This window comes from Chenopodium album, chromosome 6 (genome assembly GCF_948465745.1).
Source record: "Chenopodium album chromosome 6, dcCheAlbu1.1, whole genome shotgun sequence".
NCBI classification, from domain to species: domain Eukaryota; kingdom Viridiplantae; phylum Streptophyta; class Magnoliopsida; order Caryophyllales; family Amaranthaceae; genus Chenopodium; species Chenopodium album.
The window spans coordinates 53139314-53211402 of NC_137839.1; the positions used below are offsets into that span (position 1 = coordinate 53139314).

The following is a 72089-nucleotide window of genomic DNA, read 5'->3' on the forward strand; positions in this document are numbered from 1 at the left end:
TTCTGTATCATACACCACAGACGACATTTGGGCTGAAGAAGATTCATGAATAGACGTCCTCACAAGATCCGGGAGAATGCAACCTCCCGTTTCAACACAACCTATACCTACTGTACAACAAGTTCCCATACCTATCATCGAAGACAACGACATCTTTAAACAGTTTAAGAAGACAAAAGTTGAGATGAATGTATGGAAACTCTTGGCAACATCTCGAGAACATAGGTTGGCTGTAATGAACGCCTTGGATAAAATCGGGATAGATTCTGACACCACTCCTAAGGGACTAGCTAACTTCCTTACAAGTGACCTCCCTAGTCCGATTAATCTAATCACCTTCTCTGATAAAGATCTACCCCCAGAAGGTGACAAACACTACAAGGCGTTAAACCTCACGGTAGTCTGCAAAAGGATGAATGTTCCCATGACTCTTGTAGACAATGGATCAGCTATTAATGTCTGTCCACTTAGGACTGCGAGGATGCTCGGCATAAGGGATGAGGATTTAACTCCGTCCACACAAGGAATAAGAGCTTACGATAATACTCATCGTCAAGCTCTTGGCAAAATAACCCTAAATGTGACGGCAGGAGCAATAGAACATGCTACTACTTTTCAAGTGGTAGACATCAAAGCCTCATTCAATCTGTTGTTAGGACGCCCTTGGCTCCATGATCTAAAGGCCGTCCCTTCATCTCTCCACCAACAAGTGAAAGCCATAGTTGGAGGAATTCCAATCACTATTGACGCTTCGCCGATGAGGATCAAATCAATAGAAAATCCAATCATCAATGTGGAGCACGACGAAGATGACGAAGACTTATGGGGCTTTAACGAAGAAGTCTCCTTAATCCAAGAGGATGAAAGGACATCTCTTTGCCACGACCCCCATTCCAACATGATTATCAATACCATGCTGAAGAAACAAGGACACTTCCCTGGGATGACCTTAGGAAAGAAGAAGGGGATAGCAAAATCGGTGGAGTCACCTGGCCTCCCTAAACTAGATACTTTCGGACTTGGTTTCGAACCGACTCGGAAAGATCTCAAGCGAGCCCAGGACAAGTTGAAAGCACGTAGGGACGCTCGCATTCAAAAGAAAGCAATTCCAATGGATCAGTACCCTCTTACGCTTAATGGCCAGTTTATAAAAGAAGGAGAGGACTATCCATGCCATGAATTTCCGAGCCATTTGTTGTAAAGGGCATACGACAACCACGATTCGAGATTTTCTTGGATTGCTACTTCACTGACGAAATCCCAACTCCCGTCCGTAAGGAAAAAGCACCCCTATGCTTCGAATTTAACGTCATGGGATTACTGTTTGGGCGAGAAAAGAATGAGCCAGCTTATGAGGAAGATAACTCCTCACTCATTCAAACGGTCCTACAAAGCGAAAACTTTGACCCCTCGAAGCTAATTACTCCAGCCGAAGGATCACTGCAAGGGTGGAGCAAGACTATCAAGGTGATTACTCCGAGTGGAAGGAAGATATCAATCACGACAGGGCAAGGGCCGATGTTCGAAGAGTCGTCGGAGTCAGAGTCTGAGTCAGAGTCTTTCCCTTTAGAATCTTCTAAGTCTTTAGCAATGATGCCTCCCCTTCTTATTTCTTCTCCTAGGATAGTTAGTGATCCAGTCCCTGAGGACATATCACTCTTTGATGTAATGATCTCAGAGTATAATAATACTTCTCGTTCTCCTTATCTCTCGTGTTCTTCCCTAACCCAAGATGACGAACATTGCTTAGCTAACGATGAAAAAGATAAAGAAATTATTAAAGCAATGGAAACACTTGAAAAGAAAACACCAGTAATTGAAGAGACTGAAACAGTTGACATCTCGAATGATCCAACTCGTAAAAGAGAAGTTAAAATCGGACTAACATTGAATAAGCAAGAAAGAACCGATTTAATTAACTTACTTAAAGAATTTATAGATGTATTTGCTTGGTCATATGAAGATATGCCAGGCATTAACAGAGAAATAGCTCAACACACTATACCATTAATCCCAAGAATGAAACCTGTAAAACAAAAGTTGCGTCGAATGAAACCCGACGTAGCACTTAAAATAAAAGAAGAAGTTCAAAAACAAATAACTGCAGGTTTCATCAAGGTATCCAAATACCCCGAATGGGTCGCCAACGTCGTCCCGGTTCCAAAGAAAGACGGAAGGGTAAGGACGTGTGTCGACTATCGAGATCTAAATAAGGCAAGTCCAAAGGACGACTTCCCTTTGCCACACATCGATATTCTGGTAGACAACACAGCAAATCACGCACTTCTCTCATTCATGGACAAATATGCAGGGTACAATCAGATTCTCATGGCAGAAGAAGACATGGAGAAAACGACCTTTATCACACCGTGGGGCACTTACTGTTACACGGTAATGCCATTTGGGTTGAAAAACGCATGTGCTACTTACCAACGTGCAGCAACTGCCTTACTCCATGACATGATGCACAAAGAAGTTGAAGTATATGTCGACGACATGATTGTGAAATCAAAGGACCGTCCAGACCATCAGGTAGCCTTAAGGAAATTTTTCGAAAGGCTAAGAAAATATAATATGAGGCTAAATCCATCAAAATGTGCTTTTGGAGTCACCTCAGGCAAACTCTTCGGATATGTCATAAGCTCTAGAGGAATAGAGATAGATCCAACCAAGATTAAAGCAATCATGTCGATGCCACCGCCCAAGACCGAGAAACAAATTCGGGGATTTATTGGCCGGTTGCAATACATAAGTAGGTTCATATCAAAACTGACAACGATATGTGAACCAATCTTCAAAAAGATCAAGAAGAATCTACCAGTAATATGGGATGATGAGTGTCAAAAAGCCTTTGACAGGATCAAAGCCTATCTCGCAAATCCTCCCGTATTAGCGCCAGCACTTCCCGGAATACCTCTTAGGTTATATTTGACGGTTACCAAAGAGACAATGGGAGCCATGCTAGCACAAGAGGTAGAAAGCAAAGAGAATGCAATCTATTACCTAAGTAAGAAGATGCTCGAATACGAAACACGCTATACACCACTCGAGAAATTGTGCCTCGCTTTGGTGTGGGCCACAACTAAGTTGAGACATTACATGTTGGTGCATACCGTTTTCGTAGCATCCCGATTGGATCCACTCAAATATTTGTTCGAGAAATCAACACTCAATGGACGTATTTCAAGATGGATAGTCAACTTAGCCCAATTTGATGTACGGTTTATGCCACAAAAAGCTATTAAAGGATCTGTGGTGTCAGACTTTCTGGCAGACTTTCCAATAGAAGACTCGACACCAATACAAGACAATGAATTTCCAGATGAAGATTTGATGGTCACCGAAGATGATACTTGGACCTTGTATTTCGACGGAGCCTCAAACCAAAAGGGATGTGGCGTCGGAGTGCTACTAGTATCACCCAAAGAAGAACACGTCCCAATCTCAATAAAGCTTGATTTCGACGTTACCAACAACGCTGCTGAATATGAAGCATGCGTGGTAGGCCTTGAAACAGCCCTGGCATTGGGAGTAAAGAAGCTAAGGATATTCGGAGATTCCTCTCCGATTATCAATCAAATATCTAAAAGGTGGAAAGTAAGGAGCGAAAGCCTAGCCCCTTACCAAACTTATCTGGAAACTCTTACCGATCAGTTAGAGAAGGTAGATTACACATATCTACCTAGAGAAGAAAACCAATTTGCTGATGCCTTGGCAAGATTAGCCTCAATGGTCAGGATTCCCACGGAAATCGAGCAAATGCCTCTAACTATCGAAAAAAGGCACAAACCAACATATATACAGGCTATAGAAGATGACGACTCAGTTCAAGACGAAGAAGAGGAACAAGAAGAAGAACCATGGTACACAGACATACTTAACTATGTCACCAATGGAGAATACCCTCCTCATGCTGACAAAAGAGCAAAACGAGCATTGAGACTTTTGGCTTCTCAATATGTACTCATAGACAACGAGCTACATAAAAGGGTACCTAAAGGTCGAGCTCTCCTATGCGTAGGAAAGGTGGATGCACAAAGAATAATGAGAATGGTTCACGAAGGAATCTGTGGAACCCATGTAAATGGCAAAATGTTAGTCCAAAAAATAATGCGAGAAGGGTATTATTGGACTACAATGAATAAGGACTGCCATCAATACGTGAAAAGATGCCCTAAGTGTCAAATTTATGCCAATTTACAACATGTTCCTCCATCTTTGCTCTACACCTACACATCACCATGGCCATTCTCTACATGGGGAATTGACATAATTGGCAAAATCACTCCCCCAGGGACAGGAGGCCACGAATTTATTCTAGTAGCAATTGATTACTTTACAAAGTGGGTCGAAGCGCAATCATACGCTAAACTCACTGCAAAACATGTAGCACTCTTTATCGAGAGAAATATCATTTGTCGATATGGAGTCCCACATGAAATAATAAGTGACAATGGAACTCACTTTCAAGCCGAATGTGAAGAATTGCTACATAAATATGGTATCCAACATCATCATTCGTCCCCTTATAGACCTCAAGCAAACGGAGCAGTTGAGGCAACCAATAAGAATTTAAAGACTATCATCGAGAAAATGACAGAAAATTATAAGGATTGGCCTGACAAGCTCCACTTTGCACTGTGGGGTTATCGCACGTCAATCCGTACGTCAACAGGAAATACACCATTTTCTTTGGTATATGGAATGGATGCCGTACAACCTGTCGAACTAGAAATACCATCTCTACGCATTGCGCTAGAGAGTAAACTTGATGAAGTTGAATGGACCAGGGCACGATATGAAGAATTGATCCTACTCGACGAAAAACGACTAGAAGCTCTACATCACACTCAGTGCTATCAAACTCGTATGGCTAGACATTTTAATAAGAAGGTCAAGACAAGAAATATCAAAGTAGGAGATTTGGTATTAAAAGCACTAAGGAAAAATGTTTTAGATCCAAGGGGAAAGTTTAGACCTAATTGGTCTGGCCCCTACATTATCAAAACAATCTTGTCAGGTGATGCAGCAAAATTAATTGATATGGATGGCAATGAATTCTCAAACATGACCAATCTTGACCAACTTAAAAAATACTACCCATGATTACTTGAGTAGGATACTCAAGAGAGCTACGTTTGGCCTGATTCCTTAGGAAAGGATACGTAGGCAACCCTTTACGGGTGCGGCCACTTTATTTTTCGACATCTCCGCGTTTCAGAATCAACTAGAATACAACACAAAGTCGGAAAATTATTGGCGTCGTAGAACAGAGTCTGGCGCCAGCCAGAAGCCATTAGCGCCAGCCGATGCTATTGGCGCCTGACGCCAGAACTCAATAGCTGGTGCCAAACTACAATTACTGGCGCCAGTTCAGCAATAAAATCTGGGCGAATTTCGGTGTTTTTCGGAAAATTTTCGACTTCCGTACTTGAAGAATTTCTGGAAAATTATTATTTTTCGATTTTCATTGCTTTAATAAATTAAATTTAAAGTAACAATTTAATTGAAAGCTGAAATTTCATTAATAAAATAAAATTACATTGCTAATGGAATTTAAATAAGGCTGAAATAAATTAACTTTAAATAAAAATTAACAATCTAATAAATCTAAAGCTAAGCAATGTTTTTAATCTTTCTTTTCCTTTTTTGCTCTTTTCCAATTCTTTTCTGTTTCCTCCTCTTCATCCATTACTTTAGCTAGTAAGCATCCTTTAGAGGACCTACATTCAATTTTGGAATAGATTGTTTCCCCTTCAGCTAGCACCCATGCTTCTTTTCCACCCAAGCCTTTTTGTCCGTGGTGTTAGCTTTCCTTTTCCCTTTGTCTTTAGTAGTATTCTTCTTCCTAGGCATACATTGTAGGTGTTTTGAATTCAATTCTTGCACCTAAGCGTTCTTTAGCCAGTGTCACCCTGTCACCTAGACGATTCTTCACATCGGTTCTACCCTGATCAATTGAAGACTTCTTCAGCAACCACTTCTTTACTTCATTGGGTAAAGAAGGGGGAACCTTTTGGGTAATCACTTCCCATAAAGGTCTAGCGCTCCAGTAAGTGTCAAATCTATCTACTTCTTGAGATACGGGATACTCATAGGGAGGACGAAGATCCCCGGAAGGAATATTTTGAAGCAAGCCGTATTGTCTTTTTACCCTGCAGGGATAATAATATGTTACACGAGACAAGCTTGGGAGACGGCAGAAAGGTTCCTTGTTAACACCAACCATCCTTTCTATTTTCCACCATGGGATGACCCACTTGATAGCAAAATCACGTGATTCAAAGACTTTTCTCCACCCATGGCGCCCAATTTTGGGGATGCGCTTCTTCCTTCTCACAAAGCAAGTGGGAGTATATTTTTCAATGTCGTCCGGAGGGCTAATTAATCCCAGCCTCTCCATTAGCCACATCTGTAAAAAATTGCAATGCAAATAAATTATTATTACAATATAAAAATATATTTTTTGATTTCTGTAATTAAAAATATTATTTTTCTACCTATAATAAAATTGGAGAGCCGCGAAGAGGCGCTTTTGGGTCCCTTTTCAATTCATCTAGACTAATCATAGTCTCTCCAACTATCAATGGCATTGGATTTCTCCCTGATTCAATTTGTTCTAGTACAGTGGTTATAATTGATTGACCCTCGTTATTTTTACCACTACTAAGACAATATTGATTGAGCATGCAAAATAAGAACGCCCTTCTTCTATATATATGAAAAGATTCAGAAAGAGGTTTATCAAAATAATAGCGTGCGAATTCTTTCAAGTTAACTACATTGCCATCTACTATTTTTGATAAATCCCTATCCTTTAAATTAAAGAAGCGTTCGAAATCCCTATAGTAATATGCATCTACTCTAGGGATTACTACCAAGTCTATTGCAGGGAAGCCTAAGATAGCACCAAATTCCTCCGGCAAAGGGCTAATTTCATCATACCCTATTCTAAAACAATGAGTATCGATATTCCAAAATTCTAAAGCGGTATGTATGAAGTCTATGTCTAAATCTACCCCTTTGATGCCATAAATTCCCCCCAAGTGAAATAAATCTAATTCTTTTCTTTCTCTAGCATTAAGAGATCGACACCATTCATGAGTGTATTGGGTGAAGGTTTTAGTGGCTAAAGACATGATTATTATTTTTTCTAAAGAGGAGAATAATTTTTTCGCTGGAATTATGAGAAGAATCGGCCGAGCAGGGGGCTATTTATGTACAAATTGCGAAGAATTTTAATCAGAATGAAATACAGAATCAGCGTCAATTGGCGTCAAAGTCCCGACATTGGCGCCACCATCTAGTTCCTGGCGCCACACGCTAAGTGTAGCGCCTGGCGCCACGCGCCACAGTCTGGCGCCAGCTGGCGCCAAGTCAACAGGGCAGCCGCGCGTGCTCAGTTTGCGTTTTGATATTAAACTTGAGTCGGTTAATGACTTTATGGCCCTGTTTAATTTTTTCTAAATATCTTTTCTATCTTTTTTTTTAATTAATTAAATATAGCAATTATTTTTTAATTTTATCTCCTTTTTTTTTGGATTTTATATTAAACCAGCATTTTTTTTTTTCGTTTTCTTTTTCCTTTTTATTTTTTCTTTTTGGAGGAGAAAGTCGGATAATATCCTCCATCAATAATAAAAATGACGAAATTTTTGCGCAAAATTGTTATCACACTTCCCTTGCACACACTAACATGCACTAACATAATAATAAACAATCAAACGAATTTACAATAACATAAAAATACACAAGTGTCTAAATAATGAGTCAAAGGCAAAAGTTCTATAAAAAAAGTCAAAATAAAATACATATACGGAAACAAACTACGGCGCCGGAGGACGTAGGCCCATCATGCCATAAAACTGCGTCGTACGAGGAGTCACCTCTCCACCAGCTCCAGCCTCAGCACCAGCTCCAGTCTCCGTAGGAGGAGGAAGACTCAAGACAGGACCGCTCCAGCCAAGATCAACCTGAGGCTGAGACCGCGGAGGCTGCTGCGATGACGAGCCAACCTCGTACATCCCACCACCTCTGAAAGCCGAGGTAGCCTCTCCTACCGGTGCAGCAGAAGCACCCTCAGAAGAAGATCCTGAGCCCTCAGCAACGTCGGCTCGAGCAGCCTCGGAACAACCACCTCTACCTCCTGACGAAGTACGACGACGTCTCGAGCTAGACCTCGCCGGATCTCTCCACCCCTCAGGCCTCGTACGGGTGTGAGAAGCGATAGGCTGACCCTGCAAAAAGGAATTAAATCAGAAACAAGGTAAAACTGAAGCCATAATACAGAAATAATAAGTGACGAAAGGTTACCTCTCGGACAACGTCATCCCGACGACAGGTAGCCGCGTTCCTCATCCGGACGAGCTGGCTCCGGAAGGCATCTATGCATCGTGCCATAGCCGAAACCACCTCGCGTGAGAACTCTTAGAAAAATAAGTCAGTGGAAATACATGATAACTGAATACAAAATTCTGAATTAAAACTAGGCTTACCCTGGTCAGGTGGCGAGGAATCGACCGCTCCACGAAGCGCTCGCCCTCGGGAGCTGGAGAAATCATCTCCTCGATTGGCCCGTATACCCCCTGGTAGTGAAGAGACATACGGGGCGGCACAAACTCAGTGGGACCATCCTGATAAAACAGAAAGAAATCAGTAAGGTATTACTTGGGGGCTACTTAGCTAAAAATAAAAAGCTAAGAATCTTACCCTCACATCCTCAGCCGGTACAGGGGCTGGAGCTAATAAAGGTAGTAGCTCCTCAGCGTAACACCTCCCAAGGATCACATGGGACCGCCAAAAGGAACCAGATCCCTCAGCCATGCTCGAAAACTGTCTCTCGTCGAACATATGACGTGGCGGAGGAGCGGGAATGACGAAAACATCAGAAGAGTGCTGTCTAGAAACTCTCTCTCCTAAATACACAACCGCTCCGTAGGTCCCCAGAAAATAGCGACGCTTAGCAGAGTACTGTGCGGCTAATCCAGGGACTGTCCAACCGCCCCACGGTCGGTATACTACCTCAGGTCCCTATAAAAGCACCAATTAGGCAAGAATATGTCTAAAACACCACAGAAGAGCAAGATAAACACTGAAAGTCGTACCAAGATGATCCAGCTCCGGACACGTGTAGTAGACATGTCCACATAGTGGCCGCCCCAAGAGGCGCTCACCGGATATCCCCTCGGCGATGGTCTCGCCGGTGCAACGGAAGGAAAGTACTCGTACAACCAGATCTACAAAAAGTTAAAAGCATGAGTAAAGGCTAACTAATATGTAGGGCTAAACTTTATAGGGAATAATGTTTACCTCTACGACCTTCCAGAAAGAAGACAAAGCGACGTTCGTCCTAAAGGTTCGGTGACGACACGAGTCCCTCAGCGCGCGAACGAAATCAGTGTAGGCCAAGCTAGCCCAGTCATAAGTCCCGATCCGTTGTAGATCGCGAACAGCAGGGAGGTAGTAAAGCAACGCCCTACTACCCCTATCAGGGGAGAATGCCCCTGACAACAACATCAGCACAAAGATGCGCACCCGCTGCTCTCGGGTGGTCGCATCATCATCAAGAGCCGCTGCCAGTGTCGAGCGGCGAATCCCTCTAGCACTGAACTGAGTCGTCTCGACCTTAGCTCGGGCCCGAACAGGAATCGGCCCCAACAACTCCTCGACCTCTGGAGAAAAGACGTCGATCCCGCCGTCGAACGGCAGCGGCACAGAAGTAAACTCCAGTCCTGTGATGAGACTGAAGTTTGTAGGGGTGACCATCATCTCGCCCCAGGGAAAATGAAAGGTGTTGGTGGTGTCCCAGAAGAACTCCACCAAAGCGCGTACTACGTGGTGACCCCCGCTGGAGGCGACCATAGCCTCGGAGGTCTCGAACAGAGTGACTAGCCCGCAGGACTCCCATAGGAGTCTCGTCTCACGATCTCTGGCGATGTGCATCCTGTACAAATCGCCTAGACCATCACAGCCAGAGCCGTGTCCTCCCAGGCTCGGTTCCCCGTTTCACCCTCTCAGAAATGTGGTGGACAGGGGAAAAGAACAAAGTCTGCTCGTCCCACTCTGGGAGCCGATCAAGCGAAGTGGACGGTGTGGTGTCGTCCTCCACGGGCTCATGCTCCCGTCTAGTGTTTCGGGACCGTGAACCTGAACCTCGTTGTCTAGCCATGCTACATTGTGCAGAATCATCATAAATTAAGGTTCTATAGTATCTAAGGTTCGCCTAGCCGCATGATACTATGTTCGCAAAATATAGAGTACGTAGTACTAAAACAGAGCACAAATTCAAATTGAGCATGACAGTATTTTTTCAAGCAATCAAACAATTTCTTGCAACACTATAGTGATTATTGTGACAAATTGAACAAGAATTTCTAGCAAAAACGTCAAGAACAAACCACATTGTTCTTCACGACCTTAAGAGGTCCGACAATGGCAGATTACTCATTTCTTCATCAAATTGAGTCAAACAAGTCTCAAATTACTCCCAAGGAAATATACAAACATAAACAAGCAATTTCATGGCATAAAACTTGATAAACAAAGCAAATTGAGCATCATAGAATTCAAATTTTCATGAAATTCGTGAATAAACATGCCAAGAATTCATAAAAACCGGTGTGAGTTTGAGGAAAACTTACATAGATCGGGAATATAGATGAAAAGAGCTTTGATTTGCAACAAATTTGAGCGAATTCAGTTGAGAAACGAGTGAGCAATGATCAATTGAAGCTTTCGGTTTCTTCGAGCAGCGTTCGCGACAAACAGAGCTAAAATTGAACTGAAAATGGGAATTTAAAGAGAATCCCGTGCTGGCGCCAGTCCCTAGGCATTGGCGTCACAAAATGGGCTTGGCGCCTAGCGCCAACGCTAGCGCCTGGCGCTAATGCCATTAGGTTGGCGCTGATGGATTTTCAGCGACGCCAAAGCAGCCAGCCACTTGTTGGGGTTGTGCTAGCCTTCTGCAATATATTTTTGGGTTCCTTGGTACGCCAGTTAGCCCCTCCAAGCAATTTTGACATGATTAAGTAATCGGCTTTATTACGTAAAGTGATCGACCTGATAAAAGATCGTCTCACTTAGCTAAAAGGCACCGACATATAGGTTCAAGAGCAAAAAGCACCAACATATAGGTTCAAGAGCAAAGGGCACCGACATACAGGTTCAAAGCAAAAGAGCGCCGACGTACAGGCATAGCGGAGGCAAAGTTTAGGCGAACTTTTAAAGATCGACAGGCGTGGATCTTCGGTAATTTCCTTTGGAAAATTATCGTATCAATGCAACTGAAGATTATTTCGAGAGAAATAATTTTCGATAGTATTCCCTTGGACGTGGAATATTGTCAATGCGAATGAGAATTATTTCGAGAGAAATAATTTTCGATAGTGTTCCCTTGGACGTGGGATATTATCAATGCGAATGGGGATTATTTCGAGAGAAATAATCTTCGATGATGTTCCCTTGGACGAGGAATGTTATCACAGCGGGGAGGATAGTTTTAGGCAAAGCGATCTTCTAATTTGGAAGCAGTTACGGGCGTAGCGATTTTTAAGCGGGATGGCATTCTCTAGTTTGCAGGAGGTCATCAAAACAACAGCGATGCGGCGGCAATCGGTTACTTTCAGAGATGTGTGCTCGACGGTGCAAGATACGCGTTTCTTAACTCTTTTATCTGTTTAACTAATGCTAGTTTTGCAGGTATTGGCGTTATAAGATTGATTTAGGATCGCAGAACGTTCTGAATCATTCTCCGTCCCTATCGATACTTTGACTTTTGTTTTCGAAACTTGCGTTTCTCCAAACTCAGTCAAAGTGGGGGCTTCTGTAGACACCCATTTGTGTCTCCCCAAAACCAAACCCAGTGATGAGTGCCTTTTACGTCGAGTCATAATCGAATGAAACGAAGCGTGGAAAGGTCTAGTGTAGCGGAAAGTTTTATTTCTTTTCTCTTCTCCCTGTTTTGGAAAACTTTATTTTAAGAAAACAGCTAATCCAGTTTGGTTGGTCCATGATATGGGTCCAATAGTGGTGTAGTTGGATAGGGCTTGCAAAGACCTTTCCAACGATATATTATAAGCCCAATTCCGATGAATATTGAGGAAGTTATGGCCAATTTACTAAACTGGGCCCGGTTTGAGCTTTATGTACGGCCCAATGATCTAGGGGAGGGCCTCATATGATTTATCATTCCTAATGCAATTAGGAATAGTTTTAGTCTTCTAGAATCTTCTAGAAGGTTCTTTTCATTCCTAATTCAATTAGGACTTTTCAGAGTTTTAATCAAGATCAAATAGCATTTTCGAAGAAATTATATTATTTTATCTTCCAGTACGGTAAACTTATCAGATTTTCGAAAACGCGTTGGAATTAAGACTGGCGTCCAACCCCAGGCCTTGGCGCCTGGAACCAGGCTTGGCGCCAGGCGCTAGCCATTGGCGCCTGGCGCTAGCCACTGGTGTCTGGCGCTAGCTAGCCAGGGTTGGCGTCAATCCTGTTTTGCGATTTTCAGACTCTGTTTTGTTAAATTATCTTTTTTGGCTGATTTTCTCTATAAATATCGTATCAAAAACTCCGTTTTCATTCACCAATTCTCCTCATTCTTAAGTATTCATCTACAATCAACATTCATCGTCTTTCATTCACGAATTCTCATCAACAATCAAGTATTCTTTAGCATTCTATTCTTTCTTGTTTTTCATACAAAATTCCGCATTCACAAGATCTAGAAACACCTAGCCATATTCGAAGTTGCCTTCGCCCTAGACGTGAAAGAAAGAGGTACGAGGCATCCAAGTAAGTACTTTAATTGATGTTATGATGTAGAAATCATGTTTATATTAATATTTATGATATTCCTAGTATCATGTCTAGGGTATTTTTAATATTAAATATGATTGTTACGATGCTTCCTACGTTCTTCCTAATATTTATGATTGTTAGTATCATGTTAGGGTTAAAGATTTGATTTTTATTGCTTAGTGACATGCTAGGGTTTGTTATTAATCTTGTTAGTATCATGCCTAGGATCTTGCTATTTTTATTATGCTTTAATATTAACATGAATATGATCATGATTATAATTGTTGGAATGATTATGATTGATATTATTATTATTAATGATGTTGATTATTTATTATGTTGCTTGATATGCATTATATTTATTATTTATTGCTTGATCACCTTTATTGCATGTTAAAGGGAATTTGGTACTTGTAATCACGCTTAATAAGATAATTAATAATCTTGTTAGGGTTAATTTTGATTATAAATTCAAGTGATCGCCAATAATAGTTTATTAGTGCATTAATATTCAACCAACATAGATTAAACAGGTTTAGGGTTAATCTTATTGATTGCATGTTAGTCAGAAAGCGCACATGAATACGAGCAGAATAAAGTAGAGGCCTATTATTAGGGCAGGTTCAATCTCTTTTAGGTTGGATTTGTACCTTCATCCCCGGACCCTTATTTGGTTCATGACCTTATGGAGTTGACGATCTCTTGGATCGTTAAGGGGTGTAACCTTCACCTCGTGAACGGTTTACAAGTTCCTTAAAAACTTGTTGGCGACTCTTTTGCTCTATCTTCTTCCCTTTTGGACGCCACCGTACTTTAGTGTATGATCACAGTGGGGTTCGAGCTAGTGGGATTTTAAAGGCTTGAAATTATTCCCTACAAAAGGTATAATTGACTGAGGGTTTGGACTAAATCAACTCTACATTAAGTTATTTTAATTTCAATTTGATTTATGTTTTTATTGAAGTTACTTACAATTTTATTCATGATGTAGCAATTTAAAGGAGTGCGTGAAATGTGAGTAATTAATTAATTTAATTACTTATTTTTATTCCTGTTGCTAGTATCATGATTAGGTTAATTTATATTTGATTTGACTAACAATTAATTGTTGAATTGCTTCCAATATTAATGTTTATTCTATTATATTTATTGATCACCATATTGCATGTTTAAAGGGAATATTTAATTGAAAATCACACCTAAGATAATTTGGACAACTGGTTTAGGTTCCTTTTTAATCATGTTTTAAAATCAAGTGATCACAATATTTTAGAATTAGGTGTTGCATTAATATTGAATCAATTTAGCATATTAATAGTTTGGAGCGAATTGAATCTTTGTTTGCATGCCTTTGAGATCGCGGGAATCACTTTTCATTATAAGAATCGTGTAGAGGCCAATACGGGCGAATGTGACTCCATGATTCACTTCGTACCATCATCCCCAATCCTCCTTTTGTAGTTCCAAATCATATGGAGTTAGTAATCTCATGGATTATGAATGGGCTGTAACTTTCACGGGTCAATCGTTGTTGCCAATCATGGTTGTCTTAAATGATCCGTGAACGGTTTACAAGTTCCTTGAAAACATGTTGGCGGCTCCCTACTTTCCTTGTCCCTAATCGTATGTTAATTCCCACTTCCTATGAGTTCCAAGCATACTCACACATGCTTTAATGTAGGCGCACTTCGAACAACGCCTACAGTAGCCATATACTTATATCTCAAACACGCGTCATACACAGTATACGGAAATCACAATGTATAACCAAACAATTTAGCCCAGTCTTCTCTATACATGATAATAGGTTCTCGATACATCCCTAAACATGCATCTAAAGGCGAGGTTTCGTAACTCATACGTATCTCGAGTAAGCAAGTTGGTACGCCACTTTACTAACTTGAAATCACCTTCAATAAAGTCCTCTCCTAAACTGAACAATAACATCTCAATCAATACCCAATCAATCAAATTTACGGCAATACCAAATTACTTTAAAACTCCCTAAACCATTGAAATAATGGCTTTATAAATTATTCCCAATAGTCAAAGTTAATAATAATAGTTCAACTATAAGTTAATATGTTAAAATCATGAAAATATAGCTTAAACATAAAATTGCAGTAAGTTTAACTTACTAACATATGCTGAAAATTTGTTTTATTAATAGTGTTTGCAATTTAAATAACATGAAGAAACATTCTAAACCTTTATTTTAGCTTAATAGCAATAAAAATCAGATTATATAAAATCTAGAAAGTAGTTTAAATTGTAAATTTCAAGCTTTTAATGATCAAAATTAATAATACAATAGTTATAATAGTATATTACACATTGAAACCTTAAAATCCTTTAAATAAACAAAACAAAACAAAACTCTAATTTCATAAAATATATAATCTAAAAATTAATTTTAAGTATAAAATTGTGGGTTTTTTCATTGTGAAATTATAGTATTGATAATTAAATTGCTTGACACGTTTTCAAGCCCTAAAACATGAAAATCAACAATTAAACCTAAATTATACATAATATAAAATCTGAAATTTTGTATTATAAATTAAACATGTGTACTTCATAAATTTGCAATCTTTTGTAACTCATATACATAATTAAACCATTATAATAACAATTCATTAACAAAATTTCAATAAAGATTAAAACTTTAATTAAATTAACAAAAGAAAGGAAAGGAGAGAAAATAGGGGAAGAAGGCGAACTAGTGGGCTGCGGTGGAGCAGCAGCGCCGGTCTGGGCTCCGGAACCAGTGGTGTACGGCAAGGCAGCAATAGTTTTTTTTTTTTTTTTTTTTTTTTTTTTTTTTTTTTTTGTGAAGTCGTGAATAGCAGAGAAGGAGGAAAGAGGTGAATGCATTTTTACGTGAGAGAGAAAGGAGTGTGAGGGTTTTTGGGGTTTTTATTTGGACCAAAGACTCCTAGTTTTATTAGGAATAGGAATTGTGTGGTTTGGGCTTGAATAAAAATTAAGCATTGCGCTACTAACATAAAAGGAATTATGATTTAAATTAAAACTTAATAGTTTTAGCTTACTAATAATGAAAATTTTATTACTTTTACATCAAAATAATTCATACTATAAAATTAAAATAAAAATATTTGTATAATTTATAAATAAATATACTTTAATTAGGTTGAAAATATGGGGGATTACAGCGGAGCTCCTACCACTCGAAGTCTCCGTTATTTTGCAGGTACAGACAGAAGACTCTAGACTTAGTGACGTAACTCTTCCGAGGGACCAGGAAAACCCCAAAACAATATGGGTTATTATGTTCTTTTAAAATCAGCCACACCGTATTACCAGCCACACACAAGACGAGCTGAAAAACAAACTAATAAAACAATTTACACTAATTTTTATATGTGGTTGGCCACACCGTGTGGTAAACAATCATAGAGGTTACTTCATTAGTGTTATAGGCCATCATAGAAGAACCGATTAAAGTAAGGCTTATTGTAGGGAATATTTCAAGCATTATCCCAAACTTGAACCCCACTGTAATCATACACTAAAGTACGGTGGCGTCCAAAGGGAAGGAAGCTAGAGCAAAAGAGTCGCCAACAAGTTTTAGGAATTTGTAAAGTGTTCACAGGGTGAAGGTTATACCCCTTAACGATCCATGAGATCGTTAACTCCAATAGGTCTGGAACCAAGACTGGAAGTTCGGGGATGAAGGTATAAATCCAACCTAAAAGAGATTAAACTTGCCCTAATAATAGGCCTTTACTTTATTCTACTCGTATTCATGTGCATTTTCTGACTAACATGCAATCATTAGGTTTACCCTAAACTTGTTTATCTAAGTTGGTTAAATAATAATGCACAAATAAAACTATTATTGGTAATAACTTAAATTATAATCATATTAACCCTAAATAAGATTATTAATTATCTTATTAAGCGTGATTACAAGTACAAATTCCCTTTAAACATGCATAAAAGGTGTGATCAAGAAATAACAATAAATATAATCATCAAGAAACATAATAAATCATCATAATAACAACAATCATAATAATTATAAAAATAACAATCATAATTAAAATAATCATGTTAAGCATAATAATAGCAAGATCCTAGGCATGTTACTAACAAGATTAATAACAAACCTTAGCATGTCACTAAACAAAAAAAAAAAAAAAAATCAAAGCTTTAACCCTAACATGATACTAACATGCTATTAAGAAAGGAAATAAGAAGCATCATAGAAATCATAATCGATATTAGAAACTTATTCTTTACCCTAAACATGATACTAAGAAAAGCATCCTAACATGATTCTAGGAATCAAAATAACAACCTAAACATGATTTCTATATCAAAATATCAATAAAACAATTAAAGCACTTACTTGGATGCCTCGTACCTCTTTCTAATAACAAAATACACACGTTAGTAACTTCAAGGAAAATATTAAAACAAACAATTAAATTAAATAATTGAAAGAGAGAGAGTTAAAAAGTTTAGACTGGATTTGGGACCAAACCCTCAGAAATTATCAACCTTTCACGTCTAGGGCAAAGACAGCTTCGAACTTGAGTAGGTGTGTCTAGATCTAATGTATGAGGAATTGTGTTTGTAAAAGGCTAGGCTAGAAAGAAGGAGAGAGAGAGTAAGCTTTAGCTTAGAGAGAGAGAGAAGAATTAGAGAATTCTGGTTAAGAGTTGATGATTGAAAACGGAGGTCCAGGGACCCTATTTATAAGAAAATAGTCCGAAATCGATAGAAATGAATCAGAGTTCGAAAATGAATAAAACACGCCTCTTTCGCCAACGACAGGACTTGTCTCCAGGCGACGATTTTGTCGCCAGGCGACAAACCTGTCGTTTGGCGATGTAGGACAGTTTTTGCGGATTTTGTTTTTATCATATCTTTTTACCCAAAAGTCCAAATAAGTCATATAATATGTCGTTGGAAAGTTTTTGAAGTCTAATTTCTAACCCAATTAGAATCAGATTAAAATACTTTGCAGATAAAAAGATATGGCCGAAATAGTGGAAGAGTGTCAATTTTGGATAGAGTTTCGTATCTCATTCGTATCTTTTTCGTTATAGCTTGGAATTAATATTATAATATATCATTGGAAAGATAATTTCAAGGTCTATCCAACCATATAAGAGTTGGATAAATATTATGAGGAAAAAAATAATATCTGAATTTATTCCATTTCTTACAAAACAAGGATTCTCAAAAGGAGTAGTTTTATTCCATTTCAAACTCTTTGAAACATAATTATCAATCCTAACTCCATTAGGATTTAAGAGAACCTTCTAGAGTATTCTAGAAGACTACAATCAATCCTAAATAGCTTTAGGAATGATAATTCATAATAGACCCTCCTCTAGATCATTGGGCCGCATGTAAGAACTAAACCGGATCCAATTTAATATTTTGGTCATAACTTCCTCATTATTCATCGGAATTGGGCTTATAATATATCGTTGGAAAGGCCTTGTCAAACCCCATCCAACTACACTATTATTGGACCCATATTATGGACCAAACTAAACTGGAATGCACGTAATTCATAAATGGGGTAGGTTTTCAAAAACAGAAATTAAAGATAGATTTTTAATAAAAAAAAACTATCCACAACATTAGACTTTCCACACTTTCACTTCATTCGATTATGATTCGACGCGAAAGGTATTCATCACTAGGTTTGGTTTTGGGGAGACACAAATGGGTGTCTACACTTATATATTTATATTTATATTTATATTTTTTGGGTCAAATAAATTAAGGCTTATATATATCTTTATATTTTTTTACTTAAATGTTAGGAGGAAAAAAATGGATAGGGTAAATGTAGCACTAAAAAATCATGGAGGGAGGATTATTTGGGTTTGAGATAGAGATGAATATATCAAGAAAATTATACTTTATCTTTGAGATAAACATACAAATATATCTCATCTCACCATTTTTTTCCTTAGATTTTTAAAGTAATAAAAGTTTTTAAATTGAATAAGCGCATGTTAATTACTATGATAAATAAAAAATTGTTTAGCACATGAAATTTTGGTAAATAAGTCAACAGCTTTATCCCATCATTATCTGTGTGGCACAAAAACAAATATAGCAAATTGTGAGATTAGATAAGTTAGAATATAGGAATCTGTTCTCTTCAGCTTAATTTTAGTTTAGTTAAGCTCTAATCAGTTCAATTCAGTTTCATTTCCTAATTTTTTTCTCTTATAAAATATTCATTTCAGCTCAGTTTAGTACAGCTCAGCTCCAATCAGTTCAGCTCAACTCAAGTAAATCAGAACATTACTAAACTAAACTAAACTTATTAGAGCTGAACTGAACTAAAATGAATATTTTATAATCAAAGGAAATTAAGAATTGAACTGAACTTATTGAAAGTGAACCTAAGCTAAATTAAATTGAAAATAAGCGGAAAAGAACAAGCTCTTAGCCTTTATAGAAAAAAAATCTCTTAATTTATGTGGGACTAGCTGTGGGTAGTAAGCAACCAATAAAGAATCGTTGAAGGTGTGGCTTGTAGTAAACTGGAAAACCACTGGTTAGCAGAGTCATTTCAAACTTGCAATGAGAAAATGATGAAAATGGATATTTTGATTGTAAAGCCAAGACGAAGCAGCTTCTTATCAAATTCCTTCAACTTTTCTAAATCATTCAAGACTTTTTGCTCCAAGAAAAACTCTCAGCAACCCCAACAAAACCCTGATGATGATGATGCAAAAGACAATAAAACTGGTAAAAAAAAGTTGATATTTTCAATTGTTGATTAAATTCATCATTTTTAGTGAAAACCCATCTCAAATTTTGTATTTTTTTTCCTGTAACTTGGAGCAATTATTTTCTTATTATTATGCAATCTTGTTTGTTTGTACTTTGATGCTGAATTGACTGAAGTTTTTAGAATCTTAGGAAAACTATTATATGTTGATATATTGTCATTTATTTTAGCTGTATTAGCATTAGATTAATTTTGTTTATTACAATTTGAGGAATATTTTTGGGTGAGGGTTTGGAATATGAACTTAGGTTAGTTGGTTGTTCTGGTTTGGGCTCTAGGCTAATGGGTATTTGTGGATTGATTTGATACATATATTCAAGACGAATTGGACCCCGAGTTTGGGGTTATGTTAGCATGTTTGGGATTACTTGGATACTAATTGACATTAGGTAGTGGATTTCGAATAATTGAGCAATACATTGTGATGGCTAAACTATACAAGTACATAAGTATATTTGATGGAATGATCTTGGTTTATATCTGTGCTTATTATGGTGGTAGGTTGTCTCTTGAGTCTTCATGAAAGTATTCTATCTGGACTTCAGGAAGAATTGGAGAAGCACAAATTTATTTCCGTCTTTTGGACCTTCATATCCTTAACCCCTTCTCAACTGTCTTGTACCTTAGCGCATTTTGCATTTGAATTCTTACTTTGTATAGTATTGGGATTTCGTTGGAACTTCCATGTGACAAAGGCTCACCATTTTTGGGATCTTTAAACGTTTAAAGGGAAGGGGGGGGGGGGGGGGTAAGTCCATGCAAGTCTACTATAATGCTAGTGGCTGCTTATCTTTTACTTTTGTGCTACCTGCTATCTATATATCCTTTTAGGTATAATATTCTCATGAATGAACTATTTAATTAGAGAGCAGCATGTTAGGAGTTGTAAGAAATTGTATCTGAGGCTTCTGAGCTAGAAAGTCAAATTTCTTTTTGTTTAATTTCTAGTCTGTTCCATTTTGGCAATTAACAATCAGAACTCTGAAACAATCAGACTGTAGATAGCTTAATATCAACAGACTGACTGTGCTTTTAACAGGGATTTAAAATTGAAGCGACAAGTTGCCTGACATAGCAGGTGCTATGAATTACTTCAAAAATTACCTTAATCAACAAGATAACCTTTGAGCAGCCTTTAAAATGATCTCTTTAATAAGAACCTTCCCAGTTCAGCACAACCAAATATGATCTATAGACTCTATAAAATGCATATTTTATGAATTGAAGGGTGGATGGTTTTCCTTTTGATCCTTACAGCTTCTATTAGCTCATAATCCAGCCCTGACCTTACCCCAACATCTTCAGGATTATTCCACCACCAAATTGCATCAGTAAAGAGGCACTGAGAACAAGTGTTGGGTTGTTTCAACTTTCAAGATTACCATTGCATAAACTGCAAATTGCTTAATGGTTTATTAGAAGTGTCACGTGATTGAAAAAATACTTGGACTGTGTTTGTTATGACATATGAGAACCTTCTCCATGTGACCTTCTCAAACTTGCCATGGTGTTGTTTATAATTTGTTCCAACAAAGATATGAGCCCCTTTTTTCTAGTCTTTGTTAATAGTTTGTACCAACAAAAATATGAGCCCCTTTTTTCTAGTCTCTTCTTAAAGGAATATAGTTTGATAGTTTGAAATACTACTGGTATTACAGTTTTGAGCTCAAGTCCTGTGCATTGAAGCATGAAGCCTTTCTTAAAAGGACTATGCTATATGCCTTCTATTAAGACACGGATAGAAATTTGTGCTTAAAATATATTGTGATGAGAATTTTCTTAATGCCTACAGTAGCCTTACAAATGTAGTGAAATATTAACAGTGAGATCCATTTTGGGTCCAGTATGAAATGTCTTGACGCATATCATTCCTTCCTTTCTTAGTATATTTAGGATAGGTTTAGATTGTTTTAGCATCATTATTTGAAGCTCTCTCCGTATTATCCTGTCTTGAAAAGTAGTTGGTATTCCCTTCATAAGAAATTTTCTCAATGATTATATGGAAGTATGGAACAGAAACTTGGATTTCTTAAAATAGTCAGATACTTGCTTTGTTTCTGAATTCTGACTTCCTGTATTTGCATCATTCAAGGACTTAATCATTTTAAGGTCTCTCATTTTTTTGCGTCTTGTTCATAGCATTATCTTTGTGAAACTAAACATTGCTTGTCATCACCTTTCCCATGTTTGCTTTGCCGCAATATATCCATTTTTAACTGAGCTTTATACAAAGATATCAAGCTTGAATCACTTCTTTATTCAATATACATTTTAATGAATTTCTTTCTCTTGAGCATGTCAAACTCTTTGGTTTTGTTCATAAATATGTTTAGTCCTACAAAATCCAAATCTACATGTAAAGATAAATTTAAGTGACATTTCTGTTTAAGTCAAAAACAAAAATAAGGAAAAAGAATGTTATTGAGGTTGGTTCATGTATTGTTCTGCATTCAGACAGATGATATTGCTTGTCACCTCTTCTTCATCTTTGTTTACCAAGAACTCTATTAGACATTGGTGTCCTCAATCAGATCAGGAGAAGTCTATTCCAAAGAATACGGTGTTAGTTTGATTTGTTTGGCCTGCACAATCTTTTCCATTTCAGTTTTTTTTTTTTTTTTTTTTTTTTTTTTTTCAGGCAACAGTTGATTCATTAGAGTTTAGTCTCTCTATAAAGTCTTTACACTAACTTGTGGTCTCGGATTCTAATAATCACTTAATTTTCTTTCTTCTGGAGAAGGAAAGATGAATGGACCCAACAGGGACCTGGCTCTTCACGGCTTGACTCAGTACAGCCTTTATGAGCCAGGTCCCTTGCATTTTCCCCCCTTTTTGTAGAGGGGAAGATGAGAGAAATCCCCCCTTCGAACCGTAGTTGGAGCAGGACTCAAACTTGTAGGAATCCTTATAAGCGTATTAACTACACCAAGCAAGTTGGTCCAAATACTATCCTTTAGTCAAGAATATGGCTATTTCTTGACATACTACTGGGCTTGACTTGCTTTACATTGAAATTAGTACACTTGCAAAATAAGGAACAAAGTATAATATCTTGAATTTTTGTAGGTGACAAATTCTCTACTGATTGGGACAAAGCATGGTCAAGCTTCAAGAAGCAGGGGAAGAAGAGCTTCTCATCACAGTTTTCTCCAAACAAATACGTGACCTGGAATCCAAGGCGTTCAAACTACCCTTTATCTGAAGAGGTTGATCCAATCAAGAGAACAGAGAGATCAAACCTCATGTTATGGACTAGCCCCAGGTTTACTCTAGGTTTAGCCATTGTGATAGTCTCGTTATTGTTAATTTACACCATTCTTGCTCCACCGAAGTGATAATTACTTTAAGATTAGATACAAGCCTCTACTGGCTGCTAGAAAAATTAATTTAATTTCATCAAAGTGCTGAGCTTAAGTATAATGTGTATTCTTGATTTTCATGATCCCTTGCATGATTTAGTGTCTATAATTTGATGATATTCTGAGTTCTAAAGGATGTTTCCACTGAAAATACTATATTTGGTCTTCGAGATATGTTCGTTACTTGTTAGTTTGTTTACCTTTTGAATGGTATTGTTCACCAATTATACCTCTATTAGAGTTCTGAATTCTGTAAGTGTAGAATTTAGTTTTTGATCAGTACTCCCTTTTAAATGATTCATGTTAGCTGACCCCTAAATCATTTTGGGACTAAGGCTTTGTTGTTGTTTTTGTTGTTGTACTCCCTTTAAAATGATTATGCGCCTTGCAGTCAATCAACCCTTCCATTTATCTTTTACTTCTGCTGTCATGCTAAGCTGGTCGAGTACCAACTTCCGAGCTCATCAGGAACCTGTCCATTGAATGCAGAGTTTGTATTGTAAGGGCTATGGGGTACTGCCAAAATTATTGTTTCTTTAGTTAAATCTGTTAATTTCAATGAACTACAAATGAGCAAATAAAGTGATATATAGTTTTACTTGTACAATAAGCATAATACTGCCGGTTATACCTGTAGACACAGAAATTTTATGAGTGTTTTACATTAAATTAGATAAACTAATTTGGGTTAAATCATGCTATTGATCCATTTTAATTAATTTTGGCCCATCCAAATAATTAATCCGAATTAATCAAATACAATTCGGGTTATAAAATAAATCAAACGGACCAGGTTAAAAGACTTCCAAGTCATTAAATGGGCCAGACCCAAACCTACTAAGTCCATTCAAGGGGTTCTCATCTCCTATAAATACATCATTCCTTCATTAGTTGTGGGGATCCAGAAATCATTATTCCAAGAGCTCATAAAACTCAAACGGAATTCTCTATGAAGTAAGTCAACAAGCACATTAAACTTGTGTCGACTTGTTCAGATACACTCAAACACATTTGAACAGGACTAAGCTTCAAAGCCCTCGTTCAGGTGTATCCAACAGGTGTCACACACATGTCATCGTCAAGCTACGGAACAGAATCAGAGGACTTAGTTTATTTTATTATAAACTTTTATTCAGAGATTGTACCCAAAAATCACATCATATCATATCATATCATATAACTAATATATAAAGCTAAACTTTTAGCCAGACGACGAGATATCGACACTTGGCGTTCCAACTTTTCGCCAAGTGTCGCGCCACGTAAGATAGAGTTATATAGAATTCAATTTGTAGGATAAAAAAAGTTAATTTAGAATTTTATTTTCAATCAAATTTGGATAGAATTTTAGGATAAAATTGTTAATTTAGAGTTTTATTTTCGATAAAGTACCAATATTGTACAAATTAAATTATAATTTTATTAAAAAAAAAAATTATAACACTCATAAATTATCATATAAATTTATTTTTTGTATCATAGTATTTTTTTGGAGCGAAGGAATTAGCACCACATCTATTATTTATAATATATTCTAATCAATTTAAACAATATACTTTACAATCTAATACTACGTATAATTTTATTACTGTGTGTAGACCTTTCAATCGGGTCGGGTCACGAGTCATTTCGAACGTGGTCATTATTTCAGGTTATGGTCAAAAAATGTTTAAATCATTACAAAAACACATCAATTTCTAACTAATTTTGTATCAATCATATGTTTTAAAATTTAACATATAGATTAAAAATTTATCTTAAAATTCAATAAACAACTCGGACATCGCACGGGAACAAAACTAGTATTAATATAAATTCATTTTTTTACTTTATTTCCCGTCTTTATTTATTTAGACTCGAAATTTGTGTAAACAATACCATAACTACTATAGTTGGGGAACGTGTCAAAATTTTCCAACTTGATTAAAATATGACCCAAACTAACATATCGACGGACTCTTCCAATCATTACCTGACATTTTGACACGTCTAAGGTTAAATGATTGGATTTTACTCATAGATTTTTTGTTTGATAATCAAAATTTACCTACTAGCAGTATGTTTATTGCAAACATTTATGATATGGTATTGACTATGTTTTCTAGTTCACGTTGTTTGATTATGGAACACTGAGTCTCACAATGACTTGACGAATCTGTTGACGCGTAAAGCATTTTCAAAGGAGACAAAGTGTTTATTGATTGAACAAGTAATTTATGGAATTGCTAATGTTGGCATGGAATTACTGTTGGCTTCATGAATCATTTATTCATACTAGCAGCTGACTTTGACTTCACTTCCTTAAATTTAGGTCTTATTAAGCATATATACGTAGTACAGTATTTCTTAACATTTAAAAAAAAAAAAAAAAAAAGCGAACATTATATTCTCTTAGGTCTTTTTAAGGGAAGGCTTTTTAATGGCTACAATAAAATTGTAGTCATTGCAATTGGTTTTAATCTTGACCCTTTATTTTTTATGGATCAATTTTGTCTATTTATTCAACTTTCTTAATATTTTGTTTGTTACTGTAAAAAAAATTTAAAAAATAAGGATGCTAGTCATATTATGATATCATAAAAAATTTTTTTTTTTTTTTTTTTTTTTTTTTTACTGTAAAAAAATAAGGATGCTAGTCGCCATACCTACAAAAACAAAACCAATTCAAAAATAAGAAATGTTCATCAGATCATAGTATCATACATGTGTCATATGTTTGTATGTGGTCTTGTGTGATTAGAGTATTAGAGGAATTTTAAAGGGAGGAATGTTAGGCATTTAGAAATGCATAACAAAGGGTATTCACGTAATTATGCATATGTACAAACGAATAAATATTCTGATATCATTGGATGATCAAATGGTACCATTGAATATACAGTGATACTATATGTGCACATAATGGTATTATATATGCATTTAGTTGTACTAAATTTATGCGTAAATAGTACCACTGATGATTCAATGGTACTATATAAACTTTCAGTTGAACAATCAGCATGTGGTCCCCCATCACGTGATACAATCCGACCAAAAAATAGGTGTGGTCCACCTACTTGCCGTTCTCTTCCTATCTCTCTCCTCTTTTCTCTCTCTACCATGTGTTTTTATAATATTTTAATCAATGTTATGCATTAGTAAATGCATAACTTTCCTCCATTTCTAGTTCCTCTATAGTATTATATCATCCTTGCAAAAACAGAGAAATGTATTCCGTAAAAGCAATTGAAAGCAGTGCGATAGGTTTTTTAATTTTCAAGTTACAAATCTTATAATAATCCTCTTAAAATATAGATAAACAAATTATATATTGTAGATAAGCTATTTCATCAAAATAAATAAATAAAATAAAATAAAAATCCATCTTAAATCGATGTTTCAGAATTGAAGTGGAAAATTTTTTAATATGGTTTTTTTTTTTTATATCTTAAAAGTCATCTACATGAACGGATAAGATGAGTCTTGTTAATTGAAGGATTGAGATTTACTCAATTATAATGACCACAATATTATTCTAGCTATTGCAAAACTGTACCTTTTTAAGTGACTTCACTTCTCTTAGTTTTTATGAGAGCTGTCAAAAATTGACCCGACCCGAAAACTCGACCTGAACTGATAATGATCTGAACCTGACTTGTACCCGAACAATGGGGTGAAATTAGTGACCCGTAACACGACCTTAACCAACCTGATGTTAACCGACAACTGATTTGATTCAATATTTTATGACCTGAATCTGAACCCGCACCCGAACCGATAGTAACCGTCAGCCGATTTAATTCGACCCGACAACAATCCGAACCCGAACTGGTACCCGACCCTATTAGAACCTGAAAACATCTATAACCCAACGTTCTGTTATTGAAGTGAGGTGTAATAAAATCTTGATAATGCTTGAACAAATTATGCAGAGCGTAATTAAATAAATTAACTTAACCACGTCGAATTTATTCGAATTGAACTTGAACCAAAACCAAGAATGATCCAACTTTAAGATTATCTGACCAAATAATTATCTGAGCCAACCTTAACCCGAACCCAAATGTACCATCTATTAACCCGGCCAAACCCGACTCAATACAACCTGAACTTGAAATTAAACCCGTTATGAATTTGACACGGATCGGACCCGACCTACATCCAAAAGGATGAACGACCTGAAATAACTTGAACCGAAATTGACCCGATTGGAACCTAAACCTCATCTGAGGCTAGATTGACTCGACACAGTACAACCTGATCCCGATTGGACCCGAGACCTGATTTGACCCGACCCAAACCCGACTTGAATACCTGAATTGACAGCTCTAGTTTTTATTCATTACTCTCATGTTCTCCCAAAAAAAAAAAAAAAAAAGTTTATTTATTACTCGTAATATCACATTTTAGAGTAGGCAGCAAAAAAATAAATTAATATTGTATTGTGAAAGTATACATTATGACTAATTCAACAACATATATGAATAAAAATTTAAGTCAAAAACCTAAATAGTGTAAAAAGTAGTTAAAAAAATATAGGGTATAAGAAATTGTAAAATTTTATTTGAGCTTGAAATAATTGAAATTTAACTCAAATGGCAGTGTAACAAGTTGAGCTTGACCAGACATTAACTTCATTAAGTTTGCTTCATCATATAACAAAAGTCGAACGACAGTAACATTGGGTTTGATTAATGCAAACTTTATTATCTTTTCCCATTAATTTCTATGATAATCATAATAATGTCGTTAATAATGACAGAATACATGAATAATAGAATGGTTAGAGGTTTTTTTTTTTTTTTTGGCATGTATATATGCAAACACCATCTACATACAAGGTAAAGATATTTTTGCAAGACCTCAATTCTCACGATTTTTTGTTCCGGTATTTGCAGGTCAGATACTTTGAGAGTAAGGAGAGAAGGGTAAGGGTAAGGGATCCCCATCCTCAAAGTGTCTTTAATAAAGATTAAACCTCCAACCTCCTTACAACTAGACCAAGCTTAACTCGGTAACAAAATAACGATATTTAATAATAGACATTATATATACTAGAGATTTAAGTACTAATTAAAGTTGTTTTTTTTTCCCATGTGTATAAGTCAATTAGTCGAGTCAAACTATTGCATTTAACATTCAAAAAAATGATGTCTTACTTGGTACTCTGTAGTTGGTACATAACAAATTAAAAATGATTAATGTAAGAGACTGGAAAGAATTATGATTTGATCATGTCACACGTGCAACGGTGCAAGTAGTCTCTTCATGTCGTAACTTTTGCCTAAACATGCAATAGATTTAGGAAACATTATAACCCTACATTCACCAACTCTGCCTCCCAATATTCTCACCAAGTCACCATTCCAAACATCATTCAATCTTGCCTACAGTTTTAGAGATTCACAATGTTGTTATATATATACATATTGATACATTTTATATCATACTACAAATTAATCTTTCCATTTCTTTCTTGCTACACTACTTGAAAGTTGAATGTCCTGTTTAATTCTTTGTTAGCTTTACAGGACATTTGCTACTTAGCTTTTGGTGCAATGGTACTTGCAAATAAGGAAAAGGAGAGATTGCCCCCGAAGAGAGGTAGGATTAAGGTCGAGATCATCCGTTGTTTACTAAGCATGGTTAGTCAAGCAATTGCGACAAAAGGAAGAAGAAAACGTTGCAACAAAATTACGACGGTGAGTGAAGAAGGCGGAAGCCTCACAACATGTACTACTGATGATAGTGATGAATGTAAAAAGGACTGTTGTGTCTGATCTTTGCATGTTTAATATTTGCCAAGTATGTATTATGTAACAATTAGAACTAGCTAAATTGATCTAAATGTCCAACTAGAATATGCCTTAAATTTCTCAAATGCAAGTTACTTGTTGCACCACTGTTATACAAGTAGTACTAGTATTATTTATCTCTACCAATTTGCATACAACATTGTTTTATTATTTCTCTCTACCAATTTTGCATGCACCACTGTTTTGCAATTTCTCGACTAAATTTGATTATTTCCCTGAAACAATAAGAATCAAATGTACTCCCATTAACTGACCAAAAGCTAATTGAGTGTACAATTTGTATTGTATATTACGAGTAGTTGTAAAGTAACCCTTAAATGATCAAAAGTGACACCAATATTAATTAATGTTATCCTTTTTTTTTTATTGATTAATTTGCCTTTTTTAAAGGGTAACAATCAAATTCTAATGGATGAAGGTAATCAAGTTTAAATTATCCCAAAACAGGTTAAGTTGCCCAAATTTAGTTAAAAAATAAATTAAAATTGTTCTTTAGGCACTTACACACCCGGTTTACACAAAAGTTTTTGTAATTCTTAAATTTGGGCATATTCTACTATTACAATCAACAATAAAGCAATGATTGCATAGATATTTTCTACAATATCCATAACCATTTTTTTTGCACTTTTTGGGAATAACTACCATTTTTTTTTAAAAAAAAATAAGTATCATTATTTGAAGATTTGTTTGACTACAACTACCATTTAAACGACAATGGTTAAAAAAAATATGTCTTGTGAGGCTCACCTGAACTGAACCCTAATCACCCCCACGTACTTGACCCGAACTAGCACCTAAACCTCACCTTAACCACCCAACCAAACCCCCACTAGACCTACAATTTTTCGACATCTTAATTATGTTGTTGGCGTTGAGGCTCCGACACGTGGACGACTGGAGGTGAGAGAAGAGGTGATGCGGTGGGGTGGGTGGGTATTGCAATAGGAGAGAGAATGTGAGTATGTCAAGGTGAAGAGGAAGGAGGGGGGGTTTTGGGTTGCGATGGTGGCCGAGTAGGTCCTGGTTTACGGCTCAGGGGTTGTAGTGTTGGTGGTTTTATGGGTTTTAGGTTGGGGTTGTGGCTGGGTAGGTATGGTGGGGTTTCGAGTTGGGTTAGGGTGAGAGGTGGAGGTGGTGGACTGGTAGGGGAGTGGTGGGTGGCTGGTTTGGTTCAAGTGCAGGGGAGTATTGGGTGGTTAGGGTTCGATTAGGTGGGAGAGTGGCAGATGGTTAGGATTCGATTCAGGCGGGCTCTATAAGATGGATTTTTTCACAATTGCCATTAAATAATAGTGGTAAATTGATAATATAACAAATTTTCAAATGATGATATTTGTTTTTCTTTTTTTAAAAAAAGGTAATTACTTACAAAAACTGAACAGTAGTGGTTCACAAAAAATTCTATCCTAAAGCATAAAATAATTTGACACTGTGACTACATTTTAACATAGTTTACTTATAGTAATCTGATCAAAGTATGCTTTGTCATAGAATTTCATGTGATGACTTATTAATTATCAGATTAGCTTCTGTCCAAAACTTGAAATTCCACCCTAAAGTTCATAGTCAACCACTCAAGGGAGACAATATCATGGCATGTCTGCCGCTAGAATCCCAAGTCTCCTACTAAGTCTATTCCAAAGTAGACAGTTTACCTTATCTGTTGACCATGAAATTAACTAGATACTTACCACTTCGTACTTAGGTACGTCATGAACTCAAGACTTTCATGACGGAAATTCATCCCCTAGTTCCATTCGTACATAACCAAGTTCTTTGCTCCTTCCATTTTCAAACAATGTGTTGTAAGACTTGATTGCACCAAAGATAAGCAGTTCGTATTCTTTCGCAAACCCTTCCATGGTATGCTCTAAGCACTTTCAAATAATCAAATGTATGTCTGAACTTTACAATTCCTAAGTGTTCCAGTGTAATAATAACCATTACATGTCACCATCAAAAAATTTCTCACATCCCTATCTAATTAACCATTTATATGATCTCGGGTGCAGCAAAACTCCCCAAACCTAACAAAATGAAAGTTGAAGGAAAACCCAACATTCTTTAGCAAGGGCTTAAAAACCATGTAATGTGGGAGAAATGTAATTTAATATACGCAGTGTATTCAATCAATCACTTGATGAATTTTTCCCTTGTCTGAGAGCTGACTTCCAAATCTCAGCAAAGTGGAGTCGCTACACTTTCTTGCTTCTCCTTGAGAACTCTTAAGAAAATCACAAGTAGCAGGTTAAGGTAGCTCTCATGGCACTCAATTTGCCTGTCCAGAACTTAAATGCAATCAGCACCAACAGCTTCATGGACCGACTTGTATCCATCCTTCTCCAAGCATTCAGCCAATTCAGCCTAAGGATAAGATCATCAAGAATGTGAAACTGAATATTTTAACATCAATATAATCTGAACATGGTACTACTGCAAGAGTGACCTTGTGGGTGCACACCCCACTAAGGCCCTGCTCTTCAGCTTATATAATCACTACTGAAGTAGGAAAGATCTCACATTCAAGTACCTAGATAGCATCTCATTTGCACATGAACTACCCATAATGGTGGCTAAAGCAATAATATACCTTTATTCGCGGAATTAGGGCAGGTCCTCCATAGGCAAATGCAGTGTACAGCTGAACTAGTGTAGCTCCAGCACGTATTTTCTTGTACGCCTCTTCACCACTGATTTAAAGACAATAGAGTAGCAAAATCAATCAAATGGCTTATAAGGTTAAATATGATCTTACTTACACTAACATACTAATGAAGTAATGCTGCTATGAGTTAAAAGATAACCTGCCAACACCACCACAGCCAATCAAAGGAATCTTCCCCTGTTATTATTAAAAAAAATAATAAAAAAAAAAGGATGTCTGTTAAACAAATTGTAAAGAGTGAAATTGGGGAACAAATATCCTAAGAAACATAGCAATACAAAAAAACACGGCTCATAGGTTATAACTTCCTTGACAAACAGATATAGACAGCTACACACCCAAAACCCAACTTATAACTGCTACTTTACTGTGTAGGCTTGCATGTTTGCAATTGGGGCTCAATTGCATGTAAATGGAGCCAAAATGATCATAAGCCCACCATCAACTACAGGTCTACAGCACCCCCTCCCCCCCAAAAAATATCCGCATAATAAAACGAAGAAAAAAAAAATCAGGATGAAATTTTCGCTTGGTCTTGTGACTTCTCGAGCAATGAAGGAATCAACAAGCCACAAATCATTCACAGAAATGATAGTATGGTGCTCAGCCAATAGGTAACACAAAACTTCCTGGTATAAGGGAACTTTTAAACTAGCTAGAAAGAGATCTCAAATCAAGCTTACTCATAGAATTCCAAATGATGAGTACCAAACATGCTTACTATTCACAAGACACTTCAAGATGAAAGAAGATGGTGTTGGATCACCAATCAACTAATTGAAATCAGGATGCAAGAAAATGCACACTTAGAAGCAATAAGTAAAATAATAGCAAGATAAAAAAAAATTTTAAAAATAAAATAAATAAAATAATAAAAAAACCAATCAGTCTTCAGACTACTAGTCTTATTTATATGATGAGCTACAACAAACAGGAATTCAATATTTGTGGAAGAATTCACTCTCCTTATGCCTATGCATGTGTTAGTGCCTTAGGATATTTCAGAAAGTTACATACTGTGAAAGAAGTGAAGATAATTTTTAAGCAATAAAGAATCATCTCTTTTTTCAGAATGGAGTAACCATACCCTTGTTAAGTTATACATTTCTTTCAAGACACTGGTTGATAAGTCAAACAAAGGCTTCCCACTTAAACCACCGACTTCCTGAGATAGAGGATTCTGGCTGATGGAGTCAGGCCTTGAAATAGTCGTATTTGATATAATCTGCAGAGAACCAGACAATTTTTTAGAATGTAGCACATTATAAGTTAAAAGTAATCTATTACCATAATCAAATTTCCCAAAGTTTATCAACCAAGACTTAGACATGTGCACATCAGCAAATGCTTGTGCAGTCATGCAAATATGTGCCACTCATTACTCATAGTATAAGAAATCATACAGTTAGATATTCCAATCTAAGAAAAGGCATGATAACCTAATATGAAGAAGAAAGCTTACCAGTCCATCTACTTGGAGAGCAAGCGCAACCTGGGAAAGGGATGAAATAGAAAATCTTAATATAGTATATAGATACTTAACAAAGAATATACAGTTCACAATCAAACAAGTACCGCAGCAATGTCTTCAAGGTCCTGTTTAGACAAGTCGGGGGCAATTTTAACAAGCAACGGAGGTGGACCTTCATCCCCCCATTGCATTTCATCACGAGCAGCTTGAACCTACATGATTTTCCACAACATAGTTAGTAGAGTAAAAGCAATGTGTAGATATATACATAGGATCTGAAGACAAAACCTTTTTAACAAGATCCTTAAGTTGTTTTCTTCCTTGAAGCTGACACAGTCCAGGTGTATTTGGTGATGAAACATTGATCACCTGATTAAAAAAGGGACACTTTAGATTTACAAAAATTGCATGCAATAAACAGATTTGGGTAGCTAACACCACCATAAACATATTGTGATATCAGCTAAAAACTTATACTTTATTGTGACAGCCAATAAAAATAAAGAGTAATTAACGCTTTGTCTGGATAACAAAGGAGGAAGGAAAGGAAGAGGAGGGAAGAGAAAGGGAGCAGAAAGGTTAGCTCCATTTTCCCTCCAAAACTCTCCTATTTTGGAGGGATTATACTTATTGATCCCTCCCTTTCATTCCCCTTCCCCTTATCCTTTACCCAAACAAGAGAAATTGTCCTCCTCCCTTTCTTCTCTTCTTTTCTTTCCATTTCCTTCTATCCGAACAATGTGTAAGATTTTACATAGATGCAATAAGGACCAATGACTATCATAAACATGAACACAAATTGAAAAATTACTCTAGCTGATACAAAAGAAGACATAAGGGACAGAATCAAGAGAATCAACATGATGTACCAGCATTTTGAGAGGACAAACAAAAAAAAATTAATTAAGCACCAGATAAGGGAAGTCACCAAAGTAAATTTTGGTAAATTCTTCCCAGTATTTGGATAATCATAACTAGCCAAACAAAGGGAACATGATTTTAATATAAAATAAAATAAAACAAAATAAAAAAAATAAAAAAATAAAAAACCTTTCTTCAATCAACGAGAGGAGCCCACCACCATATACATTGCTTATTTTCACAAAATTTTATAGTTATTTTCAAACTGCTATGAAGCCCACACAAAAATGCAAACAGATTAGTGTTTGTATATATTAGTAAGAAAATAAGGTTGAAGTGGGTTATGTGAATATAGTAGAAATCAAAGTGGGACAAGGCGACAACTATGCAAAACAGAGGGAGTATATAATCTGAAAGCTGAAACCACTATTTAAAGATATAGACTAAAAATAAAACAATACATAACCTAGATTACATTAAACAGACATAGGTATGGAAACAATGTAGAAAAAAGAAAATTAATCCCAAATAGACAAATAGTACACGAACACAACAACAAAAAAACTATTAAAAAAAGAATTTAATTTTAGATCAAAAAAGGGAATTAGTTAAAATGAAAAATGTTTAAACTCAATACTTGACCGCCCAAAAACATTGTTGCTAGCAAATTCAAAAAGGAACCCAATTATATGTTTCCACATTATCAACTGAAGGGAAGCCAAAAGGATTGGTTATCCCTGGATATGTTTAGCCCATGATGAGGACCTCCTCAAGTTAGATATTGTATAGACATTTTCCACGAGGTATACATATTTAAATTATTTAAGTAATTTTTTTTGGAGAAAACTTGTAAGGGTTTTATATTCCAAAACACATTTGGCAACTTCCCATCACAAAGTAAACCAATTAATAAGTTAGTAAGTAGCTTTATTGACTAAAATATATAGAAGTTTATATCTTTAATAAATAATCCCCCAATTCTTATTTGTTCAAAGTATTTTCCATGTATGTTCATTCTTGTATGCCCACTCTGCTTTATTTTATTTGAGGCATATCTCCTTTAGGCTTTTACCATCTTACCCTACAATAATTAAATCTTTTCACACTCTTTCACTTTAAACAACTTTTAATTACCCCTATCCACCTTTTTACAATCTCTCTTACCCACTTTACATTCACTCACATTTTTCAAAATTTGCTTAACCAACATATCTACAGGCTACAGCAATTGAGTAGAACCAAAATATAGAGGTAGTATTTATACTCTAATTCCTTCTCTTTTTTTCCTTTCTTTCTTTCTTTTTCTTTTATTATTATTATTATTATTTTTTTTTTTTTTTTTTGACTTTTTTAGAGTATTTACTATGAAAAGAAAACTTTATCAAAAGATACATTCATGCGGGATCATGTTAGATTCTTATCTACGTGTATATTAAAAATATCAACTTTTCACCATAATATTGCACAAATTTATGTAATATATGCATTTGAAGTTTTGCAAAAAGTTAAATTGGACAAACAAAAAGGATTGGAGGGAGTATGAGTTTAGTAATTCTTTATTCAAGGAGATTTAATGACTACTATAAACATAAAAGAAAACTAATCTCAGTGATACAGTCCACAAATAAAAAGTACTGTAAGTAGCAAAAACTACAAAATTCAACACCAAGATGCTTTTGAGAAGGCCAAAGCTTGCCCCTTCAACTTTTTTGTTAGAGTATTTAAAGCTTAGTTAGGTAAATGCTAATAAACACGTGTTTTAGTTATATTGTTGCAAATGGGCGAATGTGAACGCCACCTAATTACAAAGTTGGTATACACACAAATCTGATATTTATATTTATATAGGCTGAGCATTTGGTAGCTCCTTTAAATGAAAATTGGACTCACAGTAGCTAAATTTACTTTAGGGAAACAAAATCAATAATTATTACACATAAAGCAAGTAAGAAACAAAAGAATATCTACCAGGTAGTCTGCATACTGAGATAATGTGTGCACTCCTTGTACATAGTCGTTAGCAGCATCTTCGCTTGTCTTATTCTTGCCGAGGTTGACACCAAGAATTCCTGGCCCAGCCTTTCCTCCTGGTTTCCCCCCATCATTAGCAGTTGGGGAAGTGCTAGAACTCTCATCTAACTTCCTCTTGCCGTGCTGCGCACCTAAACGTTTAGCAACAGCTTGTATACCCTCACTATTAAACCCACAGCGATTGATGATTGCACTGTTTATATGTCAATCAAATGCAATATATTAGAGAGAGAATGTTTGCATGTATCCAACAAACTATATGAAGCCCATGCAGCCACATGTTCTTATCATTATTTATCAAATTAACATAGCTTATGGCTTCCTATTCAGGCTCTCTCTCCTAATTTGCCAGTTTCAAACCAATGTTAACGATACGCATCAAAAAATTGAAGCTTGAACAAGTGATGGAAGTTATGGGCTGTGGTTATACGGGTTTAGCTGAGGGATGACATGAGGACAAATAAGTCTAAACCAACTTTCCCATTTTTTTATATCCATAGACACTAGGCAGGCTTTGCCAAAGCTTTGGGTGGTTTCTATATAAACATAACCTCTAAGAAGATATTAGATGATTCACCTTACTATAGTGCCACAATTTTTGGATAAAAAGATCAATTTACAAGAATGGGGAATTTTCAAATTAATAATTTTTTGTTCATAGGAAAGTGATGATACACTGGAATATAGGTAACCTTACAAATGAAATGAAACTATAGTTGATCACTAAAATTAATTTGTGATTCTATCATAGGCATTATTTATAAATCAGGATGTAAGGGTGCATGTGCATATGTGGGCGTGCATCGGTGTAAAATGTATATCTATATATGTATTTATACAGAAATTAACAAACACACCCAAAAGTGTGCACACGCTTATACACATCTTTATGCAGGATCAAAGGTAGAAAGGATCAGCTAGAATCATGAAAAAAAAAAAAAGCATTTGATGCTGATTGTTCCAAAATTATACTAACCGTTCCTCCCGCAATCTAAAGATACGAGGCTTTGGATTGCCTTCCTGTGGAACAGGAGTAACAGAACCAACTTCTACGAAGCCATAACCAAGACCCAGCAGACCTTCGACAGCCTCGGCATTTTTATCAAATCCAGCAGCAAGACCTATTGGATTGGAGAACTTTCTTCCCCAGACTTCCAGTTCTAGAATGGAAGGATCTGGCCTTTTTTCTCTAGGAACCCATCCACGAGCAGCAGCTGAGACAGCCAATCTATGAGCAACCTCTGGATCTAATAAGGCAAAGAATGGATTCACAAGTTTTGTCGCTGAAAACAACCAGCCACTGCAGAAGAAGATTACAGCTATTATAATAATGAGGGATTAGAAAGATATGACATAATACTTCTCCAAAGAATCAGCTATGGTGTTACCAAAAAACTGTGGACAATAAATCACAATAATGACAAGCTAGTCTGAGTCACTTATTAACAGACAAAAATGTCAAGAATTCAATCACTGTACAGTGTGCAGTAATTCCCTTCATTATATACTTTTAGCAATTTACACATAAGTTTATTTTATATGTTAAACCTTGATTTCTAACAACATTTTACTCAATTGCAAGTATAAAAGGACTGGGTAATAAGTGGTTGAAGTAGGGTACATTTCTTTTATATGTTAAAGTGTATTAGCTGAGGAATTAGATTTTAGCTGTTTCATTATTATTGCTGGTTTGCAGATACCAGAGTTCTAAAATGGAAATTTTCCATCTCTGATTTTAACTCATAAAGAGGTTGGGGGTTCGTTTTATACTGTTCGGGAGATTTTTAGGGAGATAATTCAAGAGAATAGGGTTCTGGGTACTGGACAATTTACTTATGAAGAGCAAAAAGGTGATACTGTTGCAGTTGATTATCCATTGAGAACAATTTCTTCTGAACCTCAAGGTGTTTTGTTTCAGACAGCATGTGGACTAAATGGTTTCTCGAGTCAAGAAAAAAAAGAATACTATGTGCTCAATTTAGACAACAATGGGCAATCTACCAGACATTATGATATGGATGTTGTTCTGCACTCTACTGAACATCAGACTGAAAAAATAGGGGAAGGTGCTGCTAAGGTGGCATGTATATCAACAAGTGAGGAGACTGATAACCTTGTCATTTTGGATCATCAAGAACAGGCAAATTTGGAGGAGGTGTCTTTGAATAGCAATGGGCAGTGTTTCAATGTGAGTGAAAGGGATAATGTTCCTTTTGTAAATCATGTGCAGATTAATGAAACGTCTGAGCAGTTTGATAAACTGTTAGCAGAAGGATCACCAGAATGTGAGACTTTTGAAGCAGGTGAGGAATCAGAAGGTAAAGGTGACTAGAAACTAATTCAACACTTCCAACTGAGGATATGCAGGTAGAGACTTTCCCATTGAGGCCCACAACTGAGGAAACTAATGACTTAAGAAGCACATTATCTGAATCAAGAAAATTTGATTGTAATTTAAATGACTTAGTAGCTGAAAAGGTTCAAATAAGCAATAGCATTCTGGTCTTGGATAAAGAAATCTCCTCTGACAGTTCTTCTGATCTGATGACAATTAAGAGAGCAACAACTTTGAAGTTTCAGCATTGTCAATCATATGGTGGTTCAACATAGGGAGGATAATCTCAAAATTGACTTGATAGATATGCCCAATTCGTTCCCAATCAAAGGAGATACTATAATCCACCATGATCACATGAACCAAATATCACCACCACATGACTCAACATTGAAGACTGCTGGACCCAAAAAAAAAAAAAAAAACAACTTGATTTCAGTAATTTATTGAATCGTGAATTACTTAAACGCTGTCCTTACAATCATATTGTTGCTTACTCACAGATGTTTGACAAGGCAAATTATGTTAAAGCTGCGAGCTTTGCTAAATGCCTAATCTGTTTGACACTGTCAATGCAACAATGCTAGATTATCATTCTGTAAACTTCTCAACAGAACCAACTCCTGGGAATATTTCCATCCCGTAAACTAACTTTAAACTAAAAGAAACCAATAAAATAAATGACCAAAGACAAAATATGAAAATTCTGTAATATAGTCTCAATAACAGCAACCTTTTTCTTAGGTAATAACAGCATCACCTTGAAGCAGAGTGAAGCAAATCCGTAAATATTAATTTCTAAATGGTACTCCATAAGATCATGAATCCCAACCATACTAAACTCCTAAATTATACCATCATTAAAATCTCTGGAAATGAGGGCGAAACTTAACACTCGAGGAATTTTACATTAGTTAATAACCCTCAAAAATCAATGTGTCTTGTCACCTTAGTTGAAGCTGGAAATTCCTAATTTTACCTAGGATCAGCAATAACACAATCTCACTCCTCAAGTAGCCTCTGGTTGATAGGTGATTCTTCCTAGTCACAAGCATGTCTTCCTAGTTTTCAGTGTCTAACTCTGTCATCTTTGCTGCATTGACAAACTCAGTCAGTCCTACAGGTAACTGGCATGTAATGCTAGCTTCTTTTGGATTGGCTGTACTGAAATATGTTGCTTAGATGGTTTTGCATCAACAGAAAAGTTTTAAACTATCAATCAATCAAATCTCACTTCTCCCACATGATCATCAAACTCCCAATGCCTTCATTATCAATTACACATGACAATTCCACTACACATTACAAGTTGTACTACCACAATTCCAACAGTTCTCTCGTAAAAAAAACACTCTTTATTTGCCATTTGCAAATTATGACAAGAAGCGCAATTTTCTACGAGGTTAGCGAATTACATTAAAGTTAATCATCAGTATATGAGCACTTCAAAGAGCTATTTTCTATAAATAGCTTGGGAAGTGGGAAGCTTTATCACATTCCTATGACTGTCAATCAGCCACAATGAGGATACCTTATTCTTTGCCAATTGATCCATGATTCAAGGCTACCTAAACTAAAAAATAAGCGACATTGCCGACATTATCCTATCACGAGTTTCAAGGCTAAACTATGTTTTGCCTTCCATAAATCATAGGGCTCTTTTTGTCCTATTGCCCTTCCTTTCATGCTACGAGCAGATGGTATTAGCAATGCTTAGTAACAAATATTAAAGTTTTATCAAACATTCAAATCACCAAAATGCTAATAATGGCTACACATATCGCATCCGAAATAACGATAAATCGAAAGCAAAATACCAGAATGTCGCTTCATCGACTGTACTAACATAAGCTCCTCCAGCTATAATTAAGCCAATTGTTGCTCCAGTCAATAATCTTCCCTATACGTTAACCAAAACAAATATAGCATAATAAGAACTCAACAATGAATTAATTTTGATCTGTAATTTAAAAATCTTCAAATTCAACAGCACAATATAAAAATCTAAAGTTAACAAATTTAATTTAAATTTCTTCAAAACACGAAGCTTATAATGCCAGTAAAAATTCAATTGAATAATCTGCCGCTTTTATACAAGAATTAACAGTGCAATTAACGAAATTTAAATTAATCAATCACAAAACTAAAATTGAAAAACTGAAAATGAGATAAATTAGATAATGAATAGAAAATAATACCTTTGAAGGGTCAACTTTATGGAAGTTTTTGGCGGCGGAGGTGACACGGTCGGAGTTGTCGAGTGACGAAGGTCGTACCTTGTCGCAAAAATGGCGACGAAAGAAGAGGGAGTTGAAGAAAGGGGTTTGGGAGAGAGCCCTTTTTGGTAGCTTGATGAATTTTACCGCCATTGTTGGGAGGAAGGAGGTGACGAGTGTGGACTATTGTGCTGCAAATAGGAGATTGTATTTCATAACTCAACTCAAGTTCACCCGACTGCTTAGAATATGGGTAATCCGACCCGACACATTGCACTCGTGAAAGTTACGCCAACAACTCAAAGCGATCGAATAATACGATGCATAAAACATCAGGAAAGGGTTTGCTAGTAAGGTTTGCTAGTAAGAAAGGGTTGCAAAGATAGATAAATAAAGGACTTGAGAAGAGGGGAGGGGGCGCATTTGAACCTATAGAGTAAGGCTCCGTTCTGTTCTGTTCTGCTCTGCTCAAATCAAATCTGCTCTGCTCGGCTCTGCTCTGCTTTGCTGTATTTTCAAAAAATAATTAATAATAACAACAATAATAATTAATATTCAATAATAATAATTAATACTAGATGAAGCCCGTGCAATGCACAGTTTGTTTAAATTTTCAAAAATAATTTTTTTTATACATATATTTATGTGCTAAAATTTGTTATGTATTTAGATAAAATTCCTAATATCAAAAGATAATATTTTATATTTAATTAATTTAAATTGGAAAATCTCATTCGCCAATTTTGCTTACGTGACATTTGAATTATTTAATTATAAAAGATTTTAATAATCTCCTATTTAATTGGTTACTACTAAAATTTATAATCCTACATGGCACACTAAGAAAATTAGCTCTCTAAAAACTCGGGAAAAAACTCCCCTTTATATATATACTAGATGAAGCCCGTGCGATGCACGGTTCGTTTAAATGTTTTAGAATAATTATATATATATATATATATATATATATATATATATATATATATATATATATATATATATATATATATATATATATATATATATATATATATATATATATATATATATATATATATATATATAGCACTGTCAAAACGGTTTGACAGTTCGGTTTGAAATCGGTTCGGTATTTAATCGGGTCGGTTTGGAATCGGTTTAATTGTCTCACGGGTCGGTTTTGGTTCGGTTTAAATAGTTATCGGTTCGATTCGGTTTCGGTTTATTCTTAAGCGGTTTTAATTCGGTTCGGGTTGTAAACAGTCCGGGTAGTAAACGGTTCGGTGCAGACGGGTTGCGGTTTGTTAACGGTGCGGTGTAAACGGTTTTTATCCCGGTTCAAACAGTTTCGGGTTGAAAACGGTTTCGGGTTAGAAACAGTTCGGTTCTTTTTTGGTTCAGTTTATAACTGGTTCGGTTCTTTTTCGGTTCAGTTTTTAACTGGTTCGGTTCTTTTTCGGTTCAGTTTATAACTGGTTCGGTTCTTCGATTGTTTAACCACTTTAACGTTATTCATATCGGTTCCATTTCAAGTTTACTAAATTATAGTTGAATCTGAATTAAAACATAGCCTAATAGTATATTCATGTCACCAGCACACTCCCATCTTTATTTCATTATTACTCACAGAATCAATGTAATCATATGCTTAATAGTCTCTGTGAATTAATTTTATTTATTACGCCTTCATCCAAGCCTTGGTACTTAATATTACAAGCTTTTTGTTAATTTGGTTTCATCACCTCAAATGTATACATGACTAGAGGCAGTAGTGTTGCTAATAGTTTGAGGCAGGGCCTGAGTCTGCTTGTTTTGCTCTTGTTTGTGAACACTGATTATCCTTAAGACCTTATTGAATGATTTGCCTTGCTATTTTAAAAAAAAATATTCTAAGATTTCTAATATTTAATCCATTTAATTATATCCCCGTCAAAAAAAAAAAAATCCATTTAATTATATAAAAAAGTTTGTAAACGGTTCGATTTAGAAGCGGTTTGGTTCATAAACGGTTCGGTTTATAACCAGTTCGGTTTATAACCAGTTCGGTTTACAATCAGTTCGGTTTTTAAATGGTTCGGTGCAAACGGGTAGCAATTTGCTAACGGTTCGGTGTAAGCGGTTTTTTTGCCAGTTTAAACGGTTTTGGGTTGGAACCGGTTTCGGGTTAGATACGGTTCGGTTTTCTTTCAGTTCGGTTTATATTCGGTTCGGTTTGTTAACGGGTTCGGTTCTTATACGGTTTAACATTATTCGGGTCGATTCGGTTTCGGGTTTACTAAAATACGGTTTGGGTCGGTTTTCGGTTTCAAAAAAATCGGTTTTTAATCGGTTCGGTTCTCATTTAGATTGGTCGGTTTCGGGCAGTTAAACGGTTTCGGTTTGAAATTTGACAGCATATATATATTTATGTGCTAAAATTTGTTATATATTTAGATAAAATTCCTAATATCAAAAGATAATATTTTATATTAATTAATTTAAACTGGAAAATCTCATTTGTCAATTTTGCTTATGTGTCATTTAAATTATTTAATTCTAAAAGAAATTAATAATCTCGTATTTAATTGGCTACAAATAAAATTTATTATCCTATTTGGCGCGCTGAAAAAATTAAATCCTACGTGGCTCTTTAAAAATTCAGGAAAAAACTCCCCTTTATATATATATAAGATTATAGATTATAGATTGTAATGATGATAATAATTTATTATTTTGAATAATTATTAATATTAAAAATAATTTAAATAATTATTAATATTAATAATAATTAATATTTATTAATCATAATAATACTTCCTTCTTTCTTTTTTACTTGACTCGCTTTGACTTTTACACTATTCACCACCCCTCATTTGACCGTGTTTTGTGAATAATATGTAAGAAAAAACATATTTATGTTGGATCATTTTGAATTTGTCTCAATAAGTACTATCATAATATATAACTTTTATATTTTTTAATCATGGAGAATTAAAGTTATTAACCGTTAAAGTTTTGCATTGGTAAGCGTGATAAAAGAAACAGGTCAAGTAAAAAAGAACAGAGGAAGTAATTTATAATAATAATTATCAATAATAATATTTAATAATTGAAACTATTAAGAATTAATATTTAATAATATTATTAATTAATAATTTCTAATAATTATAACAATTCTTTCAAAAAAAAAAGAGATTGTTTTCAAGTAGTAATTTTTATATTATTATCATTTTTAGGGTAAAAAATATATGATTAAGACAAATTTATAAGTAAAATCATTATTACTCATTAAATCATTTTATTTTAAATTTTTTGTGAAATAAATATAAGTAAACCGTTGTCTTTTATCTTTCTAGTATTAACGTATGTAAAATATGGCACACATATATTTATGTTTTCACTCACCTAAATCGTATATGCACTTAATAGTAGTAGTAGTAGTAGTAGTAGTAGTAGTAGTAGTAGTAGTAGTAATAGTAGTAATAATACATTAATAATAGTATTAATAATAATGTTGAAATCTGCTCTGCTCGGCTCGGCTCTGCTCTATAATCCTGAAATCTGCTCTTGTAATCCCCCATATTTTTCTAATATAATTATTTATTATTTATGCAAATATTTTATCTTAGTTTTATAAGTATGAGTTATTTAATGTAAAAGTAATAAGATTTTACTAAACCATTAAGTTTTAGTCTAATTACAACTCCCTTTTTAAGTATATTGGCCCAAAGTTGATTCCTATTCAAGCCCAAACTACCCAAATTCTACTCCTAATAGATTTGGAGAAATAAAACCCAAACAAAATAGCCCTCACCTTCCTCTTCTTTTCACGTGAAAACAAAAAAAAAAAAAAAAAAAAAAAAAAAAAAAAAAAAAACCGTCATATACTCTCTTCTCCTCTTTCATGCACAACAACAACAACAACAACAAAAAAAAAAAAAAAAAAAAAAAAAAAAAAAAAAAAAAACTCTAGAAGCTTGTTGCTGCCGTTGCTCCAGCCAGACGCACCACCTCCGCGCCGCCCTGCCGTACCTTCGGCCACCCAGCGCGCCACCAGCAGTCCCCTTTGACAGTAGTCGCACTTTTCCTCCCTTTTTCCTCACTTCTCTTGCTTTGTTATTTTTGATTTAAAGTTTCAATTTTTATTTGATTTTGATTCTAAATTATTGATATTATGGTTTGATTTTATACATAAGTCATAAAAAGATTATGAATTTTTGAGTTTTAGCATGTTTAATTTATAATACAAAATTTCAGATTTTATGTTATGTATAATTTAGGGTTTAAATGTTGATTTTTCATGTTTTAGGGTTTGAAAACGTGTTAAACAAGTTAATTATCAAGACTATGATTTCATAATGACAAAACCCACAATTTTATACTTAAAATTAATTTTCAGATTATATATTTTGTGAAATTGGATTTTATGTTGTTTATTTGAAGGGGTTTTAAGGTTTAATGTGTAATACACTATTCTAACTATTGAATTATGAATGTAGATCTTCAAAATTTTGAAATTTATAATTTAAATTATTTTTCAGATTTTATATAATCTGATTTTTATTAGTTTTGAGCCAAAAATAAAGTTTTAGAATGCTTCTATATGTTTTAAACAACTATTTATGCAATTTGGTAAGTGTTTAGGGTATTTTTACCCTAGACACGTGGACCAATGAGAGGTCGCCACGTGTCGAGCTCAGGATGGCCCATGTGGCTCAACATCCTCTTGACACTTGGCGCCCTCAGATATGCCTCTGAAATGGCGGCCTTCAAGGGCCCAAATCCCTAGGAGCACCGTAAAACGGCGCAGCCCACTAAAATCTAGGTCAAATGACCTAGATATGGGCACATTCTCCAACGACCCTATAAATAGGAAGATATTCCCCCATTTTGGGGACACATTCAATCATTTATTACACATTTATTCTCTCACATCAGAGAAAGACATGAGCTTGGAATCCGAGCAGATACCCTCCTAAACTTCCGTTCTCTTTATTCCGTTTCAAGTTACTAACTTGACCGTCGGAGGCGGAGCTCCAACCACCCGGAGTCTCCGTTATTTTGCAGATACAACTCAGCCGGATCAGACTTCGTGACGTAACTCTCCCAAGGGACAAAAACACCCAAAACATTTGGCGCCGTCTGTGGGGAGAGTACCTCGAAGATGGTTCAAGAGTCTGTACCCCCCCTCTAACCGTCTGGGTGAAGACCCAGAAGTCTTTACAGACCATGAGGATGAAGATCCTCAGGTCGAAACCTTTACAGCCGAAGACGGCTCTCTCAGAATCAAGCGCATCCGGCCCAGAGACACTCTGGAGCGGGGTGCCTCCCAGGCGGGTCCAAGCCGACCCTCTGGGCAGCCGGAAGGGGAAACCCAAACGGCCGTTGGATCAGCCCCTGTCACCCGAGACGAACTCATGAGATTCATGACAAGTTTCAAGGGTGAAATTAAAGAGTTGATCACCAAAAGCCGGGCTGGCCCAAGTAAAGGTCAGTCGGCGAAAAAGACTCCTCCAGAGAAGGGGAAGTCAGTCAGAGACCGGCAGCCCACTCCTCATCCAAAGGAGAAGGCAGCCGGGACCATTGATTGGTAAAAAATTCTCCTTCCTAAGAGGAACAACAATAACACCCGCCGGACTCAACAGCCGGTGGGAAGCAAAAAATCAACTCTTGATGCCCGGGAGATCATCAACCGGAAGAGAAACCAATCGTTGTCTGAGTCGGCTTCAACGTCGAACTTTCCAGACAGCTTCAACAACATTTCTGCAGGGAGTGCACCCTCCTTGCATGAGAGCCAGACAGGCGGTAATACCGTCCATTCTGGCCCTCACATGATTGGAGTTGTATCGTATGTGTCTACTCAGGCTTACGGACAGTATCCCCCTCACTTCATGCAGCCGGCCCTCTTTGGAGGTCAGGCGGCATATCCAAATGTCCAGCCATTGGACTGGCAGCTTCGTCTGCTGTGCCTGGGTGAACAGCCTTCTGCGTTCACCCGGGAGATAATCGAGGCGGCCCAGCCGGCCAAGGTTAAGAATGTATTGGTTGGTACCTATGATGGTACCACCAATCCGGAAGACCACCTCATGGCTTACACCAACCTCATGTATCTGCAGGGGTTGGATGATGCCGCTTGGTGTCGGTGTTTCCCGGCTACATTGAAGGGCATTACCCAACAATGGTTTGGTAATCTGCCAGCCGGGTCCATCGATAGCTTCAGGAAGCTAGCCTTCCTGTTTGCTTCCAACTTCTCAATGAACATCCCTGCTAAGAAAACAAGCCTTGATTTGAGCATTGTTAAGCAGGGAGAGAGAGAAAGGCTGCGCTCATATGTCAGGCGGTTCAATCTAATCAGAATTCAGATTCAGGGACTGTCTGATGAGGTAGCTTTTATAGAATTTTTCAAAGGTCTGAGAAACGGGTCGACCTTTAAGTTCGACCTAGTCAGAAAAGGGGCTTTCACCTTACAGGCGGCCCTGAGGGAGGCGGAAAGCTACATTCAAGCTACCGACCTTTGCTTGCCTGACAGCCAGTCGGACTCTAAGAAGTCCGACAAGCAGAAAGACAACCGGCCTGCTCAGCCGACTGAAAAGAAAGAAGAGAGCAAAAAGAGAAAAGAAATATGGGCGGTTAGTGATTTTGACCAGCCGTCCCAGAAGAAGAAGAAAGAGTTTAAACCGTACGTCCCCAAGTACGAGTTTAACAAGGACTGCAATTCCATCCTCATGGAAATTAAGGACCGGGTGTCCCTAGAGAAGCCGAATCCAATGAAAAGTCCCATTCAATCAAGGAACAAAAATAAATTTTGCCAATACCATGAGGAAGTTGGCCATGACACCAACGACTGTTTCAGCCTTCAAAGGGCGTTGGACCGTCTGGCTGACAAAGGAATGCTGAAGTCCTATATTTCTAAGTCCCCAGCCGGGGCAAAGAAGAAGAATAAGGGTCAGTCCTCTAAGACTACCCCCCAGCCTGCTAGTAGCTCGGATACCGACAAGGAGCCAGTCTACACAATAGCAGGCGGGTTCTCTTGTGGTGGCCCTACCATCCGGGGCACCAAGAGCCATCTTCGAAAGATGGACAAGGATGATGATGAGCAGGCGTCTGCAAGCACCTCCTTCCCAGACGTCTTGATCACTGAGAAGGACAGGGTCAGCGTCCGCCGTCCGCATGATGACCCGGTTGTCAATTAATGTAAGGTTGCCAACCAACTGGTTGGAAGAATCCTTATTGACACCGGCAGCTCATCAGACATCATCAGCCTCCGGTGCTTGCAAAAGCTGAAATACAATGTCAGCAGCATGCATCCGGTCACCCACCCCTTGGTTGGTTTTGGGGGTGGGATGGTCTACCCAGCCAGAAGAATTGACTTACCCATCCGGCTGGGAGAGAAGGGCCAAGGACGACATATTGTCGTCAGATTCTTGGTCGTTGAGGAGTTGACCGCCTACAACATTATCCTTGGCCGGCCAACCCTCAACGTAGCCAAGGCAGTAATTATCCCATCTCTCATGCTCATCAAGTATGAGAGGGATGACGGCACTGTTGGTTCCCTGAATGGGGATCAGAAGACGGCCCGGGAGTGCTATCTCAAAGCGGGGGCTTCTGTAGACACCCATTTGTGTCTCCCCAAAACCAAACCCTGTGATGAGTACCTTTCACGTCGAATCATAATCGAATGAAACGAAAGTGTGGAAAGGTCTAGTGTTGCGGAAAGTTTTATTTCTTTTCTCTCCTTCCTGTTTTTGAAAACTTTATTTTAAGAAAACAGCCAATCCAGTTTGGTTAGTCCATGATATGGGTCCAATAATGGTGTAGTTGGATGGGGCTTGCAAAGACCTTTCCAACGATATATTATAAGCCCAATTCCGATGAATATTGAGGAATTTATGGCCAATTTACTAAACTGGGCCCGGTTTGAGTTTTAAGTACGGCCCTATGATCTAGGGGAGGGCCTAATATGATTTATCATTCCTAATGCAATTAGGAATGGTTTTAGTCTTCTAGAACATTCTAGAAGGTTCTTTTCATTCCTAATTTAATTAAGACTCTTCAGAGTTTTAATTAGATCAAATAACATTTTCGATTGAAATTATATTATTTTATCTTCCAGTACGGTAAAATTATCAGATTTTCGAAAACGCGTTAAAATCCGGTTTGGCGTCCAACCCCAGGCCTTGGCGCCTGGAATCGGGATTGGCGCCAGACGCCAGTATTGGCGCCTGGAGCTAGCCACTGGTCCTGGCGCCAATGAGCCAGGGCTGGCGCCAAGGTGGTTTTGTGGTCTTCAGACTCTGTTTTGATAAATTATCTTTTTTGGATGATTTTCTCTATAAATATCGTATCAAAAACTCCGGTTTCATTGACCAAGAATCATTCCTTCTTTTCTCCATTCATCAACAATTACCAATTATCAATAATCATTCATCTCATTCGTAACTTTCCTCTTCTCTTTTCTTTCTTTGTTTTTTAATACAAAATTCTGCATTCATTAGATCTTGATACACCTAGCCATATTCGAAGTTGCCTTCGCCCTAGACGTGAAAGGTTTTAATTTCTGAGGGTTTGGTCCCAAATCTCTACTTCAATTACTTAATTTGATTGTTTGTTTATTATTTTCCTTGAAGTTACTAACGTGTGTATTTTGTAATTAGAAAGAGATACGAGGCATCCAAGTAAGTACTTTAAGGGATTTTATTGATTTTATTGATATTATGATGTAGAAATCATGTTTATATTGTTATTATGATATTCCTAGTATCATGTCTAGGGTATTTTTAATATTAAATATGATTGCTATGATGCCTTTTATTTTCTTCCTAATATTTATTCATGTTAGTATCATGTTAGGGCTAAAGATTTGATTTTTATTGCTTAGTGACATGCTAAGGTTTGTTATTAATCTTGTTGGTATCATGCCTAGGATCTTGCTATGCTTTAACATGATTATGATTATTATTATTATTATTCATGATAATGATTATTTATTATGTTGCTTGATATGCATATTATTTATTCTTTATTGCTTGATCACCTTTTATTGCATGTTTAAAGGGAATTTGGTACTTGCAATCGCGCTTAATAAGATAATTAATAATCTTGTTAGGTTAATTGTGATTATAAATTCAAGTGATTGCCAATAATAGATTTATTTGTGCATTAAATTCAACCAACATAGATTAAACAGGTTTAGGGTTAATCCTATTGATTGTATGTTAATCTGAAAGCGCACATGAATACGAGCAGAATAAAGTAGAGGCCTATTATTAGGGCAGATTCAATCTCTTTTAGGTTGGATTTGTACCATCATCCCCGAACCCTTATTTGGTTCATGACCTTATGGAGTTGACGATCTCTTGGATCGTTAAGGGGTGTAACCTTCATCTCATGAACGGTTTACAAGTTCCTAAAAAAACTTGTTGGCGACTCTTTTGCTCTATCTTCTTCCCTTTTGGACGCCACCGTACTTTAGTGTATGATCACAGTGGGGTTCGAGCTAGTGGGATTTTAAAGGCTTGAAACTATTCCCTACAGTTTTTGGCGACTCCACTGGGGAGGATTTCTATTTTAATTCCTGAATTTGTTTCGGCAATGATTTAGAATGAGTGGATGAGACTCGAAAAGTTCTAAGTATTTCATGTGCGTAATTTTGATTAACATTGTGTCATATGCATAAAAAGGTTCTCATTCGAAAGACCATCCGTAATGAGTAAAAAATATAGGATTTTACACGTAGGAAATTTGAGAAATGTCTTTCACAACTAGGACTGAAATAACACCACGCGAAACAGAATGATTTTATTGAGCACAGAAAGCTGCTGAGGCATGTGGGAAGTAGCGTCAAGGGCCAGAGCTTGGCGCCAAACTTTTAGCCGTAGCGCCAGACGCCAGTATTGGCGCCAGGCGCTACAGTTAAAAGTTGGCGCCAGTCTCTGTTTGCTGGCACCAATTTCCCCCAATACCGAGCCAGAAATATGCGTTCTAATTTCGACCGGTTTTTCGTATTGTTTGCTCGATCCTACTTCCTGATTGAATTTTTTCTCATTTTTCTGAAACCCATATGTGTTCTACATATGGACATAACCCTCTGGGAATTCATGCTCTATCTACCCGATTGAACGCTCCTGGCAACAAAGGGTACATCTGAGAGGTTGAATTCACCAAACAATGGAAGTGAGTTTTTTTCTAAAAAAAAAACTCGCGGTGTTCTATCCACACGCGTTAACCCTTCACGGTTAGGCTTCTACGCGGTGCATCTGAACAATTAACCATGGACCCTATTTGACTAAACCATATCCCGAACTTTAGAGAACTAGAGCCATGGTTAGGTTGCGAACTCATTGCATCATATTGTGCCTACTTGACTAATTGTGCATTATTTGTTGTGCATATATATCCTATGCTCCTCTTAACCGTTTGTTGATTTGTGTTGAGATTAAAATTAATGACTTCAAGAACTTTGCCTAATTAATTAATTAATTAATTAATTAATTCGAGTCCATAAAGTTTTTTCTTCTTTTAATCGGAATTGACCTAGTACGACTTTAGGCATACCCCAGTTGACTAATAATACTGAAAACAGTCCCAGATCGAGGCTCCAAAATTGGTGCCAAAATCTGAGCTGTAGCGCCACTGTATAGTGTGTAGCGCCAGACATTTACTAAAAAGTCTGGCGCCAACCACCATATTGTGACGCCAGTCCTGTCGCTTGGCCGACAGTTCGGATTATTTGTCGAGTCATCACCTACTGTCTAATTAATCAGTTTCCTGTTTAATTCGGTTGGCAATAATCCTTAATTGAATCAATATTCGAGTTTAGGCACTAAATCCCATGGTCTTACACAAGAGTCCAAGCATGTCACTAACACTCAATACACACACCAATACACATGTCTTGACCATGATTAAGGGAGTCTTGTGTGCGCGCGTTATTTTGCGTCATTTTTTTTAGGGGGGTAAGTCGGATATTAATCCTCCAATAAATAATAATACTTAAGTTCCCTAAACACATGTACATTATTTTTTTTTATTATTTTTTTTAAAAAAAATAAATAAAAACCATAAAGTCAAATTGATTCAAGTCAAGTAATTAAAACGCAAACTGACTTAATTTACAGCGCGTGGTCAAGAAAGGAAGGACGATTAATCAAAGATAACCTCTTCGTACAAGTCCAACTTTTCGATAAACCTATAGCTCGCAAGAGGAAAGCAAGAGTCATACTGGCAACTCAGGAAGAAGTTAACGGTCTCAAGAACCAATTGGCTACTGTAACTGAGACACTAAAGCTTCTCGCACTTAAGATCGAGGATCCCGCAAAGCAACAACAAATGGACCTCATGCAAGAAAGCCTAAGCAAGTTGTCCAGCGACTACAAGTTTCAAGAACTCACATCCCAAGGGGTCTCGGAGGATAAGGATCTTCTTCCGCAGAAGTTCAATGCCAACGACATCCCAAAGTTTAGGGCAATCGACAACCCATACTTCCATCTAAGGGCATTTGAAGCAATAATGAGTATCAAGGGTATCGATAAGAAAGTTTTCCCTTCTCTGTTCTCGCTATCTCTCGAGACCGTTTGCCAACAATGGTTCTTTTCTCTTGAAAAAGAAAAGACCTCTACCTGGGAATCCATAGCAAACGCTTTTGTTGATAGGTACAAGTGCAACGTTCAAGTCGAAACTGACCATAGAGAACTTGAAATCCTCAAATAGTAGGAGAATGAAGGCTTCACATCTTTCTTTAACAAGTGGAGAGAAACCTCAGCTAAAATGATTGAGGTACCAAGTGAAAAAGAGTCCGTGAGACTGTTCATTAAAAACCTCCAAGAAAAATATTCAAAACATCTTAAATATCAAAATAACCTTCATACCTTCAAGGCCGTTTATGATATTGGGATTAATATCGAAGATGACTTAGCTAAATCTAAAGCTGCCAACAATAACTCCAACAGTGGCTGGAAAGGAAAGAAGAACGACAATCCTTCTTCTTCCAAAACCGCCCACTCAAATAATGTTAGCACCTTTAATCTAGGAGAAGTTCTCGCCATGAACAATCAAGGACAAAAGAAACCCTTTAGGAGAAACTTCACTCCTATTGGCATGAGTTATGACACCGCATTTGATCGGCTAAATGCAAAAGGTCTTATAACTCCCATTGGACCATTTGGAGATCCACCAGTCGAGAAGAGGTCGCCTAATTGGAACCCCAACGCACATTGCAAATATCATCAAGGTAGGGGCCATTCTACTGAAAGCTGTTGGAAGCTTAAGGAAGCTATCCAAGACCTAATTGACAGTAACAAGCTACCGTTGCCCCCTGCCAGTAAAAAGCCGAGTATTGACAATGCACCTCTAGCTCACACATTGGCTATCTCCGATGAAGAAAGCAAAGTTGACTCCTCATCTCTCATTAAGCCTGTCAAAGTAACCAATGTCGAAGAGGAAGAAGAAGAGACCTTTTTCAATGTCGAAGATGAAACTCTGTATCTTAGGGAGACATCGCAACTGTTACATGAAACTCTCAAAATTTTGAATGAACTTCACAAGGAATATGATGAAGAACCTAAGAGAGAATTCACACCAGTAAAAACGACTTATGAGGCAAAATACTTTCCCTTACAAGTCACCGAAAGACCCAAGAAGAGCAATAAAGTTTATACTCCAATTGGGATCTCGTATGCACAAATGTTTAAAATGCTCTCCGAGAGTGGCAAGGTCAAACCTCTCGAACCGAGACCATTTGAATCATTAAAAAGGACAGATAGATAATACTGTCAATACCATCAGTCAGGAGGACACACCCTAGAAAGCTGCTTCAAGTTCAAGGATTTGGTGCAGAAAATGATTGATAGAAAAGAATTGGTCCAAGTTCAACAAGAAGAGGACATAAATGTTAATGGAGTATGGGACAGTGATGAAGAAGATGTCTATCTAAAAGACATAGTAGGACCTTCACTTTCTGTATCATACACCACAGACGACATTTGGGCTGAGGAAGATTCATCAATAGACGTCCTCACAAGATCCGGGAGAATACAACCTCCCGTTTCAACACAACCCATGCCTATTGTACAACAAATTCCCATACCTATCATCGAAGACAATGACATTGTTAAACAATTCAAGAAGACAAAAGTTGAGATGAACGTATGGAAGCTTCTGGCAACATCTGGAGAACATAGGTTGGCTGTGATGAACGCCTTGGATAAAATCGGGATAGATTCTGACACCACTCCTGAGGGAATAGCTAACTTCCTCACGAGTGATCTCCCTAGTCCAATTAATCTAATCACCTTCTCTGATAAAGATTTACCCCCGGAAGGTGACAAGCACTACAAAGCGTTAAACCTTACAGTAGTCTGCAAAAGAATGAATGTTCCCATGACTCTTGTGGACAATGGATCGGCTATTAATGTCTGTCCACTTAGGACTGCAAGGATGCTCGGCATAAAGGATGAGGATTTAACTCCGTCCACGCAAGGAATAAGAGCTTACGATAATACTCGACGTCAAGCTCTTGGCAAAATAACCCTAAATGTGACGGCAGGAGCAATAGAACATGCTACTACTTTTCAAGTGGTAGACATCAAAGCCTCATTCAATTTGTTGTTAGGACGCCCTTGGCTCCATGACCTAAAGGCCGTCCCTTCATCTCTCCACCAACAAGTGAAAGCCATAGTTGGAGGAATACCCATCACCATTGATGCTTCGCCAATGAGAATCAAATCAATAGAGAATCCAATCATCAACGTGGAGCATAACGAAGATGATGAAGATCTATGGGGCTTTAACGAAGAAGTCTCCTTAATCCAAGAGGATGAAAGGACATCTCTTTGCCACGACCCCCATTCCAACATGATTATCAACACTATGCTAAAGAAACAAGGACACTTCCCTGGGATGACCTTAGGAAAGAAGAAGGGGATAGCAAAATCGATAGAGTCACCTGGCCTCCCTAAACTAGATACTTTCGGACTTGGTTTCGAACCGACTCGGAAAGATCTCAAGCGAGCCCAGGATAAATTGAAAGCACGTAGGGACGCTCGCATTCAAAAGAAAGCAATTCCAATGGATCAGTACCCTCTTACACTTAATGGTCAGTTTATAAAAGAAGGAGAGGACTATCCATGCCATGAATTTCCCGAACCATTTGTTGTAAATGGCATACGACAACCAGGATTCGAGATTTTCTTGGATTGCTACTTCACTGACGAAATCTCAACTCCCGTCCATAAGGAGAAAGCACCTCCATGCTTTGACTTTAACGTCATGGGATTACTGTTTGGGCGAGAAAAGAATGAGCCAGTTTATGAAGAAGATAACTCCTCACTCATTCAAACGGTCCTACAAAGCGAAAACTTCGACCCCTCAAAGCTAATTACTCCAGCTGAAGGATTATTGCAAGGGTGGCGCAAGACTATCACGGTGATTACTCCGAGTGGAAGGAAGATATCAATCACGACAGGGCAAGGGCCGATGTTTGAAGAATCGTCGGAGTCAGAGTCAGAGTCTGAGTCAGAGTCTTTCCCTTTAGAACCTTCTAAGTCTTTAGCTATAACGCCTCCCCTTCCTATCTCTTCTCCTAGGATAGTTAGTGATCAAGTCCCTGAGGACATATCGCTCTTTGATGTAATGATCTCAGAGTATAATAATATCGCTCATTCTTCTTACTTCTCGTGTTCTTCCTTAATCCAAGATGACGAACATTGCTTAGCTAACGATGAAAAAGATAAAGAAATTATTAAAGCAATGGAAACACTTGAAAAGAAAACACCAGTAATTGAAGAGACTGAAACAGTTGACATCTCAAATGATTCAACTCATAAAAGAGAAGTTAAAATCGGATTAACATTGAATAAACAAGAAAGAACCGATTTAATTGATTTGCTTAAAGAATTTATCGATGTATTTTCTTGGTCATATGAAGATATGCCAGGCATTAACAGAGAAATAGCTCAACACACTATACCATTAATACCAGGAATGAAACCTGTAAAACAAAAGTTGCGTCGAATGAAACCCGACGTAGCACTTAAGATAAAAGAAGAAGTTCAAAAACAAATAACTGCAGGTTTCATCAAGGTATCCAAATACCCCGAATGGGTCACCAACGTTGTCCCAGTTCCAAAGAAAGACGGAAGGGTAAGGATGTGTGTCGACTATCGAGATCTAAATAAGGCAAGTCCAAAGGACGACTTCCCTTTGCCACACATCGATATTCTGGTAGACAACACAGCAAATCACGCGCTTCTCTCATTCATGGACGGATACGCAGGGTACAATCAGATTCTCATGGCGGAAGAAGACATGGAGAAGACAACTTTTATCACACCATGGGGCACTTACTGTTACACGGTAATGCCATTTGGGTTGAAAAACGCAGGTGCTACTTACCAACGTGCAGCAACTGCCTTGCTCCATGACATGATACACAAAGAAGTTGAAGTATATGTCGACGACATGATTGTGAAATCAAAGGACCATCCAGACCATCAAGTAGCCTTAAGGAAATTTTTCGAAAGGTTAAGAAAATACAATATGAGGTTGAATCCATCAAAATGTGCTTTTGGAGTCACCTCAGGCAAGCTTTTGGGGTACGTCATAAGCTCTAGAGGAATAGAGATAGATTCAACCAAGATTAAAGCAATCATGTCAATGCCACCGCCCAAGACCGAGAAACAGATTCGAGGATTCATTGGCCGGTTGCAATACATAAGTAGGTTCATATCCAAACTAACAACGATATGTGAACCAATCTTCAAAAAGCTCAAGAAGAATGTACCAGTTTTATGGGATGACGAGTGTCAAAAAGCCTTTGACCGGATCAAAGCCTATCTCGCAAATCCTCCCGTATTAGCGCCAGCACTTCCCGGAATACCTCTTAGGTTATATTTGACGGTTACCAAAGAGACAATGGGAGCCATGCTAGCACAAGAGGTGGAAAACAAAGAGAATGCAATCTATTACTTAAGTAAGAAGATGCTCGAATACGAAACACGCTATACACCACTCGAGAAATTGTGCCTCGCTTTGGTGTGGGCCACAACTAAGTTGAGACATTACATGTTGGTGCATACCATTTTCGTGGTATCTCGATTGGATCCACTCAAATACTTGTTCGAGAAATCAACGCTCAATGGACGTATTTCAAGATGGATAGTCAACTTAGCCCAGTTTGATGTGCGGTTTATGCCACAAAAAGCTATTAAAGGATCCGTGGTGTCAGACTTTCTGGCAGATTTTCCAATAGAAGACTTGACACCAATACAGGACAATGAATTTCCAGATGAAGATTTGATGGCCACCGAAGATGATACTTGGACCTTGTATTTCGACGGAGCCTCAAACCAAAAGGGATGTGGTGTCGGAGTGCTACTAGTATCACCTAAAGAAGAACACATCCCAATCTCAATAAAACTCGATTTCGACGTTACCAACAATGCTGCTGAATATGAAGCATGTGTGGTAGGCCTTGAAACAGCTCTGGAATTGGGAGTAAAGAAGTTAAGGATATTCGGAGATTCCTCTCTAATCATCAATCAAATATCTAAAAGGTGGAAAGTAAGGAGCGAAAGCCTAGCCCCTTACCAAACTTATCTGGAAACTCTTACCGATCAGTTAGAGAAGGTGGAATACACATATCTACCCAGAGAAGAAAATCAATTTGCTGATGCCTTGGCAAGATTAGCCTCAATGGTTAGGATTCCCACGGATATCGAGCAAATGCCTTTAACTATTGAAAAAAGGCACAAACCGGCGTATATACATGCTATAGAAGACAACAACCCAGTCCAAGACGAAGATGAAGAACAAGAAGAAGAACCATGGTACACAGACATTCTCAACTACGTCACCAATGGAGAATACCCTCCTCATGCTGACAAAAGAGCGAAACGAACCTTGAGACTTTTGGCTTCTCAATATGTACTCATAGACAACATCTACATAAAAGGGTACCTAAAGGTCGAGCTCTCCTATGTGTAGGGAAGGTGGATGCACAAAGAATAATGAGAATGGTCCACGAAGGAATCTGTGGAACTCATATAAATGGCAAAATGTTAGTCCAGAAAATAATGCGAGAAGGGTATTATTGGACTACCATGAATAGGGACTGCCATCAATATGTGAAAAGATGCCCTAAGTGTCAAATTTATGCCAATTTACAACACGTTCCTCCATCTTTGCTCTACACCTACACATCACCATGGCCATTCTCTACATGGGGAATTAACATAATTGGCAAGATCACTCCTCCAGGGACATGAGGCCATGAATTTATTCTAGTAGCAATTGATTACTTTACGAAGTGGGTTGAAGCGCAATCATATGCTAAACTCACTGCAAAACATGTAGCACTCTTTATCGAGAGGAATATCATTTGTCGATATGGAGTCCCACATGAAATGATAAGTGACAATGGAACTCACTTTCAAGCCGAATGTGAAGATTTGCTACACAAATATGGTATCCAACATCATCATTCGTCCCCTTATAGACCTCAAGCAAACGGAGCAGTCGAGGCAGCTAATAAGAATTTAAAGACTATCATCGAGAAAATGACAGAAAATTATAAGGATTGGCCTGACAAGCTTCACTTTGCATTGTGGGGTTATCGCACGTCAATCCGTACGTTAACATGAAATACACCATTTTCCTTGGTATATGGAATGGATGCCGTACAACCTATCGAACTAGAAATACCATCTCTACGTATTGCGGTAGAGAGTAAACTCGATGAAGTCGAATGGACTAGGGCACGATATGAAGAATTGATCCTACTCGACGAAAAACGACTAGAAGCTCTACATCACACTCAGTGCTATCAAACTCGTATGGCTAGACATTTTAATAAGAAGGTCAAGACAAGAAATATCAAAATAGGAGATTTGGTATTAAAAGCGCTAAGGAAAAATGTTTTAGATCCAAGGGGAAAGTTTAGACCTAATTGGTCTGGCCCCTACATTGTCAAAACAATCCTATCAGGTGGTGCAGCAAAATTAACTGACATGGACGGCAATGAATTCTCAAACATGACCAATCTTGACCAACTTAAAAAATACTACCCATAATTACTTGAGTAGGACACTCAAGAGAGCTACGTTCGGCCTGATTCCTTAGGAAAGGATACGTAGGCAACCCATTACGGGTACGGCCACTTTATTTTTTGACATCTCCGCGTTCCAGAGTCAACAAAAAGTCAACAAAAGTCGGAAAAGCAACTGGCGTCACAGAACAGAGTCTAGCGCCAGCCAAAAGCCATTAGCGCTAGACGACGGTATTGGCGCCTGGCGCCAGACCTCAATAGCTGGCGCCAATCTGCAGTTACTGACGCCAATTCAATCATAAAATCTGGGCGAATTACGGTGTTTTTCGGAAAATTTTCGACTTCGGTTTTTCATTGCTTTAATAAAATAAACTTAAAGTAACAATTTAATTGAAAGCTGAAATTTCATTAATAAAATAAAATTTCATTGTTAATGGAATTTAAATACGGATGAAATAAATTAACTTTAAATAAAAAATTAACAATCTAATAAATCTAAAGCGAAGCAATATTCTAGTCTTTCTTCTCCTTCTTTGCCCTTTTCCAATTCTTTTCCATTTCCTCCTCTTCATCCATTACTTTAGCTAGTAGGCATCCTTTAGAGGACCTACATTCAATTTTAGAATAAATTGTTTCTCCTTCAGCTAGCACCCCATGCTTCTTTTCCACTCAAGCCTTCTTGTCTGTAGCTTTCCTTTTTCCCTTGTCTTTAGTAGTATTCTTCTTCTTAGGCATTATAGGTGTTTTGAACTCAATTCTTGCACCTAAGCGTTCCTTGGCCGGTGTCACCCTGTCACCTAGACGATTATTCACATCGGTTCTACCCTGATCAATTGAAGACTTCTTCAACAACCACTTCTTTACGTCATTAGGTAAAGAAGGGGGAACCTTTTGGGTAATCACTTCCCATAAAGGTCTAGCGCTCCAGTAAGTGTCAAATTTATCTACTTCTTGAGATATGGGATACTCATAGGGAGGACGAAGATCCCCGGAAGGAATATTTTGAAGCAAGCCATATTGTCTCTTTACTCTGCAGGGATAATAATATGTCATGCGAGACAAGCTTGGAAGACGGCAGAAAGGTTGCTTGTTAACACCAACCATCCTTTTTATTTTCCACCATGGGACGACCCACTTGATAGCAAAATCACGTGATTCAAAGACTCTCTTCCACCCATGGCGCCTAATTTTGGGAATGCGCTTCTTTCTTCTCACAAAGCAAGTGGGCGTATAATTTTCAATGTCGTCCGGAGGGCTAATTAATCCTAGCCTCTCCATTAGCCACATCTGTAAAAAATTCCAATGCAAATAAATTAATATTACAATACAAAAATATGTTTTTTGATTTCTGTAATTAAAAATATTATTTTTCTACCTGTAATAAAATTGGAGAACCGCGAAGAGGTGCTTTTGGGTCCTTTTTCAATTCATCTAGACTAATCATAGTCTCTCCAACTATCAATGGCATTGGATTTCTCCCTGATTCAATTTGTTCTAGCACAGTGGTTATAATTGATTGTCCCTCATTATTTTTACCACTACTAAGACAATATTGATTAAGCATGAAGAATAAAAACGCCCTTCTTCTATATATGTGAAAAGATTCAGAAAGCGGTTTATCAAAATAATAGCGTGCGAATTCTTTTAAGTTCACTACATTGCCATCTACTATTTTTGATAAATCCCTTTCCTTCAAGTTAAAGAAGCGCTCAAAATCCTTATAGTAATATGCATCTACCTTAGGGATTACTACTAGGTCTATTGCAGGGAAGCCTAAAATAGCACCAAATTCCTCTGGCAAAGGGCTAATTTCATCATACCCTATTCTAAAACAATGTGTATCAATGTTCCAAAATTCTAAAGCGGTATGTATGAAGTCTATGTCTAGATCTACCCCTTTTATGCCATAAATTCCTCCCAAGTGAAATAAATCCAATTCTTTTCTTTCTCTAGCATTAAGAGATCGACACCATTCATGAGAATATTGGGTGAAGGTTTTAGTGGCTAAAGACATGATTATTATTTTTTCTAAAGAGAAGAATAATTTTTTTGCTGGATTTATGTGAAGAATCGGCTGAGCAGGGGGCTATTTATGCACAAATTGCGAGGAATTTCAACCTGACTGGAATACGAAGTCAGCGTTAATTGGCGTCACACACCCGAAATTGGCGTCACCCATCAGCTATTGGCGCCACACGCTAGATGTAGCGCCTGGCGCCACGCGCCATAGGCTGGCGCCAAGTCAGCAGGACGGCCGCGCGTGCTCAGTTTGCGTTTTGATATTAAACTGGAGTCGGTTAATGGCTTTATGGCCCCATTTTAATTTCTTCTAAATATTTTTCTATTAATTAATTAAATATCGCAAATTTATTTTGAATTTTATATTAATTTTCGAAAATCAGCTTTTTTCTCCATTTTATTTTTCCTTTTTATTTTTCTTTTTGAGGGAGAGAGTCGGATAATACCCTCCATCAATAATAAAAATGACGGAATTTTTTGCGCAAAATTGTTATCACACTTGCACACACTAACATACACTAACATAATAATAGATAAATAACATAACATAAAGTACAAAGTGTCAAAGGCAAAGTTCTATAAAAAGTCAAAATAAAATGCATATACAGAAATAAACTACGGCGTCGGAGGATGTAGGCCCATCATGCCATAAAACTGCGCCGTCCGAGGAGTCACCTCTCCACCAGCTCCGGCCTCAGCACCAGCTCCAGTCTCCGTAGGAGGAGGGAAACTCAAAATAGGACCGCTCCAGCCAAGGTCAACCTGAGGCTGAGATCGCGGAGGCTGCTGCGATGACGAGCCAACCTCATGCATCCCACCACCTCTGAAAGCCGAGGTAGCCTCTCCTACCGGTGGAGCAGGAGCACCCTCAGAAGAAGACCCTGAGCCCTCAGCAACATCGGCTCGAGCAGCCTCAGAACGACCACCTCTACCTCCGGACGAAGTGCGACGACGTCTCGAGCTAGACCTCGCCGACTCTCTCCGCCCCTCAGGCCTCGTACGGGTGTGAGAAGCAATCGGCTGACCCTGCAAAAAGGATTAAAATCATAAACAAGGTAAAAATAAGCGTAGTGCAGAAATAATAAGTAAAGAAAAGTTACCTCTCGGACAGTGTCGTCTCGACGACAGGTAGCTGCATTCCTCATCCGAACGAGTTGGCTCCGGAAGGCATCTATGCATCGTGCCATAGCCGAAACCACTTCACGTGAGAACTGTCAAGAAAAGTCAGTAAAAATGCATGATAACTGAATACAAGTTTCTGAATATAAAGCTAGACTTACACTAGTCTGGTGACGAGGAATCGACCGCTCCACGAAGCGCTCGCCCTCAGGAGCCGGAGAAATCATCTCCTCGATCGGCCCGTACATCCCCTGGTAGTGGATGGACATACGGGGTGGCACAAACTCAGTGGGACCATCCTGATAAGACAGAAAGAAATCAGCAAGGTATTACTTGGGGGCTACTTAGCGAAAAATAAAAAGTTAAGGATTTTACCCTTACATCCTCGGCCGGCACAGGGGCTGGAGCTAACAAAGGAAGTAGCTCCTCAGCATAACTCCGCCTAAGGATCACATGGGACCGCCAAAGGGAACCGGACTCCTCAGCCATGCTCGATAACTCTCTCTAATCGAACATGTGACGTGGTGGAGGAGCAGGGACAACAAAAATATCGGAAGAGTGCTGTCTAGCAACTCTCTCTCCTAAGTACACAACCGCTCCATAGGTCCCCAGAAAGTAGCGACGCTCAGCAGAGTACTGTGCGGCTAATCCGGGGACTGTCCAACCACCCCATGGTCGGTATACTACCTCAGGTCCCTATAAAAATACTAGTCGGGTAAGAACATGTCTAAAATGTCGCAGAAGAGAAAGATAAACACTAAAAGTCGTACCGAGATGATCCGACTCCGGACACGTGCAGTAGACAGGTCCACATGGTGGCCGCCCCAAGAGGCGCTCACCGGATACCCCCTCGGCGATGGTCTCGCCGGCGCAATGGAAGGAAAGTACTCATAGAACCAGATTTACAAAAAAGCTAAAGCATGAGTAAATGCTGCCTAACATATAGGGCTAAACTTTATAGGAAATAATGTTTACCTCTACGACTTTCCAGAAAGCAGACAAAGCAACGTTCGTCCTAAAAGACCGATGGCGACACGAGTCCCTCAGTGCGCGAACGAAGTCAGTATAGGCCAAGCTGGCCCAATCATAAGTCCCGATCCGCCGGAGATCGCGAACAGCAGGGAGGTAGTAAAGCAACGCCCTACTACCCATGTCAGGGGAGAGTGTCCCTGACAACAACATCAGCACAAAGATGCGCACCCGCTGCTCTCGGGTGGTCGCATCGTCATCAAGAGCCGCTTCCAGCGTCGAGCGGCGAATCCCTCTGGCACTGAACTGAGTTGTCTCGACCTCAGCTCGGGCCCGAACAGCAATCGGCCCCAACAGCTCCTCGACCTCTGGAGAAAAGATGTCGATACTGCCGTCGAATGGCAGCGGCACAGAAGAGAACTCTAGTCCTGTGATGAGACTGAAGTCTGTAGGAGTGACCATCATCTCACCCCATGGAAAATGAAAAGTGTTGGTGGTGTCCCAGAAGAACTCCACCAGAGCGCGTACTACGTGGTGACCCCCGCTGGAGGCAACCATAGCCTCGGAGGTCTCAAACAGGGAAACTAGTCCGTAAGACTCCCATAGGAGTCTCGTCTCTCGATCTCTGGCGATATGCATCCTATACAAATCGCCTAGACCATCACAGCCGGAGCCGTGATGTCGTGTCCTCCCAGGCTTGGTTCCCCGTCTCACTCTCTCAGAAATGTGGTGGACAGGGGCGAAGAACAAGGTCTGCTCATCCCACTCTGGGAACTGACCAAGCGAAGTGGACGGTGTAGTGTCGTCCTCCACGGGCTCATGCTCCCGTCTAGTGTTTCGGGACCGTGAACCTGAGCCTCGTTATCTAGCCATGCTACATTGTGCAGAATCATCATAAATTAAGGTTCTATAGTATCTAAAGGTTTGCCTAGCCGCATGATACTATGTTCGCAAAAAAAAAAAACAGAGTACGTAGTAATAAAACAGAGCACAAATTCAAATTGAGCATGACAGTATTTTTTCAAGCAATCAAACAATTTCTTGCAACACTATAGTGATTATTGTGACAAATTGAACAAGAATTGCAAGCAAAAACATCAAGAACGGGTCATATTGTTCTTCACGACCTTAAAAGGTTCAACAATGGCGGATTTCTCGTTTCTTCACCAAATTGAGTCAAACAAGTCTCAAATTACTCCCAAGGCAATATACAAACATAAATAAGCAATTTCATGGCATAAAACTTGATAAACAAAGCAAATTGAGCATTATAAGTTTCGAATTTTCATAAAATTCGTGAATGAACATGCCAATAATTCATAAAAGCCGGTGTGAGTTGGAGGAAAACTTACATAGATCGGTAATATAAATGAAAAGAGCTTTGATTTGCAACAAATTTGAGCGAATTCGGTTGAAAAACGAGTGAGCAACGATCAAATGAAGCTTTCGATTTCTTCGAGCAGCGTTCGCAACAAACCAGAGCACGAAATGAATTGAAAACGGGAATTTAAAGTGATTCCCGTGCTGGCGCCAGTCCCTAGGCATTGGCGTCACATTCTGTGCTTGGCGCCAAACGCCAATTTCAGTGTATGGCGCTAATGCCATAAGGCTGGCGCTGATTGTTTTTCAGCGACGCCAAAGCAGCCAGCCACCTGTTGGGGTTGTGCTAGCTTTCTGCAACATATTTTGGGTTCCTTGGTACGCCAGTTAGCCCCTCTAAGCAATTTGACATGATTAGGTAATCGGTTTGATTACGTAAAGTGATCGACCTGATGAAAAGATCGTCTCACTTAGCTTAAAGCGCCTAAGCATTGGCTCATTAGCAAAAAGCACCGACATATAGGTTCAAGAGCAAAGAGCACCGACATATAGGTTCAAGAGCGAAGGGCACCGACATATAGGTTCAAGAGCAAAAGAGCGCCGACGTACAGGCATAGCAAAGGCAAGTTCAGGCGAACTTTAAAAGATCGACAGGCGTGGATCTTCGGTATTTTCCTTTGGAAAATTATCGCATCAAATGAGGATGACTTCAAGAGAAGATGTCTTCGACATCATTCCCTAGCTTGCGGAAGGTTGTCACAAACAACTGAAGGTAATTTCAAGGCGAAATTGTCTTCGATCATAGTTCCTGAGGCATGGAAGATGATCGTAATGCGGATGAGAATTATTTCAAGAGAAATAATTTTCGATGATATTCCCTTGGACGTGGAATATTATCACAGCGGAGAAGGTAGTTTCAGGCAAAGCAATCTTCTAATTGGAAGCAATTACAAGTCGTAGCAGTTTTCAGGCGGGATGACATTCTCTAGCTTGCAGGAGGTCATCAAAAAAAAAAAAAAAAAGAAGAAAAAAAAAGAGCAACAGCAGCAGCAATCGGTTACTTTCAGAGACGTGTGCTCGACGGTGCAAGATACGCGTTTCTTAACTCTTTTATCTGTTTAACTAATGCTAGTTTTGCAGGTATTGGCGTTACAAGAGCGATTTAGGATCGCAGAACGTTCTGAGTCATTCTCCGTCCCTATCGCTACTTTGACTTTCGTTTTCGAAACTTGCGTTTCTCCAAACTCAGTCAAAGCGGGGGCTTCTGTAGACACCCATTTGTGTCTCCCCAAAACCAAACCCTGTGATGAGTACCTTTCACGTCGAATCATAATCGAATGAAACGAAAGTGTGGAAAGGTCTAGTGTTGCGGAAAGTTTTATTTCTTTTCTCTCCTCCCTGTTTTTGAAAACTTTATTTTAAGAAAACAGCCAATCCAGTTTGGTTAGTCCATGATATGGGTCCAATAATGGTGTAGTTGGATGGGGCTTGCAAAGACCTTTCCAACGATATATTATAAGCCCAATTCCGATGAATATTGATGAATTTATGACCAATTTACTAAACTGGGCCCGGTTTGAGTTTTAAGTACGGCCCTATGATCTAGGGGAGGGCCTAATATGATTTATCATTCCTAATGCAATTAGGAATGGTTTTAGTCTTCTAGAACATTCTAGAAGGTTCTTTTCATTCCTAATTTAATTAGGATTCTTCAGAGTTTTAATTAGATCAAATAACATTTTCGATTGAAATTATATTATTTTATCTTCCAGTACGGTAAAATTATCAGATTTTCGAAAACGCGTTAAAATCCGGTTTGGCGTCCAACCCCAGGCCTTGGCGCCTGGAATCGGGATTGGCGCCAGACGCCAGTATTGGCGCCTGGCGCTAGCCACTGGTCCTGGCGCCAATGAGCCAGGGCTGGCGCCAAGGTGGTTTTGTGGTCTTCAGACTCTGTTTTGATAAATTATCTTTTTTGGATGATTTTCTCTATAAATATCGTATCAAAAACTCCGGTTTCATTGACCAAGAATCATTCCTTCTTTTCTCCATTCATCAACAATTACCAATTATCAATAATCATTCATCTCATTCGTAACTTTCCTCTTCTCTTTTCTTTCTTTGTTTTTTAATACAAAATTCTGCATTCATTAGATCTTGATACACCTAGCCATATTCGAAGTTGCCTTCGCCCTAGACGTGAAAGGTTTTAATTTCTGAGGGTTTGGTCCCAAATCTCTACTTCAATTACTTAATTTGATTGTTTGTTTATTATTTTCCTTGAAGTTACTAACGTGTGTATTTTGTAATTAGAAAGAGATACGAGGCATCCAAGTAAGTACTTTAAGGGATTTTATTGATTTTATTGATATTATGATGTAGAAATCATGTTTATATTGTTATTATGATATTCCTAGTATCATGTCTAGGGTATTTTTAATATTAAATATGATTGCTATGATGCCTTTTATTTTCTTCCTAATATTTATTCATGTTAGTATCATGTTAGGGCTAAAGATTTGATTTTTATTGCTTAGTGACATGCTAAGGTTTGTTATTAATCTTGTTAGTATCATGCCTAGGATCTTGCTATGCTTTAACATGATTATGATTATTATTATTATTATTATTCATGATAATGATTATTTATTATGTTGCTTGATATGAATATTATTTATTCTTTATTGCTTGATCACCTTTTATTGCATGTTTAAAGGGAATTTGGTACTTGCAATCGCGCTTAATAAGATAATTAATAATCTTGTTAGGTTAATTGTGATTATAAATTCAAGTGATCGCCAATAATAGATTTATTTGTGCATTAAATTCAACCAACATATATTAAACAGGTTTAGGGTTAATCCTATTGATTGTATGTTAATCAGAAAGCGCACATGAATACGAGCAGAATAAAGTAGAGGCCTATTATTAGGGCAGGTTCAATCTCTTTTAGGTTTGATTTGTACCATCATCCCCGAACCCTTATTTGGTTCATGACCTTATGGAGTTGACGATCTCTTGGATCGTTAAGGGGTGTAACCTTCACCTCGTGAACGGTTTACAAGTTCCTAAAAAAACTTGTTGGTGACTCTTTTGCTCTATCTTCTTCCCTTTTGGATGCCACCGTACTTTAGTGTATGATCACAGTGGGGTTCGAGCTAGTGGGATTTTAAAGGCTTGAAACTATTCCCTACAAGGGGCAACTAAAATTGACGCCTATTTTGATTCACAATTGGTCGTTAGCTAGTATGAGGGAGCATATGAGGCAACTCATCCGTCTATGATCAAATATCTTTAGGCAGTCAAAGAAGAGACTGGGGCACTTGAGGAATTCCGTCTGAATCAAGTACCTAGGTCAGATAACAACCAGGCGGATGCATTGTCTAAATTGGCTTCTTCCGCCTGCTGTGATACTCCTCGGTCGGTCTTTTGGGAAGTTCTTGAAAAGAGAAGCATACATGAAGAGCCCATTGGAACCTTAGACCGAAGCTCTACCTGGATGGATGGCATCCGGGCATATTTAGCAGACGACACGCTTCCTGATTCATCACAGGAGGCAGCCGTCCTGAAAAAGCGAGCAGCAAACTTCGAGTTGAGAAATGGAGAACTCTTCAAGGCAGGTTTCCTTAAACCTTTATTGAAGTGTGTTACCCCAGAAAAGGGGAAAGAAATTCTTGAAGAATTGCATGCCGGATACTGCGCCTCTCATATAGGCAGCAGGTCTTTAGCCGTCAGAGCCAGGCGGCATTACTTTTGGCCTACTCTTGAAGCAGACGCCAAAGAGCTAGTCAAAAGATGCGACAAGTGCCAAAGGTTTGGCCCACTGATTCGCCTCCCGGCTACTGATCTGACGGCAATCCACAGCCCAGTCCCATTTGCCAAATGGGGCATGGATATCTTGGGTCCATATACGCCTGCACCAGGCGGAAAGCGCTAAATTTTGGTGGCTGTGGATTATTTCACCAAATGGGTAGAAGCTGAGCCGGTTAAGAACATCAAGACAAAGGATGTCATCTCCTTCATCTGGAAGAACATCATCACCTGGTTTGGGGTACCTATGTCTATGGTGTTTGATAATGGCCCTCAGTTTGAGACCCAGTTGAAGCCTTCAACAAACTCATCTCAGACGACATAAAAAAGAAAATTGAAAGAGCCGGTGGTTTATGGGCAGAGGAATTAATTCATGTCATGTGGGCCATCCGGACTACTGCTAAAGGGGCAACCGGAGAAACCCCATTTCTTATGGTATACGGTGCTGAAGCCGTCTTGCCTATTGAGCATTATGAGTCGACTCTCAGAGTTATGCTCTATGATGAAGAGGCAAATTGGGAGGCCATGCGGCTGGCATTGGACTCCCTCCCGGAACGCAAGGGCAACGCTGCCCTGCGCCATGAGATATACCGTCTGAGAATGACCAGAGCTTATAACAACAGAGTGCACAAGCGTCCCCTGAAAGTGGATGACTTCGTGTTACGAAAAATGGAGGCAACCGGTAGGGCCAATGAGGCTGGGAAGCTAACCCCTAATTGGGAAGGCCCCTACCGGATTTATGAAGAAGTCAGGAACGGCACCTACCGTCTAGAAACTCCAGACGGTCGCCGCCTGCCTAGAACTTGGAATGTAGACAATTAAAAAAAGTACTACTTCTGAGAATGTATAATTTTTGTAAACAGTAAGTCAATTAATGAAAATTCAACCTAGAACTTTGTTTACAGAGGTATTTTGCCATTTTTATTGTTCGTCCGCCTGGGCAATACCCAGGCGGACCCTGTGTTTAATTTACTAAGTTTGATACTTAGTTTGGTTGAATGTTATAACCGTTTGTCCGCCTGGGTAAAACTCAGACGGACTCTTTGTTTGAATAACTAAGTTTGATACTTTGCGCAATCTAGTCCGCCTGGGTAAATCAGACGAACCCTTTATTTAATTAATTACGTTTGATAGTGTAATTTAATAAATTTGTTGACCGCTTGGGTAATACTCAGACGGACTGCTCGGCCAATGATCCGATTAAAAACTAAGCACAAAAACACTTAGTGGCTATACAACCGGTCTCAAACAAGACCAAAGGCCAATACGGCCGGATGGTTTCTTATTTTATTAAACCGCCTGTCCTAATATGGACAAAGGCGTCCGGCGACACCCCTCCGGGTGCAATCGTCGTAGAGAACAGACTATTCGTCGGTTCTAGGTGCAAATGCAGATGGCGAAAATTGAACGACCAAATTGGTCAACTCATAGTTGTCTGACCAGAATAATCTACGAAGAACAATTAAGTAACCAAGTACCGGATGCCCTAAGGCATCAGTCGGTCATCGGTTGAAATTCTTACTTGGGTTATTTATTCCAAAGTTGCACTCATTTCCCTTATTGGGGCAAAAGATTGTGTAATGGCTACGCGTTAATCCCAGACGGAATATAACCACCTGGGTAAGAAGCTCTAAGCACCCGCTTTTATGGCCGGCTGTGCACTTGGTTTGGGGCAATCACCATTGTGATTGATTGGCCTAAAAACACTCCATACTTCTCCTAGTATCAAGTGTTTTCAAGCCAATCAATCAGCTTGAAATAAAACCCACATAGCCGCCTAGGGGCAAGAGCACCCGGATTGCAAATTGCCGCATGCTTTTTTAAGTTAGGAAAAATATTAATGAATTGCAAACATAACGCAAAATTCAAAATCAAAAATTTGAAACGCAAACAGGTATAAAAGAACCGACTGAGTCGGAATACTTCATTAATATGGCTCAAAGGCCAGAAGTTGTGTTAACCGGAGTTACATCCGGTGAGGAAATAAAAAAGAAATTGTTAATCCAACCCCATGGTTGGTAAAAGATTCAACAAAACACGGCATACAAGCCGGTAAAGAACATGATTGGCATACTGCCGCAGAAATTGGGGAGGCCGCCTAAGGCTGAGGTGGAGTCTGCTCCGGCTGAGTCTGGCTGGCTTGGCCCTCGTGATGATCATCCGCCGCCGGCTCCTCATCATCAGAGACTTCATATCCCTGCTCAGCAGCCCAGTCTTTGAAGCGAGGCGGTGGAGCATCACCCAGTTGCTAGGCATCATACACCGTAGTGGCGTAATCATACCTCAGCTTATAGACCTCAAAGTCTATTTCTGGGTAAAGGAGGCCCTAGGTGATCTTCAGCCGGGCCAAGTTGTCCCGCTCATTCTCCTCAGTCAGCCGGGTCTGCTCCTGGGCCAGCTCGTCCGACTGCTTGTTGCGCAGATTGATGAGCTCGACCCTCAGGCGGTTATTGTCTATCCGGAGTTGGGCATTCTCCTTGTCAGCATCCTCCAATGCCTTGAGATCTGATTTGGCATCTTTTAGCTTCTTGTCAAGGTCATCAGCTCGGCTGTTAGCTTCATCGTTTGCAGCCGTCAAACTCCGGATCAGCTCCTCCTGTTTTAACTCTACTGCTTTAATCTTTAAATTACACATATAATCAGAATGTTCAGCAAAGTTGAGGTTTTCTAGGGATATCAGGGTAAAGGGATTTTTTACCAGAGAACCCATTATCCGGTCGAAGTCCACGACCTGCAGATCAGGTATGGAGTTCTTCTCAGACCGGGTTAGGGTCCTCACCATCCGCTTTGCGAAGCTTGCAAGATCCGGCTGGTCAGAAGTCAGATCTGCGTCAAAAGCAGTGATTTGTGAGATAGAAGCAGCGTAGTCGGCATTCATCCGTTGCCGGCTGCTGACTGACCCCTTTGAAGGATCAACCTTGGTCTTGACTCTCATAAAATCAAGTAGCCAAGGTATTTCAGTTCGTTCCTTACCTTGAGCTTCCGGATGGGTCTCCGGCTTACTCTCCTCCCCAGTGGTTGCCGCACCGCCTGCAACCTCAGGTGGCTCGCCACCCTTTGATGCCGTAGAGACATCCGGCGCTTTCTGCTGTTCTGAGCTTTCGCTCAGTTTTTTCAGTACAGTAGGGGATTTGTCCCCAGTCGTTGGACGACCGGATTGGGCAGATGTTTGTTTCTGGGGGGGATCCTTCCTGGCGGCTTTCGCAGCCGGAGTCTTTTCCAGATCATCTCCTTGCCTTTTGAGCATCTTGGAGAATGATCTTGGAATTCTCTTGACGGACTACTGAGAGAGAAGAAAAATGTAAGTATACCCAACCGGTATATATATATATAAAAAAAATGCAAACACATAAAGTCAGGCGGTCTTACCCCGCCTTTCTTCGTATCCTTAGCCTCGACGGCTGCCTTTTTGGCAAGTGTCGCCTCCTTGCGCAGCAGCGCCACGGACTTAGCCGGAGTCTTTTCTTGGTCTACCATCCTCAAGGCTTTGTCTGCAAGAAAAAGAATTTAAAGTTAGAGAAAATTAAGGCAAGTATGCAATTAAAATAAAATAACAATCATTCCGGATGAAGAGAATTCTACCCCTTGGAAACATGGTACTTAGCCCGCAGGCGGACAAGAAGCACTCGTCCTTGAAGAAGTCCGGATGGGGGATCCAGTTCTTGGGTACAATAATATGAGTCCCATCCCCCATGGGCTCAATTGTTGTTTCAAAGAATCCCGGCTCCATGATTTGCTCTCGGGCCTTAGTAGATAGTGCCGGGAGAGGGCATTTACGTCCCAGGAGAGCCGGTTCAGTATTGTACCGGCGTAGTGTCCGGTTGTGTCTTAGGGTGGGGGAGGAAATCAAATAAAACTTGTCCTTCCACCCGGACCATTTGGACACCTTGTCCAAAGTCATTAAGTATTGGGGCAAGGTAGTCAGAGTATACCATGCCCCATGGCCGCCTAGAGCCTTGCTCAAATAGTGCATGTGAGTGAAGGCGGAGAAACTGGGGTTCAAGTTCTGAAACTCATAGGCGGCGATGTAACTTAAAATATTCACCCACGAGTTAGGGGTGAGCTGCCAAACCCCCAGATCGTACCCCTTGAGGATTTTCCTAATCCCGGGGTGGAGGGGGAACCGGAGGCCGGCTTCGATAACCGCCTCGTAGCAGATGAAGTAATCATCTGCATGATCAATGTCGTCACTCCAGGCCATTACAGCATCAGCCGGAGGGACAATAATCTCCCAACCCCTTCCAAAGGGGTGCTTCTCTTTAAAAGCCCTGAACCCGCTATTAAGTAGGGCGATATTGCTTGGAAGCATCCGGGTCTTTTTGGGGTTGGGATTGTCAGCAACCTTGGGCGGCTGCTGATAGTCAGCCGCAAAATCGTTCTGATCGGAGCCGGAAGATTCGGCTCTTGATCCTTGGCCGGCCTCAGCACCGTCGGCTTCATTAGAGGAGGCGGCTCCCTCGCCGTCTACCTCTCTTATTCCAGAGCTCCCGGAGGTAGAGGGAGCCTCTTCGTCAGATCCGCTCTCCTCCCAAT

The 72089-nt window shown here is 38.3% G+C and overlaps 1 protein-coding gene and 1 long non-coding RNA gene across 2 annotated transcripts; one reads left to right on the plus strand and one right to left on the minus strand.

Moving 5' to 3' along the window:
* The first annotated feature begins 19265 nt into the window (after positions 1-19265).
* Positions 19266-23061, plus strand: LOC145634900 (uncharacterized). The gene is made up of 2 exons (XR_014113678.1): positions 19266-19542; positions 22652-23061. It is a non-coding gene; the product is annotated as an uncharacterized LOC145634900 (long non-coding RNA).
* Positions 23062-30606: 7545 nt separating this feature from the next.
* On the minus strand, positions 30607-40557 carry LOC145634901 (dihydroorotate dehydrogenase (quinone), mitochondrial-like). The gene is made up of 11 exons (XM_081686231.1): positions 40304-40557; positions 39923-40005; positions 36747-37070; positions 35708-35963; positions 33167-33247; positions 32983-33090; positions 32870-32899; positions 32495-32632; positions 31547-31584; positions 31333-31432; positions 30607-31106 (listed from the first exon to the last, which is right to left on the minus strand). The coding sequence occupies exons 1-11, from the start codon at positions 40472-40474 to the stop codon at positions 31032-31034; spliced, it is 1404 nt and encodes a 467-aa protein (XP_081542357.1). The 5' UTR covers positions 40475-40557; the 3' UTR covers positions 30607-31031.
* Positions 40558-72089: the final 31532 nt, after the last annotated feature.

Bases quoted from the DNA above. Each gene is read 5' to 3' on its own strand.
- LOC145634901 (XM_081686231.1), bottom strand. From the start codon at position 40,474: ATGGCGGTAAAATTCATCAAGCTACCAAAAAGGGCTCTCTCCCAAACC. The intron at 32,633-32,869 runs GTAAGCTTTCTT...GGTTCTCTGCAG, and splicing joins CTCTCCAAGTAGATGGACTG to ATTATATCAAATACGACTAT. The intron at 31,107-31,332 runs GTATATTATTGC...TCTTATCCTTAG, and splicing joins CCCTAATTCCGCGAATAAAG to GCTGAATTGGCTGAATGCTT.